The following is a 72,089-nucleotide window of genomic DNA, read 5'->3' as shown; positions in this document are numbered from 1 at the left end:
CGGTCTTCAAGGCCAACGGGCTGCCTCCTCCGTCCCCCAACGACGAGCCGGGCGTGATGAAGATCGTGAGCACCGCGGGGAGCCGCGCGTTCCCGCTTCGTGCCAGCATCGACGGCGTCATCCCGCCAGCGCCGAACCAGGGCGGCGCCTCGTCGTTCCCCGTCTTCCCGCCGGACGTCGGCCGCCGCGTGGTGAGCTCCGGCAGCGGGTTCACGTTCCCGGTGATCGCCCCGGCCGTCGTCGACGAGCCGCCGCGGGAGTCGCTGGAGGTGTTCCGCCCCATCGACGAGGACTCCGTGGTGCTCGTGGACCCGCCGCCGCCTTCATTGGGCGTGGCCGGCTTCCTCCGCGCGCCGGCGGCCGTGGCCGCGGCGACGGATCATGACGACGTCGACGACGCGATGAGCGACGCCAGCTCCGACCTGTTCGACCTGGAGAGCTTCGCGGCGTCGTCGTCGTACCCGACCACCTACCGCGGGCGCAGCAGCCGGCGCAACTCGGGCGACGACGACCACCTGGGGATGGGGTACGCCGCCGCGGCCGCGGAGCCGGCGCTGAGCGAGTGCATGTACGCGCCCAGCGAGGCCAGCGTGGTGTGGAGCGTGGCCACGGCCGAGGGCGTCGCCTACGACGCGGGCAGCGTCGCCAACTTCTCCAGCGCGGCCTCCGCGTGCTGCGTCGACGACTTCCATTTCGTCCCGCGGACGGAGTCTGCCGCCGGGCACGACGGGTTCACCGCCGCTATGTCCCGGAGCGCCGGCCGCAAGAAAGGTGGAGGGTTCTTGAACAGCTGCAGGTGCGAGAAGGCCGTCAGCGTCGGTCCGACCCCCGTCCGGGTGGCCCGGCCGCCGGCGGTCCCGGCCAAGACGGCCGGCCGCGCCATGGGGCTCGAGAGCGGCGGCGCCGCGCGGTACCACAACCGCCGCGTCCACATGCCGGTCCGGACGTAAGTACAAGGTGTCGTCGTCGGGAGTTGACACGCACACTTTTGAACGCGGCGGGCATGATGTTGCCACCTGCTGTAATTAAACCGGCAACTCCGTGAAGAAAACGTGATGCTGCAAATCTGTATCAGACGCAAAAGTCCATTGTGGTAATCTTAGCACTATGTGTTATTATGTCATCGATCTTTCGATTCTGGACAATTTTAGACCGATCGCACGCTTTGATTGATACCGAGGCTCAACAACTTGTAGCAAATCTCAGACAGACGAATCAGTGTTATCTGTGATGGGATGCCTGGATGAGTGGATTGAGTGTCTGAGTTCGCTGTAGCGCCAGCCTGATGCTGCATTGCTGGATGGCAACGGGGACCGTTTACCCGAAACCCGACGGGGTTTTCCTCTATTAGGGACCGGGGGTATCTAATTTATCCCCATGGGGGTATTAACGGCAAGACATGCTCCCCGATGGGGAAAGCGGGGCGGGTGGCGTTCTAGCAGTCCCCATACTCGAAGCCCCGCAGAGCCCCGCATGTATCGGTAATATCCCACAAATTTAGCTTGTCCTGCTAATTTCAGCTAACACGTATTTACACACTCTGTTACTAATGCTTGCTTACCTTCGGTAATCACGTGATTCGGTGGTGTCATCGTGTGAACTATGTGAGTCAAACATAAGTACTCGTTATGTCTTATGTGTGTCGGTGTGTGGTTGTGTGACTCGCAGTCTGCACGTATTAAGTTATTTTTGAGCTTGAATTTCTGAGATATTTTCATGATTTGTCTACTGTTTGTGATGGGGGTGGGGAACCCGTGGGTCTGCTATACCCGGTGGGTGATGGGGACGGGGGAAAATAGTCCCCAAGGTGGGGAATGGGGATGGGAATGGGGGAATTTCACAAACGCGGGGACGGGGAAGAAAAGGCAATCCCCGCGGGGGCAGACCCGTTGCCATTCCTAGCTGCCGGGTAGTAGGAACATTTGGGACCGAACTTTCTCATCCCATACCCACGTACATTGTTCAGTTCCATCACACTACACATCACAGCATCTTTAGTTGTCGCCCCCCAAACGCCTTCCAAAAGAAGCATTGGATCAAGTGATTTGGCCACTGCCGCATGGTGCCGTTTTCGGGGCGCGTCTGTTCTCAGTCGTGTCCCCCCAAATACGGCTCCAAACAATAGTTATTCTTTGATTTTGCGATTCTAGTATTTTAACACATAACTAATTAAAACATACAAATAAATATGTTCGACAATTAAACACACGACCAATTAAAACGTACAACGAATCAAATGATTTGAAGTTCAAAGTCACCGGCATATTTGACATTTGCTGACTCTTTTTTAAGCTTTCACATATGCTCTATAAGATTATCTTGCAGTTGTTGATGAATGCTCGAGTCACGAATTTCTACATGCATGGCAATGAAATCAACAAAATGTGCGGGCTCCTCGTGATCAACATCCGCAAGAGAGCCCTCGCACTCAAAGGGACCGAAATGTCGAGCTCCAGTCTTGCGGTCACTCTTGATGAATATGTTGTGCATGATCACACAAGCATGTATCACCTCCCACATTTGGTCTTGAGACCAGGTAAGAGTAGGGTACCGAATAATAGAAAATCGAGATTGGAGCACATCAAATGTCCGCTCAACATCCATCATGCCACTCTCCTAGTGAAAGGATCGTATGCCGCACCTAGAGGGGGGGGGGGGGAAGGTGCTAACCAATTTTTAGTTCTTTTTTAATTTATGCTTGACACAAAGGTAAATTCTCTAGATATGCAACTAAGTAAATTTACCTATATGACAAGGTGAACAACTAAGCAAGATATAGCTACGCAATATATAGGAGATAGATTAGGATAGAGGTAACCGAGAGTGGAGCACGCGGAGACACGGAGATGATTCCCGTAGTTCCCTTTCTTTGCAAGAAGGTACGTCTAAGTTTGGAGGAGTGTGGTTGCTACGAAAGCCAAACCAATAGCCACGAAGGCTTCACTCAGATCTCCTGTGAGCAACGCCACGAAGGCCTAGCCCACTTCCACTAAGGGATTTCCTCGAGGCAAAAACCGGGCCTTTACAAGGTTCTTGGGGCACACATCCACAACCGAATTGGAGGCTCCCAAATCTGTAACAACACAACAATCAACAACAATGCATCAACAACAAACAACTAGAGATTCCAAATAGGAACACTAGCAAAAGGGCCCTCAAGCATATGAGGGGAAATGAGAATCGCTTCGGTGAGGATGTAGATCGGGGTCTTCTCCTTCGAATCTCCAAAGATCAAGAGCTTTGGTTGGGTGGAGGAGGAGATCTTGCAAATCTTGTGTTCTTGAGGTGGCTCTAATGGAGGTGAGGCTTGGCAGAATTTTGTGCAATGATTGAGCAAGTTGGGAGGAAGAAGAAGGGGGGTATAAATACCCCCTCTCTAAATCCAGCCGTTGGGAGCTTTCAAGGGCCGGATAATCCGGCCTAAGTTAGGGCCGGATAATCCGGCCCCCCCAAAAAGTCCGGCCTTGGGAAAAATCCGGCCAAAAATCCGGCCCCATGCCAGGGGAGTACTGAGCTGCATCGCCTCGAGTCCTTAGCCGATTTGGGTGGGGAGGGCCGGATATTTTGCAAATATCCGGCCCGGATTATCCAGCCTGGTGAATCCTTCACACCTTCGTTTTGTCTTGTTTTTCCACACAAGACACTCATATACATGTATCTATGTAATCTCTGCACCACTTTATCAAACATTAGTGTATCACATACATTGACATCAAACACACAAAACATAATGTGAGATATGTTCTTTCAATCTCCCCCTTTTTGGTGTTTGATGACAATATACGGATTTGCAAGAAAAACATTATAGAGATCAAAAACATGTTGGCAAAACATAGAGGCACTCCCCCTACATGTGTGGATACAAGTAATTTGCATTTGAATACAAATGCACAACATATAGGTGCGAGGTGTCTCAACACAAGAGATATCCAACATGAGCTTAAATAAGAGACAAAGGCATCTATATATATATGAGACAAGGTGATAGAGATCATACCCATATGGAGATATATAATACCGGATATATAAGTACCACACCATAATATAAACCTTGGTCTCAACATATAGAATTCCGAAGATCTTTAACATAAAGTCTCACATCCACACATAGCACATAGTTTTAAACGAAACAAACCAAGCCAAATAGTTCAAATAACGACATAAAGAGGACACAAGCTATAAAAGAATGGTAAACGCATGTGCTTGTGCCCTACCCTAGCAAATCCCGTAGAGACCTAATATAACACTTCTCCCCCTTTGGCATCAAGACGCCAAAAAGGGAAAAAGCGCGATGCTAGACGCCCCATGAAGATCACTCGGAGTCCTCCTCGGTGGCATCCTCCTCATCACTGTCGGCAGCTGGAGGAGAGTCGCGAGCGATGTTGGCCCTCTGAATGCACTGCTCGAAATCAGCCCATGAAATCTGGGAAGAGTGCCATCCACTGTAGGCGGGGTGAACTGGAGGCTGAGGTGGAGGCCCTTGCTCACCACTGAGCTTGTGAAGAATGACCGCCTGAGTATGCTGAATATCGGAGCACTGATGGCTGGCCTCAAAGTTTTCCTTCTGAATCTCAATGTTCATGCACAGAACATTGCGCTGAAACCAACTAAGCTTCTTCACATTCCTCTGAATCACAAGGGTGGACATATGGCAACCAGGTGCATAGCCACTAGAGCAGGCATCATCCATAAAGGAGCTAGAAGCAGGTGCAGCACAGGGAACAGGCTTCTTCTTGTAGGCTTTCTTGACAGTGTGACTCTCTGTAGGGAATCTACTCAAGTCTTCAGTAAGATTAGCAGTGTTGTTGATGAGAAGCTGAATATATGGGGCATAGGGCTTAGTGGTCTTGGAGACCATGGCATCCTGAATCTCATTGAAGATGAAGTCCATGATATCAAGAGTGAAGTCCAATTCCTCGTCACCATCACGAGCACACTGAAAGCCGAGATGCAGAAGGTCCACAAGAACTCCACGGATAGAATCATTGTTTCCACCACTTGGAGCAATGGTGGCTCGAAAGAAGCGGAGCAGCTAACTATAGATAGGGAGAAGCCCCTTGGTAGACCCAACAAGTCCAGACTCATCATAGAGATCAAAGAGAACATTCTTATCCGTCTTCCGGGGGCCATGAACGTGATGACTACCTCCCACGGGAACACCAAGAATCGAAGCAAACCGGCGCAAGGTAGCCTGACAATGGGTGGAGCCAGTCATCCACTCCATAGTGTGTTCCTAATCCTTCTTAAAGGCAAGGGTAGCAAAGAATTGCTTGATCAACTCAGGTGAGTAGTCGCACTGTATCTTCATAAGATCATGTAACCCCATTCTTCCAGTGACCCAAATAGCATCTTCAAAGTGATTGTTCACAGCCAAGAGATCCACATTGATTGCTTGCATAGGTCGCACTTTCTTCATAGGCTTATATATATCCTTGAAGATGAACTCCTGCTCCAGGCACCAGAAGCGTTTGTCCTCAATATCATGATCCCTCTCAATGTCATCATACCAGTTCTTCAGACGGATAGCTGCATAGGAAATACCATCCATGGTCTTGTAGTTCTCCCTGGTAGACTTGCCTTTCCGCCTTAGAGTGGCGGACTTGCGAGGAGCATCTTGTGCAAATTCATCGCTCGACCTTGAAGCTCTACCACGCCTCCGAGAACCACCTGTGAGAGAAAAATATGGATAGCAAAGAGAAGATAATGCTCATAAGTCATGCATTGATACAGTAATGTACTCTAGAAACATACTATGATTCGATAAAAGTTTAGACATGATAGATTGAATCAAGACTGCAACAACAACATAGCTCCAGGCCGGATAATCCGGTGTTCCCTAGGGGCGGATAATCCGGCTGGCGCGGGGGGCGGATAATCCGGCCATGTGAAATTGCAGAAAACTCAAGCAAAAACTTGTCTAGAACCAGATCGGCCTCATAGCATGTAAATAGAGTATACTACACACGATTTGGAACAACTAGACACCATCTCATCTAAGAAAATAGCACATATAAATCACAACACCTAGGGTAAGGGATTGTGAGCCATACCCTCATCCATTGGAGGAGCCGCTTGGAGGAGATGAAATCTAGGGAGGAGGAGCACCCGATCCACCCAAAAGATCCGAGAGGGATCGGACGGGGCGGCTCCGGCAAGGAGGAGGACTTCCGGCGACCTTGAGGGAAGAGAGAGGAGAGAGGCGCGTGGGGGTCTGGTTGTGAACCGTTCACCCCCGCGGCCTCGCCCTCAAGATCTTCAAGATCAGCCCAGTTCGTATAATCCGGCCCTACGTAAGGGCGGATAATCCGGCCGGGCCGGATTTTCCGGTTGGCCAACAGGCCGGATTATCCGGTTTTCTGAAGAATTCCGGAACACCGGAAATCCTGCCTATCTTTTGTTGGTTATTTGCATAAGCCCATATGTGGTGCAATGAAGTATCACGTCACATATAAGATGCATATTGACCAATAAGATGGGACAACCTAGATCATCCGACCGAAATTCCTCAAACTCCAAGTTTTTACCAAAACATGACATATGAGCAAGATGGAAATGGCTAATAGATGACTGTAGGCTTGGGTTTAGAAAGCTCAAACTGTTAATGGTACATGATCACTCAAGTTTGCAAGATACAAGCAAATAAGGCCAAACTAGAGTGATTTCCAATAAGAACAAGAGGTGTCAAAAGAAAACATTTAAGATCCAAATAACCTCAACTCTTCACAAAGAAGAGTGTGGTGGCCTAGGCCACCATATATGAGTGTTATGGCTTGGCACCGCGAAGATATATCTTGGGTCCAAAACCACTACTCATCATTGAAGCTCACATATCAACATATGATATAAAGAGAATAATTTCTTAATGTTGGCATTATGGGGGGAGGGATAGCTCAATAGTTTAAACCGCACTCCCCCTATTTCCATGCCTACATCTAAACCAAATAAAGTTTTGAGACAAAGGTGTGTTTGCAAGATGGTCAAGCTATACTCCTTGAATCAATGATATTTAGCTCATTCCTCAAATAGCAAAACCTTGCTTCATCAAGAGGCTTCGTGAATATATCGGCAAGTTGATCTTTGGTAGGAACATAGATAAGCTCAATATCACCACGGGCAACATGATCCCTAATGAAATGATTCCGGATCTCAATATGCTTCATTCTTGAATGTTGCACCGGATTATAGGCAATCTTGATAGCACTTTCATTGTCACATAATAGCGGCACTTTGTCACAAATGACACCGTATTCCTTTAAAGTTTGCCTCATCCATAACAATTGAGTGCATCCACTTGAGGCGGCAACATATTCGGCTTCGGCGGTGGAGAGAGATATACAATTTTGCTTCTTAGAAGACCAACACACCAAGGACCTACCAAGGAATTGGCAAGCCCCGGAGGTTGATTTCCTATCATCCTTGTCTCCCGCTGTTATCACCAGAATTTAACCAAGTCTGGAGATGGGCCGTGATTAAATGGGCTTAGAGGATATGCACAGAAGATATTCCTGAATCGGCCTTGTACAAGAAGTTTGGGCTAGACTGCCCGTGTATCTGTAAACTATAGTAGGTTACGTGTCGGTTAGAATTAAGAGATAGAGTTTAGCTCGTACACGGTTGGGTTTATTCCCAAGTTAGAAAGTCTACGCACTATAAATATGTATCTAGGGTTATTGAGAAAGAGGACGATCACGTTCACAACAAATCAATCTAGGCGCATCGCCACCCCTTGTTTCGAGGGTTTCTCCCGGGTAAGCAACATGCTGCCTAGATCGCATCTTGCGATCTAGGCAGTATCAGTTTATTCGTCATTGGTGTTGCTCGTGCTGAAGCCTTTTTGATGGCGAGCAACACCCTTATCTTAGGTGTTTTGGGGCTGACGTCGATGCTTTTACGATGTACTTGCTTAGCTACGCTACCCCTCGATATCTAGCTGCCCTTACACCTAGTTTAGGTGTAAGGGCAGCATCTTGCTTGTTCTTTATTTAGTAGATCTAATCCGTTATAGTTGTTCCTTGTTCTTCAAGGATTGGTTTGATATCCGCATGGTTAGGCCTTATAAACGGGTTGAACGATCCGGTAGTGCGTAAGGTGTGGTTTATTAAACCCTAGAGGGATTGTTCAGGGATCAACTTCATGTTGGTTTTTAGGCCTCTTTAGGGCTGGTTTTCCATTATCTTACGTATCTGCTAGGCTCAACTACGCGTAGGATGTTCCGATTATGCGGTGAAAACTCCAAACTATCGTAGATTAGTTTAGCTTGATATTGATTAAGCATGATCCCCATGTCATTATAAATCTAATGTGAACCATGGGCTAATCGGCTCTTTGAGCCGATCCACAGAACAACTTAAGAGCCGACCGGGGATCGTATTTAATGTTTACGTGTTTGCCATGCAGGAAACTAGTCGAAGCAATCCATCACCTTCCTGACCAGGCATAGGTCAGGTGGCACGCCCTTGCATTAGCCGGGACGTGCGCCAGAGGCATTGCGGGCGTCGCCCGAGGGACCAGGATCCACCGCAGTCCTGGGAGCCTCCCGGCTCTACGGTGTTGCCCGTCGCTGCTCGCCGGTGGGTTTTTGACAGCAACACATTCTGGCACGCCCGGTGGGACACTTCCATCGCCTCAGGAATGACACTGGGACTGCCCCTTCTTTAAACACTGCTGGGATTCAGGAATGAGCCGATTGCCCACGATCGACAACTGCCCGGAGTGTAGACGGCAGAAGAGGGGCGCTGGAGAAGTTTCAATGTTCAAGCGTCTAGGGCCTCTCCCGCCACAGAACAAACGAGCTGAGTCATCTCAAGATGAAGACTTTGAGGAGTCAGAAGATGAAGAAGAAGATGGGTACCACCGGCCAAGATGGTGCCCTGATGGACTCAGCCACTCCCAAAAGCGTAGGGTTCAGCGGCTACGTAGCTTGGAGCAAGCCGAAGCGCGATACTTGCACACGTTTAGGAAAGCGCGGCCCGATCTGGCCGTGAAAATTCAGCAGACGTTGGACGAGGAGAGTCGTACACCAAAGAAAGTGTGGCGCCCCAAGCAAGCAAAAGCCGATGTGGGTACATCGGCTGGCACAAACATGGTGTTCGTACTCCCGTCGGAGTTCCGTCCGCCAGGAATCGAAGAAGTGCCGATAGCACAGTTTGACTGCGGTCCACGGCCAGTCATCTTTGAAAAGCCACAAGAGAAGGGCTACAAACACATGAAGGCCCTGTACCTAAAAGGTTATATCAATGGGCAGCCTGTCGACAAGATGTTGGTTGACACGGGAGCGGCGGTCAATATAATGCCATATTCCATGCTACGGCGTTTGGGACGCTCCAGTGCAGATCTGATCAAGACCAACGTCACACTAAACGACTTCAACGGCCAAGCATCAGGGACACAAGGTGTCCTGAACGTGGATCTAACCGTAGGCCGAAAGACCATCCCAACAACGTTCTTCATCGTCGACAGCAAGAGCACCTACGCTGTCCTGCTAGGAAGGGATTGGATTCACGCCAACTGCTGCATTCCATCTACAATGCACCAATGAGCGATACAATGGGATGGAGACGACGTGGAAGTCGTGCATGCAGATGACTCGATCGAGGTCTCAATAGCCGGCATGAACATTTGGGACTCGGAAGACCAAGAGCCGCTCTCTGGAATCAGTTTGGACGGCTGTGATCGCATCGAGGTGACAAAAAACGGGGTGAGGCTGGTCTTATCCACCGGCCCGATAGAGTAGCAAGAGCAACATCCATCGACATACGTGGCAAGGCCGATCCCTGCGATCGGCCCCAAAAAATAAAAAGCAAGGATCTCCCTTCAAGCATGTCACGTAGTCGTGGTAGGAAGACTCCCTCCTGTAAGGGAGCACATACAAGTTGTAAACCTTCATTGAGCAATTCAATCAACATGGAGGCCGATTCCAGCAATCGGCCAAAATTATCCTCGCCATACGTTACGCTCGTGTTCAACGTCGATCTAGCGGGCGACGGAAAGCTAGGGTATGGGTTTACGTCGAGCCGATGAGCTAGAAGAGATTGACATTGGTCCTGGGATAAGCTACGACCAACATTCATCAGCAAGAGCCGATATCTTCAATCACTTGAAAGATTCGGCTCGGGGGGCACCTAATATGGAATAATGGACGATAAAATATGGGGGCTAATGCACGAAATCGGCCAGTAAAAAAAAGCTGATGCACAGACATCGACTTTAGAACTAAGAAACAAAAAGTCGATGCACAGCCATCGACTCTAGAGTACAAGCTCGCCGGATCAGCTTAATTCCCATGCCTTAATGCAGTTTTCAGATTACACAGGGAGACTCTACTGAAGGAACATCTCAAGGGCATGGAGGGCATCAGCACGAACATGATCCACCTCGGCGATCTCGGCCTCATCATCTTCGTCTTTGCACGCCACCAGTCTGCTTGTTCAAGGCGCGGATTTCGGCCGGATCGGTCTTCGGTTCAGCTTTAAGGCCTTCGCTTCCTCGAGGGAGTGGGCGATAAGAGCTTCCTTAGCTTCGATGAGCTGTTTGGTTGCCGGACCTTCTCTTCAAGGGCCTCCAACTCTTTGCGCAAGGTCGCCGGTTCGGCGGTACTCGACAAAGGTGTCGGTTTGGCGTCCAAAGCTGCCTTTTCTCATTAAGCCGTTGGCATTTGTCCGCAATATCGGCTTTCAACGGAAGCTGGGTGTGGTGCGGGTCGATTCTCCGACGAGCCAATTTCACCCTTGACGCGTAGGCGTGACGAGTCACAGCCGGCGGAAGTTTCACCTGCAGCGTCACCGCGAGATGAGGCTGGATGTCTTCCAGAATGCTCTTCACTGCCTCGGAGTCTTCAACCAATGTCTCAATGGAGGAGGAGAGCAGGGCCTTGAGATGCTGGAGTTGACCATGTGTAGCGCTGGGTCCCGGCTCTTCGCTTGCTTTAGCGGTAGCCGGTTCGATGGATTCAGGGTCAAATGTTAGCAAGCTTGAGAGGTCATAACCCTGACAAACAACAAGAAAAACGTCAGGAGACAGCAAAGGAGGAGGGTAGAGCTAAGGGAAAGGATTGTACCTCTCCTAAGACCAGAGGAACAGCCGATGAAGAGGTGATCGGCTCTTGTGTTTCTGCTGTGGGTGATGGCGTGTAACTCACACGTTCGTTGCGAACCCCAAGAGGAAGGTATGATGCGCACAACAGCAAGTTTTCCCTCAGAAAGAAACCAAGGTTTATCGAACCAGGAGGAGCCAAGAAGCACGTTGAAGGTTGATGGCGGCGGGATGTAGTGCGGCGCAACACCAGAGATTCCGGCGCCAACGTGGAACCTGCACAACATAACCAAAGTACTTTGCCCCAACGAAACAGCGAGGTTGTCAATCTCACCGGCTTGCTGTAACAAAGGATTAGATGTATAGTGTGGATGATGATTGTTTGCAAGAACGAGTAAAGAACAATAGCGAGCAGATTTGTATTTCAGATGTAAAGAATAGACCGGGGTCCACAGTTCACTAGAGGTGTCTCTCCCATAAGATAGCATGTTGGGTGAACAAATTATAGTCGGGCAATTGACAAATAGAGAGGGCATAACAATGCACATACATGACATGATGAATATTGTGAGATTTAATTGGGCATTACGACAAAGTACATAGACCGCTATCCGGCATGCATCTATGCCTAAAAAGTCCACCTTCGAGGTTATCATCCGAACCCCTTCCGGTATTAAGTTGCAAAACAACGAGACAATTGCATTAAGTATGGTGCGTAATGTAATCAATAACTACATCCTCGGACATAGCATCAATGTTTTATCCCTAGTGGCAACAGTACATCCATAACCTTAGAGGTTTCTGTCACTCCCCCAGATTCACGGAGACATGAACCCACTATCGAGCATAAATACTCCCTCTTGGAGTTAAGAGCAAAAACTTGGCCAGAGCCTCTACTAATAACGAAGAGCATGCAAGATCATAAACAACACATAGGTAATAGATTGATAATCAACATAACATAGTATTATCTATCCATCGGATCCCGACAAACACAACATATAGAATTGCAGATAGATGATCTTGATCATGTTAGGCAGCTCACAAGATCCGACAATGAAGCACATGAGGAGAAGACAACCATCTAGCTACTGCTATGGAACCATAGTCCAGGGGTGAACTACTCACTCATCACTCCGGAGGCGACCATGGCGGTGAAGAGTCCTCCGGGAGATGAATCCCCTCTCCGGCAGGGTGCCGGAGGTGATCTCCAGAATCCCCCGAGATGGGATTGGCGGCGGCGGCGTCTCGGTGAGGTTTTCCGTATCGTGGCTCTCGGTACTGGGGGTTTCGCGACGAAGACCTTAAGTAGGCGGAAGGGCGGAGTCGGAGGGGTCACGGGGGCCCCACACGCCGAGGTCGCACGGGCCCCTCCCGGGCCGCGCCGCCCTAGTGTGGCGGCGCCCCGTGGCCCCACTTCGTCTTCTCTTCGGTCTTCCGGAAGCTTCGTGACAAAATAGGCCCCCGGGCGTTGATTTCGTCCAATTCCGAGAATATTTCTTTACTAGGATTTACGAAACCAAAAACAGCAGAAAACAACAACTGGCTCTTCGGCATCTCGTTAATAGGTTAGTGCCGGAAAATGCATAAATACGACACATAATGTGTATAAAACATGTAGATATCATCAATAACGTGGCATGGAACATAAGAAATTATCGATACGTCGGAGACGTATCAGCATCCCCAAGCTTAGTTCCTGCTCGTCCCGAGCAGGTAAACGATAACAAAGATAATTTCTGGAGTGACATTCCATCATAACCTTGATCATACTATTGTAAACATATGTAATGAACGCAGCGATCAAAACAATGGTAATGACATGAGTAAACAACTGAATCATAAAGCAAAGACTTTTCATGAATAGTACTTAAAGACAAGCATCAATAAGTCTTGCATAAGAGTTAACTCATAAAGCAATAAATCAAAGTAAAGATATTGAAGCAACACAAAATAAGATTAAGTTTCAGCGGTTGCTTTCAACTTGTAACATGTGTATCTCATGGATAATTGTCAACATAGAGAAATATAACAAGTGCAATATGCAAGTATGTAGGAATCAATGCACAGTTCACACAAGTGTTTGCTTCTTGAGGTGGAGAGAAATAGGTGAACTGACTCAACATAAAAGTAAAAGAAAGGTCCTTCGCAGAGGAAAGCATCGATTGCTATATTTGTGCTAGAGCTTTTATTTTGAAAACAAGAAACAATTTTGTCAACGGTAGTAATAAAGCACATGTATTATGTAAATTATATCTTACAAGTTGCAAGCCTCATGCATAGTATACTAATTGTGCCCGCACCTTGTCCTAATTAGCTTGGACTACCGGATCATCGCAATACACATGTTTTAACCAAGTGTCACAATGGGGTACCTCCATGCCGCCTGTACAAAGGTCTAAGGAGAAAGCTCGCATTTTGGATTTCTCGCTTTTGATTATTCTCAACTTAGACATCCATACCGGGACAACATGGACAACAGATAATGGACTCCTCTTTAATGCATAAGCATGTAGCAACAATTAGTGTTCTCATATGAGATTGAGGATATATGTCCAAAACTGAAACTTCCACCATGATTCATGGCTTCAGTTAGCGGCCCAATGTTCTTCTCTAACAATATGCATGCTATAACCATTAAAGTGGTAGATCTCTCTTACTTCAGACAAGACGGACATGCATAGCAACTCACATGATATTCAACAAAAGGGTAGTTGATGGCGTCCCCAGGAACATGGTTATCGCACAACGAGCAACTTAATAAGAGATAAAGTGCATAAGTACATATTCAATACCACAATAGTTTTTAAGCTATTTGTCCCATGAGCTATATATTGCAAAGGTGAAGAATGGAAATTTTAAAGGTAGCACTCAAGCAATTTACTTTGGAATGGCGGAGAAATACCATGTAGTAGGTAGGTATGGTGGACACAAATGGCATAGTGGTTGGCTCAAGGATTTTGGATGCATGAGAAGTATTCCCTCTCGATACAAGGTTTAGGCTAGCAAGGTTATTTGAAACAAACACAAGGATGAACCGGTGCAGCAAAACTCACATAAAAGACATATTGTAAACATTATAAGACTCTACACCGTCTTCCTTGTTGTTCAAAACTCAATACTAGAAATTATCTAGACTTTAGAGAGACCAAATATGCAAACCAAATTAGCAAGCTCTAGGTGTTTCTTCATTAATGGGTGCAAAGTATATGATGCAAGAGCTTAAACATGAGCACAACAATTGCCAAGTATCAAATTATTCAAGACATTTTAGAATTACTACATGTAGCATTTCCCGATTCCATCCATATAACAATTTAACGAAGAAGATTCAACCTTCGCCATGAAACTATGAGTAAAGCCTAAGGACATATTTGTCCATATGCAACAGCGGAGCGTGTCTCTCTCCCACACAATGAATGCTAGGATCCATTTTATTCAAACAAAACAAAAACAAAAACAAACCGACGCTCCAAGCAAAGTACATAAGATGTGACGGAATAAAAATATAGTTTCAGGGGAGGAACCTGATAATGTTGTCGATGAAGAAGGGGATGCCTTGGGCATCCCCAAGCTTAGACGCTTGAGTCTTCTTAAAATATGCAGGGGTGGACCACCGGGGCATCCCCAAGCTTAGAGCTTCCACTCTCCTTGATCATATTGCATCATTCTCCTCTCTTGATCCTTGAAAACTTCCTCCACACCAAACTCGAAACAACTCATTAGAGGGTTAGTGCATAATAAGAATTCACATGTTCAGAGGTGACACAATCATTTTTAACACTTCTGGACATTGCATAAAGCTACTGGACATTAATGGAACAAATAAATTCATCCATCATAGCAAAAGAGGCAATGCGAAATAAAAGGCAGAATCTGTCAAAACAGAATAGTCCGTAAAGATGGATTTTATTGAGGCACCAGACTTGCTCAAATGAAAATTCCCAAATTTAATGAAAGTTGCGTACATATCTGAGGATCACGCACGTAAATTGGCATATTTTTCTTAGCTACCTACAGAGGGGCAGGTCGAAATTCGTGACAGCAAAGAAATGCATATCGCTGCGCAGTAATCCAAATCTAGTATTTACTTTACTATCAAAGACTTTACTTGGCACAACAATGCACAAAACTAAGATAAGGAGAGGTTGCTACAGTAGTAAACAACTTCCAAGACTCAAATATAAAACAAAAATACTGTAGTAAAAACATGGGTTGTCTCCCATAAGCGCTTTCTTTAACGCCTTTCAGCTAGGCGCAGAAAGTGTATATCAAGTATTATCAAGAGACGAAGTATCAACATCATAATTTGTTCTAATAATAGAATCAAAAGGTAACTTCATTCTCTTTCTAGGGAAGTGTTCCATACCTTTCTTGAGAGGAAATTGATATTTAATATTACCTTCCTTCATATCAATGGTAGCACCAACAGTTCGAAGAAAAGGTCTTCCCAATATGATGGGACAAGATGCATTGCATTCAATATCCAAGACAAAAAACTCAACGGGTACAAGGTTATTGTTAACGGTAATATGAACATTATTAACTCTCCCCAAAGGTTTCTTTATAGCATTATCAACAAGATTAACATCCAAATAACAATTCTTCAATGGCGGCAAGTCAAACATATTATAGATTTTCTTAGGCATAACGGAAATACTTGCACCAAGATCACATAAAGCATTACAATCAAAGTTATTGACCTTCATCTTAATGATGGGCTCCCAACCATCCTCTAGCTTTCTAGGAATAGAAGTTTCAAGTTTTAGTTTCTCTTCTCTAGCTTTTATGAGAGCATTTGTAATATGTTTTGTAAAGGCTAAATTTATAGCACTAGCATTAGGACTCTTAGCAAGTTTTTGTAAGAACTTTATAACTTCAGAGATGTGGCAATCATCAAAATCCAAACCATTACAATCTAAAGCAATGGGATCATCATCCCCAATGTTGGAAAAAATTTCAGCAGTTTTATCACAGGCAGTTTCAGCAGTTTTAGCAGTTTCAGGCAATTTTGCACGCTTTGCACTAGGAGTAGTAACATTGCCAACACCAATTATTTTATTATTGATAGTAGGAGATGCAGCAACATGTGAATCATTAACATTACTAGTGGTGGTAATAGTCCAAACTTTAGCTACATTATTCTCTTTAGCTAGTTTTTCATTTTCTTCTCTTTCCCACCTAGCATGCAATTCGGCCATCAATCTTATATTCTCATTAATTCTAACTTGGATGGCATTTGCTGTAGTAACAATTTTATTTTCAATATCCTCTGGTTTAGCAGCCATTTTATTAATTAAAGAAGATTGTGACGCAGACATGTATGAGATTCGGTTTTCAGCATTTGCAAGTTTAGTTTGCAACCCAGAAATCTCCATATTCAGATTTTCAAGTTGATTTCCTATATCCTTCGACAAGGTAGATTGTTCATTCATAGTTTTAGTAAACAATTTGTTTTGCTCATATTGTGATTGCATAAAGCTCTTGGTGGATCTTTCAATTTCTAACATCTTTTCCTCATTAGGTGAAACATATCTACCATAAGAGTTACCATTAGCAGGATATGGCCTAGAATTTTGAGCTACCAATGAAGCTAACGGAACATTATTAGGATCAACATTAGTCCTATCATTCACAAGCATAGACATAATAGCATCAATCTTATCACTCAAGGAAGAGGATTCTTCGACGGAATTTACCTTCTTACCTTGTGGAGCTCTTTCCGTGTGCCATTCGGAGTAATTAATCATCATATTATCAAGGAGCTTTGTTGCTTCACCAAGAGTGATGGACATAAAGGTACCTCCAGCAACTGAATCCAATAGGTTCCACGAAGAAAAGTTCAGTCCTGCATAAAAGGTTTGGATGATCATCCAAGTAGTCAGTCCATGGGTTGGGCAATTTTTAACCAAAGATTTCATTCTTTCCCAAGCTTGAGCAACATGTTCATTATCTAATTTTTTAAAATTCATTATGCTACTTCTCAAAGATATAATTTTAGCAGGGGGATAATATCTACCAATAAAAGCATCCTTGCATTTAGTCCATGAATCAATACTATTCTTAGGCAGAGATAGCAACCAATCTTTAGCTCTTCCTCTTAATGAGAAAGGAAACAATTTTAATTTTATAATGTCACCATCTACATCTTTATACTTCTGCATTTCACATAATTCAACAAAGTTATTGAGATGGGCAGCAAAATCATCAGAACTAACACCAGAAAATTGCTCTCGCATAACAAGATTCAGTAAAGCAGGTTTAATTTCAAAGAATTCTGCTGTAGTAGCAGTTGGAGCAATAGGTGTGCATAAGAAATCATTATTATTTGTGGTTGTGAAGTCACACAACTTAGTATTTTCAGGAGTGGCCATTTTAACAGTAGTAAATAAAGCAAACTAGATAAAATAAATGCAAGTAACTAATTTTTTTGTGTTTTTGATATAGAGTGCAAGACAGTAAATAAAGTAAAGCTAGCAACTAATTTTTTTGTGTTTTGATATAATGCAGCAAACAAATAAGTAAATAAAATAAAGCTAGACAAAAACAAAGTAAAGAGATTGGATTGTGGAGACTCCCCTTGCAGCGTGTCTTGATCTCCCCGGCAACGGCGCCAGAAAATATGCTTGATGGCGTGTAACTCACACGTTCGTTGGGAACCCCAAGAGGAAGGTATGATGCGCACAGCAGCAAGTTTTCCCTCGGAAAGAAACCAAGGTTTATCGAACCAGGAGGAGCCAAGAAGCACGTTGAAGGTTGATGGCGGCGGGATGTAGTGCGGCGCAACACCGGAGATTCCGGCGCCAACGTGGAACCTGCACAACACAACCAAAGTACTTTGCCCCAACGAAACAGCGAGGTTGTCAATCTCACCGGCTTGCTCGTAACAAAGGATTAGATGTATAGTGTGGATGATGATTGTTTGCAAGAACAAGTAAAGAACAATAGCGAGCAGATTTGTATTTCGGATGTAAAGAATGGACCGGGGTCCACGAGTTCACTAGAGGTGTCTCTCCCATAAGATAGCATGTTGGGTGAACAAATTACGGTCGGGCAATTGACAAATAGAGAGGGCATAACAATGCACATACATGACATGATGAATATTGTGAGATTTAATTGGGCATTACGACAAAGTACATAGACCGCTATCCGAGCATGCATCTATGCCTAAAAAGTCCACCTTCGAGGTTATCATCCGAACCCCTTCCGGTATTAAGTTGCAAAACAACGGACAATTGCATTAAGTATGGTGCGTAATGTAATCAATAACTACATCCTCGGACATAGCATCAATGTTTTAGCCCTAGTGGCAACGAGTACATCCATAACCTTAGAGGTTTCCGTCACTCCCCTGCATTCACGGAGACATGAACCCACTATCGAGCATAAATACTCCCTCTTGGAGTTAAGAGCAAAAACTTGGCCAGAGCCTCTACTAATAACGGAGAGCATGCAAGATCATAAACAACACATAGGTAATAGATTGATAATCAACATAACATAGTATTCTCTATCCATCGGATCCCGACAAACACAACATATAGAATTACGGATAGATGATCTTGATCATGTTAGGCAGCTCACAAGATCCGACAATGAAGCACATGAGGAGAAGACAACCATCTAGCTACTGCTATGGACCCATAGTCCAGGGGTGAACTACTCACTCATCACTCCGGAGGCGACCATGGCGGTGAAGAGTCCTCCGGGAGATGAATCCCCTCTCCGGCAGGGTGCCGGAGGTGATCTCCGAATCCCCCGAGATGGGATTGGCGGCGGCGGCGTCTCGGTAAGGTTTTCCGTATCGTGGCTCTCGGTGCGGGGGTTTCGCGACGAAGACCTTAAGTAGGCGGAAGGGCGGAGTCGGAGGGGTCACGGGGGCCCCACACAACAGGGCCGCGCGGCCCCTCCCGGGCCGCGCCGCCCTAGTGTGGCGACGCCCCGTGGCCCCACTTCGTCTTCTCTTCGGTCTTCTGGAAGCTTCGTGGCAAAATAGGCCCCTGGGCGTTGATTTCGTCCAATTCCGAGAATATTTCTTTACTAGGATTTCTGAAACCAAAAACAACAGAAAACAACAACTGGCTCTTCGGCATCTCGTTAATAGGTTAGTGCCGGAAAATGCATAAATACGACACATAATGTGTATAAAACATGTAGATATCATCAATAATGTGGCATGGAACATAAGAAATTATCGATACGTCGGAGACGTATCAGTGGGCTTGGCCAAGTTGGCCACCTTGTCGGCTACACTTTTAGAAGTTGCTAGGTCCAGGGTGGCGGATGGCATTGGTACCTCCTCAACTTCCCCACTAGAGGTGTCATCAGTCTGCAAAGGGAATGGTTAGCCGACAAGAACAGCAATGGGTTAGCATGAAATATGAGCCAAGGAGAGTATGGAGGGGATTACGTTCGAAATCTCCTGGTTTGATGAAGAGGCTTGCGGTTCCTTGCGAGCTCTCTTGATGCATCGGCTCTTTGTGCGTAGACCGCCCTGCCTCGCTTTGATGGGAGTTTGGGAGACAAGCGAGGTTCGGGGGCTGACCTTTTCTTGGAAGCCGACGGTGGCAAGTCCGGCTGGCTCGCGTGGTGGTTTTCCCGGAGTTGCCCGAACTCGAGTCCCTTCGACCGGATCGTGTGTCCTCACCGGAGTTTTCTTCGGTGGAGGTCCGTAAAAGAAATACAAGCATGTCGCAGAAGCCTAGAAGGATAAATGAAATCAGCCAAAGCATGGATCAACTTACGTGCAAACTTTCTTGAGCTGGAGTAGGGCTTTGGCGCTTCGAGTCTTCTCGGCAGCTACCTTCCTCACTCGCTGTTCTCGCCTTGACCGAGGATCGGGGGCAGCTGGCCTAGAAGATACTCTGCTTTTGGAAGCCGATTTTGGTGTCATCGGCCGGCTCGCATCACAACCTTTTTCAAAGATGGTGAGTTTTTGCAGAAGAGGACCACCGGAGCTGGTGGGAGGAATCTGAAAGGGGAGCCGTGATCATCTACAGGATCTGGACCGTCTTGTTGCTGCAAGGAGACAGAACAAGGTTATAAAAGGAAATCATTATAAGCCACTTCAAAATAATTTGTGAGTAGTGGTACCTGTTCTGCAGGGATGTCATATTCAGCATCAAGTTGTTTCAGCAATGGTCCCAGAGCTCTCCTGAAGGCATGAGTCTTCCACATTGACCACCAAGTCTCAAAACCATCGGTTGATGAGGTGAAAGAGAGGTTGTGAGGAATTGGGATGGCTAGAGCGTCAAAGAAGGAATAACACCTCTGACTGGTGAGGACATCAGGTAGCTCAGCTCGCTTCCGTCGGGTGGTGTAGAAAGAAATGGGGAGATACCTGTCCAAGACCAAGTTGCCGGGCTGCTACGACCAGGCCGATAAGACTCATAACCAGGTTTGATGATCCTGTTTGAGGTGCTCATGCCAACTCGGAAGGAAGCAGGGACGGATCATGATGGAATACAATTGCCGAGTGCTGGCGTCATCGGCAAAGCTATCTAGCCTGAAGGAGACTGGATTTTCAAAATTTTCAGACTCCGTATAAGGAAAGAAGAGAGGATTGTCCAGGCATTGGTAGAAAGTTCTGAACCACTCTGATGCTCCCTTGAAGTTCAATTTGCTGCCTGGAAGGCTATATAGAGCTTGGCCGTAGCTAGTGCATCGGATCTGCCTCCCATTAGTATCTGGGAAGGAGCAAGTAGCCAAAGGTGGAAAGTTTGGGGTCTGGATTTTGAAGTACAGCTGAGCCCATAGCTGAATAAACCACCAGGGACCTCCGGTTTTGACTGTCTTTTGGGAGAACAGTTTAACAGACATTAGCTGGAGATATCTATAGACCTCTCCAAGAAACAGTTTGCCAATGCCAAGCTGAGTGCCTCCGGCAAGTTCATAGGCCAGGGAAAGGTAATTCTTGGTTGGAGCAAGTGAAGGACCACAGAATATGAAGTGTTCCAACCAGAAATTCAGGAAGGCCGTGTGTTCTTTCTCTGTTACAAGGCCTTTGTTTTTCATGTGGCGCCGAAGGTAAGCACCCCAGTTTGTGCACTCTGTTTTGGAAGAAAGATTGAAGGGGACCTTTGGCAGCCTAAAGGCAGATGGGCTTGGGGATGCAATGTCTAAACCAGTGATCATGGCCACGTCTAGTAAGGTTGGTGTCATGGGGCCATGACCAAACATGAAGCAATTCAAAGCATCAGACCAAAAATAGCCGATGGTTTTCAGAAGGTTTTCATGTTTCTCAAGGGGAGACAGTGATAAAGCTAAAGCATCGGCTATTCCTGCGGTTTCCCAGGTGGCTTGGTGAGTTTTTGACATTCTATGGTACCAGGAAACCCAATCTTCAGGAGGATTAGGCCAGGCTCGTAAGCAGTCGGCCCAAGAAGTTAGATCTAGATTCTGGTTCACAAGGGGGAATCTATTGGCCTCGCATGAAATTAAGTGGGCAGGACTCTCGGTAGAACGAGGACCAAGACAAAGAGAGTTTGGAAGAGAAGGATGCGGCAGCAGAATGTCTGATACCTAGAAATTAATGACGGAATGAGACGATAATTCAGATGTTTGTTGTTAATTCTAGCACTATGTTCGGACGACGAGGAGCGGTTGAGGATTACCTTCAGGCCGGAGACCGTAGCGTTGGCGTTGGATGATTCCGCCATTGGGTTCGCTGCGGAGATGAGCCTGCGCGATTAAGATCTGAGGTTCGCGGGGCCATGAGTTGGATCTGTTCGAGCGACGATTTGGGGATCTGAGTGTTGCTCTTTCAGATAAGTTGCAGGTAACCGTTTGAATAGGCAACTGAGTTGGCTTTACTCGCGTTTTATGGCAAAGGCCGATGCGCTGCCATCGGCTCTTGGTACGTTGACTTGCTTTGACAATCGGCAAAATTGATAAGAAAGCAAAATCGGCTTAGAAATATTTTCTTCATTAATAAAGGGGCTTTACAGAGAAGAGCCGATTGCTCAAGGAAGAAAGAACAAAAGCCGATTACTACTACTACTAGTCCTATACTAGTAGTCCCTAATCTAAGGGTTGTTGCTGCCCTCGTCGTCGTCGTCGCTGCCACCGGCGCTGCTGCTGGCGGGCTCCTCGTCGCTGCTCCCGTAGCCCTCTACGGGAGCCTCTTCCTCCTCGTCGTCGTCGTCCGACCCGGCGCGGAAGCGCTTCGCCGGCGGGTATTCGTCGGAGGAATCGTCGTCCTCCTCTTCTTCCTCCTCGTCGGAGGAAGTGAAGTCGTCCCACGAGAAGCGGTCGTCCTCGCTCCCCGCCTCCAGCTCCCCGTCGACGAGGAACTGGAAGTCATCTTCTCCGTCGGTAAAGGACTTGTCGTCCTCGGACCAGACGGAGGAATCATGGGACTCGATGTCCCACTTCTCCGGGGCGCGGAGGTCATACGCCGCCAGCGAGTCCCACTCCGGCGTGGGCTCACGGGAGGGAGAAGATAAGTAGGAGAGACTTGATGAGGCAGAGGAGGAGGAGGAGGAAGACATGGCTATAGAGGAAGGGGTTTTTTTTGCCGACGGCTAGTACGGAGCAAGAGGATAAAGAGACGAACTGCTCGGCGCGGTTAAATAAAGGGATATGGGGGAGAGTTAATGTTACAACGGTTTCCGAGGAAGTGGTGCCAAAGAATTGTCAAATCGTGCAGAGAAGTTGAGAAGGCAAGATATCATGATGAAGGATACTGCGACGGTTCTGCTCTGCCACGACGTGACCCTACGAAGAAAAAACAGAGTGGTTTTGAAATTATCATTGCCAAAACCAGGGGGCATGTGTTATCACCAGAATTTAACCAAGTCTGGAGATGGGCCGTGATTAAATGGGCTTAGAGGATATGCACGGAAGATATTCCTGAATCGGCCTTGTACAAGAAGTTTGGGCTAGACTGCCCGTGTATCTGTAAATTATAGTAGGTTACGTGTCGGTTAGAATTAAGAGATAGAGTTTAGCTCGTACACGGTTGGGTTTATTCCCAAGTTAGAAAGTCTACGGACTATAAATATGTATCTAGGGTTATTGAGAAAGAGGACGATCACGTTCACAACAAATCAATCTAGGCGCATCGCCACCCCTTGTTTCGAGGGTTTCTCCCGGGTAAGCAACATGCTTGCCTAGATCGCATCTTGCGATCTAGGCAGTATCAGTTTATTCGTCATTGGTGTTGCTCGTGCTGAAGCCTTTTTGATGGCGAGCAACACCCTTACCTTAGGTGTTTTGGGGCTGACGTCGATGCTTTTACGATGTACTTGCTTAGCTACGCTACCCCTCGATATCTAGCTGCCCTTACACATAGTTTAGGTGTAAGGGCAGCATCTTGCTTGTTCTTTATTTAGTAGATCTAATCCGTTATAGTTGTTCCTTGTTCTTCAAGGATTGGTTTGATATCCGCATGGTTAGGCCTTATAAACGGGTTGAACGACCCGGTAGTGCGTAAGGTGTGGTTTATTAAACCCTAGAGGGATTGTTCCGGGGATCAACTTCATGTTGGTTTTTAGGCCTCTTTAGGGCTGGTTTTCCATTATCTAGGCTCAACTACGCGTAGGATGTTCCGATTATGCGGTGAAAACTCCAAACTATCGTAGATTAGTTTAGCTTGATATTGATTAAGCATGATACCCATGTCATTATAAATCTAACGTGAACCATGGGGCAATCGGCTCTTTGAGCCGATCCACAGAACAACTTAAGAGCCGATCGGGGCTCGTATTTAATGTTTACGTGTTTGCCATGCAGGAAACTAGTCGAAGCAATCCATCACCTTCCTGACCAGGTATAGGTCAGGTGGCACGCCCTTGCATCAGTCGGGACGTGCGCCAGAGGCATTGCGGGCCGTCGCCCGAGGGACCAGGATCCACCGCAGTCCTGGGAGCCTCCCGGCTCTACGGTGTTGCCCGTCGCTGCTCGCCGGTGGGTTTTTGACAGCAACACCCGCCCAATCCGCATCGGTGTATCCATTGAGAATAAAACTTGAGCCTTTAGGGTACCAAATACCATATCTTGGGGTATCAACTAAGTATCGAAAGATTCTTTTGAGAGCCAACATGTGACTCTCCTTAGGAGAAGCTTGATACCTTGCACACACACCAATACTCAACACTATGTATGGTCTAGATGCACAAAGGTAAAGCAAGGATCCAATCATGGAGCGATATACCTTTTGATCCACCTCTTTACCATTGGGATCTTGTGCAAGATGACATTTAGTAACCATAGGAGTGGCCACACCCTTCATCTTGGTCATCTTGAACCTCTTGAGCATGTCTTGGAGATATTTTGCTTGATTGATGAAGGTTCCTTCTCTCAATTGCTTGATTTCAAACCCAAGGAAGAACTTCATCTCTCCCATCATAGACATCTCAAACCTATCGGTCATAAGCTTTGAAAATTCATCATTGAAAGCTTTGTTAGTAGAGCCAAAGATAATATCATCAACATATAATTGGCAAACGAAAAGCTCCCCATTAACCCTCTTAGTAAAAAGAGTGGGATCGATTAGCCCAACATCAAACCCACGGTCTATCAATAATTCTTTAAGGTGCTCGTACCAAGCTCTAGGAGCTTGTTTGAGACCATAAAGTGCTTTATCAAGCTTATAAACATGGTTAGGAAAGTTGAGATCCTCAAACCCCGGGGGTTGCTTAACATAAACCTCTTCATGCAAAGGACCATTAAGAAATGCACTTTTCACATCCATTTGTTGTAACTTAAAGTTATGATGCGATGCATAAGCAAGAAGGATACGGATGGACTCAAGGCGAGCCGGGAGCATAAGTTTCTCCAAAGTCAATTCCTTCAACTTGAGAGAAACCTTGAGCTACCAATCTTGCCTTGTTCCTCACAACATTTCCAAACTCATCTTGCTTGTTCATGAAAATTCACTTAGTGCCTATAACATTGCGGCACCCCTTTGGCTTCTCTACTAAGGTCCAAACTTTATTGCGCTTGAAGTTGTTGAGTTCCTCATGCATAGCTTCCAACCAATCCGAATCTTCAAGAGCCTCAAATACTTTCTTGGGTTCCACTAAGGAGATATAAGCATGATGATTGATAAAGTTAGCCAATTGCCTTCTTGTGGAAACCCTTCCTCTTACATCACTTAGGACCTTATCATGAGTGTGTCCAAGAATTTCCAAGTTCCTATCTCTTCTTGCTAGACGACGGGTCTCGATCTCCTCCTTGGTTTTTCTTGGCCTTGGAGGTATCACTTGATCAACTTGATCATTTGGGTCCCCGTCTTGACCTTCAACTTGAGCTTCCTCAATTTATTGAGAGTGCTTGATCTTGGACATTATGCGGTGAATGACACAAATTGAATGGATCCTCATTGGAACCATCATGAACGCTTGGTTGATCTTGTCCTTGATCTTGCACACAAGAGGGAGGGTCTTGTTCTTGTTCTTGGGTTGGTGCATCATTAGCTTCACTATATGGGGTTTGTTGATGTTGAGAAGATGAGGGCTCCACCGTGGTAGAGCATAGTCCTTACCGAGACGCCACACCGTGTCCCTCAATGGGGCGGAAAAATCCCACACCCATTCTTACTATGGCATCTTGAGGTATTTCATCACCTGCACATACATCAACTTGCCCCAATTGGGAGCCATCATTTTCTTCGAACTTCACACTACAAGATTCGATGATAATCCTGGAGGATACATCAAAGACTCTATAAGTGTGAGATTCGGCACCGTAACCAACAAATATAACCTCCAAAGCTTTAGGAGCAAATTTAGATAAACGAACTCCTTTGATTTTGTAGAAACACTTACACCCGAACACCTTGAAGTATGAGATATTAGGCTTGTTCCCGGTGAGTATTTCATATGGAGTCTTGTTCAAGCCCTTGCGGAGATAGAGCCGGTTAGAGGAGTGGCAAGCGGTGGAGATGGCTTCGGCCCAAAAGTTATAGCGGGATTTATACTCCGCCATCATAGATCTTGCCATATCCATAAGAGTCCGGTTCTTCCTCTCCGCAACACCATTTTGTTGAGGGGTGTATGCAGCGGAATATTGATGTCGAATCCCCTCATCACTAAGAAAATCATTGAGTGTATAATTCTTGAACTCGGAGCCGTTGTCACTTCTTATTGCCATTATAAGGAGGTTGTGTTGGCGTTGCACCTTGGTGGCAAAGTCAATGAAGATTTGTTGAGTCTCATCTTTCCTTTTGAGAAAGTAGACCCAAGTGTATCTTGAGTAGTCATCAACAATCACCAAGCAATGTTTCTTCGCACCAAGACTTGCATGAGAGACGGGACCAAAGAGATCCACATGAAGGATCTCCAAGATCCTCTTGGAAGAGATAATAGTCTTGCTTGGGTGCGGAGAGTCATGTATTTTGCCTTCAACACAAGCCCTACACACGATCTTTGGCAAAAGACACATTTTCCATTAGTCCCACAATATGGTTCCCCTTGTGAAGAATTTGCAAAGTTCTCATGTTGACATGGGCCAAGCGGCGATGCCACAACCAACCCACATCCGCCTTTCCGAATAGGCACATCGCACTTGTCGTGGTGGTCCCCGAAAAGTCCACCACATACAAGTTGTGTTCGCGATACCCAACGAAAGCGACTTTTAGAGTCTTGCTCCACAAGAGGACCACAATATCATTATCAATAAAGACGGCGAAACCCATCTTGACAAGGGCGGAAACGGAAAGCAAATTGTAACAAAGGGTTTTGACAAGCATGGCATCCACAAGAGTAATGTTGTGTGCAACCACAACCTTGCCAAAACCCAATACCTCGGATGTAGAATTATCGCCAAAGGAGACGGTGATATGATCTATGTTGGGCCTCAACTCCTTGACGAGGTTCTTGCCGCCGGTCATATGACTTGTACATCCACTATCAAGTACCCATTTTGACCCTCCGGCGGCATAGTCCTACATGAGATCAATTCTTGGATTTAGGTACCCATTTTTCAATGGGTCCTCTTTTGTTAGCAACAAGGGTCTTTGGGACCCAAATAGACCAAGCAACATAACCGTCATATGGACCAACATACTTTGCATAAACATCACCATAATAATCTTTAAATAAAACATTGTGAGGGTTAGCAATTCCCGCATCATCATCATTAATGATATTGGCCTTAGGGGCTTCATCATTAGTGATAACCTTCTTTTGTGCGGGCTTGGTTTTCTTCTTGTTAGCCTTCTTTGCCTTGGCAACAAAACCAATGCCCTCCTTTCCATTGTTTGATCTTTGTTTACTCAAAAGATCATCCAACGACAATTTACTTTGAGGAGAGGAGGACTTAGCAAGTTCATCCTTTAACCTAGCATTTTCCTCAATAATGTTTGCATGATCACAAGTGGAGGAGCTAGGCACATCATATTTTAGCAAGGCTAATTTGAAGTTGCTCATTCGACTTGGAGAGAAGTGAGTATTCACTCTTCAAGGCTTTGTGAGCCTTGTCTAGATCATCCAGATCCTTCACAAGTTTCTCATGATCAACACCAAATTTGGCTTTTTCCTTTTTTAAGCACTTTTGCTTTATCCCTAGCAAGGTCTCTTTCTTTAGTAAGCTTATTGATTTCATCTTGAGGCTCTTCAAGAATTTCTAGCTTCTCTTCAAGAGAAGCTATAGTTTCTTGTCCTTCCTCAAGGGCATTTTTAAGAGCATAAATTTCAAGAGAGTCTTCTCTCTCTATTTGACATTTTTTCTCAAGGGTATCATTTAGTTGTGCTAGACGAACCATGAGATTTGAAACATGCTTTTTAGTGTCACCTTTCAAGTTAAGAATGAACTCATCAAAATCAATAATTTCTTGTTTCACTTTTAGACTAGCAAGATCAACCCCTAGGTCATTTGATATGATAGGCATAGAGGGGTTAGGGGATGATACCTCGGAAGATTTAGCCATGAGGCAACTTTCTTCCTTCAAGTGAATGTCTTCATTGAGGAATTCATTTGGTGATGAAGAGTTGGTGGAGAGAGAAGCAAGAGCAACCAATCCATTTAACGTTTCATCTTCTTCGTCATCATCATCACCGGAGGTATATTCTTCTTGAGTTGATAGCACAATAGATGTGTCCAAGGAGGACCTAGCCATGAAGCAATGTGCATTCTTGATGTGAGGGTTCTCATTGGGGGATTCAAAGAGAGATAAAGAGGTAATATTGGTGGTGGCAATGGCGGCCACTTCCTTTGAGGTTTCTTCTCATCACTACTACTCTCAACTTCATCGGAAGAATACTCTTCCTTGGTCATTAGCACAATCCTTGAAGGTCTCTTGTCCTTCTTACCCTTGTTGTAGAATTTCTTGTTGGGTGCCTTTGAGACTTTTCCCTTGTCCTTGGGAATGAGCCTTCCACCACGAGTTTCCCTGTGCTCATAGGGGCATTGGGCGATGAAATGGTTCTTGTCACCACAATTGTAGCAAGTTCTTGTTTTTGGGCCCAAACCCTTGAACCCGCTTGAGTTGTTTCTCTTGATGTTGTCTTCCTTGGCCTTGGATGGATCAACCCAAAAGGTTTTTGCATGGAATGCCATGTGGTCATTGTAGTGGTATTCCAAGTCATTCGGATAGGACATACTCCAAGATGTCCTATATGGTTCTTGAGGGTTTACATCTTCCAAGGGATTGACCACCAAGGCAAGGTTGGTCCCTCTTGACATTCCAATAGCTCGATTGCGAGAATCATGAGAGTTTTGCTCGAGCACCTTGAGAGATTGCAACTCGTGCACCGCTTGTTGAGAAGTGAGAGAGGCAAAGCATTCTCTCCCAACTAGAGTCTTGACATCAATGGGTTCAAAAGGCATCATGCAATCAATGTACCTATCTTTGATCCAAGTGTCATCAATGTGTTTGGCACCAACATTCCGGAAGGAATCGACAACAATGATAAGTCTTCTATACATGACTTCATGATCTTCATCCGGAAGCTTCATGAATCCTTCGACTTGATTCCGAAGGGCATTATACTTGTTCCTTCTCATGCTTTCACTTCCAATGCAACTAGCGGCCAAACCATCCCAAGCTTCCTTGGCGGTGGAGAAATTCCGAACACGAGACAATTCCTTTGTCCCCACACTAGTTTGAATCATGTGCAAGGCAATGTCATTGAGTTGATTATCAACCGCTTCTCTTCTAGTAAACTTGTCGGGGTTGTAAGGCTTGAAGCCTTCCACGATGATTCTCCAAAGTTCATTGGAGGCACTGCGAACATGAGAGCGAAACTCAAATTGCCAAGTATCGAAATCTTTCTCATTAAACTTAGGTGGGTCTCCCCGAGTGTTTATATGAGGATGGGGAACCGGGATATCGGGAGATAGGAAAGGCGGAGCCACTTGATTGTAGCTAACACCTCCACTAGTTCCCCTAGGAGAAGCAACGGGGGATTTAATAGTGTTTAAGTTATCACCATTCAAGGGAGAGGTAGAGGAGGGTAATGCCGAAGCATCTCCCTCTTCTAACCCACCCTTGTCCTTTACCTCTAAGGTGGGGATGACGGAAGGAGCCGCGGGAAAACGATCGGAAAACATTTTCGTAAAAGTTTCCATTTGGGTTTCCATGGCGGATCTCAAGGATGTTTCCAACGACTTGAGATCATCCATGGAGACCGGCTTTGCGGCCCCATCCGAAGGTGCATCATCCGGCATACTCTTAGGAAGTTAAGCCCGAAATAAGAGCAGAGGCTCTGATACCAATTGAAAGGATCGTATGCCGCACCTAGAGGGGGGGGTGAATAGGTGCTAACCAATTTTTAGTTCTTTTTCAATTTAGGCTTGACACAAAGGTAAATTCTCTAGATATGCAACTAAGTGAATTTACCTATATGGCAAGGTGAACAACTAAGCAAGATATAGCTACACAATATATAGGAGATAGATTAGGATAGAGGTAACCGAGAGTGGAGCACGCGGAGACACGGAGATGATTCCCGTAGTTCCCTTCCTTTGCAAGAAGGTACGTCTACGTTTGGAGGAGTGTGGTTGCTACGAAAGCCAAACCAACAGCCACGAAGGCTTCACTCGGATCTCTCGTGAGCAACGCCATGAAGGCCTAGCCCACTTCCACTAAGGGATTTCTTCGAGGCGGAAACCGGGCCTTTACAAGGTTCTTGGGGCACACATCCACAACCGAATTGGAGGCTCCCAAATCTGTAACAACACAACAATCAACAACAATACATCAACAACAAACAACTAGAGATTCCAAATAGGAACACTAGCAAAAGGGCCCTCAAGCATATGAGGGGGAAATGAGAATCGCTTCGGTGAGGATGTAGATCGGGGTCTTCTCCTTCGAATCTCCAAAGATCAAGAGCTTTGGTTGGGTGGAGGAGGAGATCTTGCAAATCTTGTGTTCTTGAGGTGGCTCTAATGGAGGTGAGGCTTGGCAGAATTTTGTGCAATGATTGAGCAAGTTGGGAGGAAGAAGAAGGGGGGTATAAATACCCCCTCTCTAAATCCAGCCGTTCGGAGCTTTCGAGGGCCGGATAATCCGGCCTAAGTTAGGGCCGGATAATCCGCCCCCCCCCCCCAAAAGTACGGCCTTGGAAAAAATCCGACCAAAAGTCCGGCCAAAAATCCGGCCCCATGCCAGGGGAGTACTAAGCTGCATCGCCTCGAGTCCTTAGCCGATTTTGGGGGGCCGAATATTTTGCAAATATCCGGCCCGGATTATCCGGCCTGGTGAATCCTTCACAGCTTCGTTTTGTCTTGTTTTTCCACACAAGACACTCATATACATGTATCTAAGTAATCTCTGCACCACTTCATCAAACATTAGTGTATCACATACATTGACATCAAACACACAAAACATAATGTGAGAGATGTTCTTTCACCTAGCTCTCAACAAAGTGGTACTTCTTCTAATCTAGAGGCACGGGGATTGTTTTGACAAATGGCGCCCATTTTGGGTAGATGACATCAACTAGATAGTACCATTTGTTATATAAGTGGTCATTGATCTCATAGTTGCATGGTGGATCATGACCTTCCACAAGTTTCGCAAACACCGGAGATCGATGTAACACGTTGATATCATTGTGCGGTCTTGTCATGCCAAATCCATAGGTCTTGATCTATCACAACCTCAAATACCACACCGCAGTATCCGTAATGCCCTTTCTACAAACCTTGCCAAACAAATGGACATTTAGTTTATTACTAGTGCATGCAATCGATGCTTCCAAGCAGTCTATGCTTCATTTGCCCCCCTCAAATAGTTTTTTCCAAACTTTCCCACCCCCGCTCTGTATAATTTATACATGCATTCTATGACAGTAGACTCGGTCAAGGTTGGAAAAAACGCTAAGCGTAAGCGAGGTTGTTGGCATTTGCCTAGTGCCTAGGTGATGCTTAAACGTCCTAGGCACAGGCTAGGCAGGTATAGTTTATACCATCAAGTGTGTATATGGGTTATTAAATGTGAATAAACATTAATTTTAAGGGATTTCTATTTTCGTGCCCTCGGGTCCTTAGTTGTGCTCAGTTTTCCCCAGCTCCTTAGTTTTTCCTCAGTTTTACCCAAGCGTTTGTCTGAAACCATCACACGTGATGTAACGGCCGGTTGCCCGACGGTTGACCGTTATCTTCTGACTAGTGGGGCCACGTAGAGCCTGCAAAGACACGTCGGACCATCCATCTTTGTTTGACCGTAAGCATCGCTGTATCCCCGACCAAAACGCGAACGAGTGGGGCTTCGGTATATCAAATGACAAGTGGGGCCATGACGCCGATACAAGGGGCAATACACGGGTAGGATTAGATTTTTAAACGGAGCTCTACAGCGATGGCACGGAGGAGGTGGCATGCGGGGTGCCGAGATGAGATCGACGTCCACAAAGAACTGCATGAGGCGAGACCAGACGCATTAGATAGATATGAACTAGACGCGTTTAACCATGCAAAGAAGAGAAGAAATGGTCGACGACATCGACGACCACCTCAAAACTTTGACTGACCGTGTCGGACACGAACAAGTGGTTTCTTGCAAAACAAACCTTAGAAGAAGGAAAATAGAACAGTGAAGTCGCAGCTGGTATCATCAGACCGCAGCTGATATAGGATAACCATGAAGAGAAAGGATGTAAAGTGAGGTATATCTTAACAAAAGCTATGTAAGTAGCCACAGCTGGTAGGTAGATATTGACAACCACAACATAGCCACAGCTGGTATCCAATAAGCTACAGCTGGTACCAGATAGCCACAACCTGAACATTTCTTTACCTAAAAGAAAGGGGGATTCTGCAACTAGTATTTCACAGCTGGTATCTCGTAGCTGGTAAATTTTTTTAATTGGAGGATTCATAATGGATACCCACAATTGAGTGGATACACCACAAAGAATTCTTCGTGAGACTCTAGAAAAGTACAAACTACAAGTTAGACCAAGACTAATCTTCTAACCTTGGAGTTTAATGATTAGAAGAAAGGAAGTTTGAAGATCATTAGTAAACTCCAAGGGGGGAGGAAGGCTGAAGGAGAAGTATTAAGATATTATTTGGAGTATGAAAGACGAAGAAAAAGGTCTGAACTGAGAGGAAGTCCAATCTTATTTTTATAAGGTTGTTGGGATGTATCCATACCAAAGTACTCTCAGGAGGATGTCAGACCAGAAGCCGAGGTTCATATCTCGATGAAGTAAGGGTTAGACCCTCACTTGAGTGGGTAATTACTAATTACTCAGAAGTAAAAGAGCTCAAGTAAGTCTAAGCTAATGAAGTTGGAGGAAGTAGAGGTCGGAGGACAATCGAAGCCTAAGAAGACAAAAGATTGAAGGAGTTTGACCATACCAACACTAATGATTATTAGAAAGATTCCTTTCATGGAACCTAAAGAAACCAAAAAGGGAAGATAACTAGTATGAACTAGAAGCCATGATTGGATGGACTAAATGAGTCTAATCCACATTCGTAAGACTAAACTACCAGGACCATGCCTATTGTAAATACCTTACCAAGTACCATTACTTTCATTATGGTAGTAAGGGAAAACAATACCCTACCTTAAATAAATCTTTTAAAATTAAGGTTTGAGTATCGCGGCTGGTAAATCGTAGTGTCATAGTACACCGCAGCTGGATTACCGCAGCTGGTAGAACCAAGCTTTGAGTACCCAAATAGGAAGATGTCACCACAGCCATTATTAAAGCCCATTAACACAATAAGATGTCCTAATCCAAGAATCTTTGGATAGTAAGCCTACAAGCTTAGAGTGTTGGAAGAAATCATAGAATTAAAGAAAGTATCAGTGCCAGATATCAGAAGAATCCGGAAGGATCTGGACAAGGGATATATTCCACTATATCTAGTGGGATCACCATGGAGTTGAAGGATGGTGATCTGTTCAAGACATTTCAACATTCCGAAACATGAGAGCGTTCGAACTTCGGGACGAAGTTCAGTTTAAGGGAGAGAGGCTGTAATATCCCAGGTTTAGAGGCAATAAAAGGAGAGAACACCAAAGTGTGCATTGCATTCATGCATAGAAAATCCGGGGAATTTTCGCGCTTCAAATAAAACTTACCACGATAGCTGAAGTTTCACTTGACTTGCTGGAATTGAAGTAGATCATCAAGTCAAGCGCTATAAACTTCATCTGTGATCTTTGTTAAAACCTTGTTTTGGGTAGAGATGATTTGATCTATGGATTAGACCAAATGGAATTATATTTACAACAACACATTCTTTAAGAATCAAACCCTAACTTATTAACACTTAAAAGTTAGCAACTACCTTTGTGTGTAAATTAATTCACTTCTAAACTTATTACCAAATAAGGTAAACCACAGGGTCTAAAGTGCATAAAAGCCACACCTTCTTATTTAAATCATAACTAATTAAGTATATGAAATATCATAAAACTAAATCCATTTACATTACGATTTATAGTTCAAACTATTTGAATCAAATTGACTATGAATATTTGGAAACACTTATGATCATGCCTTGGTGAAATCAAACACCAACTATCCAAATTTGAGGAATAACCTTCAACCTAGATCTTTTGATCAATATTATAATATAAATTCAATCCAATATGATATAGTGAGTCATCAACAATAATAAAACCATCCACAAGATATTTAGTAACAAATGCCACTTGGCTATCTAAAAATAAATCATATGAGAGGATAATGATCATGCCACATGTGATGAAAATATCTACATGACTTGCTTTCCAAGTTATGCCACCTCATGCTCAAAGGATTGCTATGGATGAGGGCATGACAACCAAGCACCTTACTCATCTAACTAACACAAGAGTCACCACCTATGTGTCATGATACTAGAGCTTGCCCAAGCCTATAAATAGAGCCACACCCTTCATCCATTTGCTCATCAAGTACCATGATACATGGGAACAAACACATAGAGCCACTCCATGTGAATTAGCTAGGATCAAGATGAAGAAGCTAGGAGGTGGAGGCATACCACAAGAAGAAGGTTTATCAGATTTCCTGAAGAACAAGCTACGAGAATATTGCAAGGTAGAATTCCTAGGCAAACCATATATTTAGAGGATCATATCATCATCACTTGAGTAGGATCTTAGGATATCCCAAAATATTGAGAAGTGAGAGAAGTTATAATCTAAACCATAGCCATGTTCATATAAGAATATTAGAGAAGTACTAAACCTAGTTATTCAAGTCAATATTTGATCTTGGAAGTGAGAACCCTATTCCAATAGCAATACCTTAGGAAACCAATTCCATAATCATCACAACTTAGTATTAATTATAAACCCTAAGAATCTAGGGTGAGCATGATGAGAGGAATAATAAGGAGGGATTAGTGAGGAATGAGTGGATCTTGTCTAATGCATGATTATACCTTGTAGATTTAGATCATAAGTTAAACCATATGATTATTAGATCTCATCTATCACATAAAATAATAAGCATATCACTAGTAGTTAACCCAGACCAATCCTCATGCCTACTTATATTGCAATTTAATGAAGAGTATGCAAAACCCTAAACCCTTTCACATAGGATCCACTTCACATAAAATGATATGCCCTACCTTGTGTATCATGGATCACAAGTATAATCCAAGCTAGAAGTTGCTAAGCAAGATTAGTAATTATAGAGTTTAATCAACCATTTTCTCAAACCTTAAGAACTATCATTCACATAAAATCATAAACCAATTCCATTTCCTTTACCATTTGTTAAACCCTAGCCATAATATCCATAATTCAACTATATGAGAGTAATCACTATGGTTAAGCAATAGAAAAATATAATATGTTCACCATGCACATGTTCTAAAATTCAAATCAATTAAAAACATGTTTAATTCCTTAAATTAGCAAAGCAATTGAAATAGACCCTAAAATCATATCTATTTGAAAATTTGAATTGTGTCTCATAAGAACCCCAAATTAATCAATTATAAAGTAATTGTTTATAAGAAAAACAATACAGCAGGTAGCATTATCAAGTTGTTTTGATATTCAAATATTTTAGAACCTGCAAAACAAAATAGAAGTCAGATTTGAATTCAAATAACAAAATTCAAAAACAGAATATAAAAACAGAAAATAGAAAATAGAAAACAGAAAACAGAAAATAGAGAGAAGCTTACCTGGTGGACCGTCGCAGCCCAGCACCGCACCAGCCGAAGCAGCCCACGTTGAAGCCCAGCACCAGCCCAGCCCAAAGCCACTTACCGTTTCGCCTGCTTTAAAAATCGTGCGAGAATAAAACACGTCGTCGTCCTCGTCTCCGTGCACGACAGCGCGCTGCAACGCCGATGAGGCCACGATCTCCTCGCCGATAAGCTTGCCCGGACGTCGCCAGACCTCTCAGAAGCACGCCCAATCTCTCTCGCGTCCGAGTTTATCCGCGGGAGAAAAGATCTTCGCCAGACGAGATCATCCAGAGACCGCCACCTCTCCACCATTGCCGTCGTCGTGTCGAGGCCTCAGAGCTTCCCTTGGCCTATTAATAGGTGGAGGGTATCGCCGTGCACGCCTTGCTCGCCTCCGCCACTTCAATCCTTCTCAATCGCTCTCTATCTTCCAAAACCATCTTTGCATTGTCGCCGGAGTCGAAGACAAAGCCGACGATTGAGGCCACCCCGGAGCTTGCCGTGAGGTCCAGGAGGAGCGCATAGATTCAAGGAGCATCTGGGAGGAGCCCAGCATCCAGGGGAGCCGTGTAGCGGATCAATTTCACCGATCCCTTCTGCAGCACATCGTCGGGAACTCGTCAATCGCCATCGTCTCCGTCAGCAATCGTCGTCGTCGACCACGCCATCATGTTCAGGGTAAGCTTGCGCATCTGAAGAGCCAGATCTTGCTTCCTAGAACCCTCTATAGCCCTCGATCGATAGTTCACCGGAGAGCACCGCCGCGGGACATGTTCTCCGACATGGTTCCGGTGATCCCTCGCCAAACCAACACCACCATCGTGTTCCTCATCTTCTTCTCGTTCGATTGGTACCAACCACGCATCTCGGGGTGCCCTAAATCGGCGGCGCCACCGTGCCCTGGCCGCCGGCGGTTAAACGCCGGTGCGGTCAACAGCCCAGTCCACTTTGACCAGTCGTTGCCTGCGTGGCATCCAACGTGGAGACAAGCCCCACCAGTCAGTGAGTAGAGGTAGATCTGTCACGGTACATTTAGTATTTTCGTTTTAATTTAAAAAACCACTAAATAGCTGAAACTTTACAGAAATAGATTAAATTCATTTCAACTCAGAAAAATATGAATAATATATCAAAATGCTCACAAAAATAAACTCTATTCAAATAAAATATAAAACAAAAATGTGTGTCAAAATAAAATTTCACTTATTTTTAACCTTATTAATTATGCCATTTCAATTATTTAAAATACAATTTGAATTCAATAATTTGTGAAGTTTGAAAAATTAAATTTTAACTATTCAGTAACTAAGTAAATTGTTAAAATTAATTTTATTTACCATAATTGCATTAACTTAATTATTAGTGGTAATTCATAAACCCTAATTTACAAATTACCATTTACCATTTTCTTTAAATAAGTAATAACTCCAGAAAATATTACAAGCCAATATTATTTTGGTAAATCCAAAACTTATTTACTTAAACATCTTTAGTTAACAAGTTAATTATTTTAAACCCTAATAACAATTATTAAACCCCGATTCTTAATTAAACCAAAATAGGAGTTACCCTAATTATTAATTCTTGTGGAAAATTAATAAAATGTTAAACCATTACTAATTTTTATTCAAAGTAATTAGTTACCACACTTATATTTCCAATCATCATTTTAGGAAATGTACCATAATTTAGAAACCCTAGTTTTAATTTGAATAAGAACCTTGAACTCATTATTCCATGTGTTCATCCATAGTAGTTGCAAACCTAAAACCACTAGGGATTTAACCATGTGATCATTACACTTTAGTAGTAACTCTAAAACCCTAATTATGTGTCACATATGATTATGTGAGATTTACTTGACATATAGAACCCTAATAAGCAACAATTGAATGCATATTTATGATTCACCAACATAAAACCAATTCACATGAGCTTGTCATGTCAGGTCTCATTTTTGAATAAACCTATATGATTCACTAGTATCACCTAAGTATAAACCCTAGCTTGTTACCACATGTTAGCACCATTGATCATCAATCCTATATACCATACCATTAAGATCAACCTCAACCATTAAACCCTAGTAGAACCATAATGATAAACCCTAATACCAATCTTGTGTAGTTATGCACATCACATGCTCCTATTCCACTACACCCTACTTATAAAATAATAAACCACTTAACTTGGCAACCATTAGAGATTACTTAGTTAAGTAGTTGTGAAGTCATAGTAAACCCTAACTCATAGTCCCATCTTGACCATCATTCTTTGATATGATACCATAATCAACCATAGTAATAAACCTACCAATATTTGTTGTATATAGAACCAATTCAACTTAAGAACCCAACTAGACCCTATTAGTGAACTAAATGAATCCAATAGTAAACCCTAGAAAGCCATAACACCTATGTATAGTAGTTCATATTCTTACCTAACCTGTTCTTCAAAAGTTACTCTTTTGAAGTACAAATGTCAATCAAACCATAGAAGCCTAATCCTTCTTTGAAATACTAAATATTTCTTAAACAACATGTTCTCCAAAAGTTATTCTTTTGAAGTATAGTATAAGTAATCATCAACCATGATCTGTAGCACTTAAAATTGACAACTATTCTTTATATACTATTCCATCACTATTCTTTATGTGTATGATTGTTATGATGTCTTATATCACTTGATTATGATGCTAATATAACCAAACCCTAATAAGAACCTTGTTTGAGAACCATTCTAAAAGTGCAACACACCCTAAAGAAATCTTTACAACTCATCCATCCTAAATCATCGAGGTTAGGTTACGCTCGGGACGATTGCATCTCATACTATGCATTATAGCATATTTGCCGAGTTCTTTAAACATTGTCCTTACCGGACGATGATGGTATTTCAGCATTTGGAGTTCTCACGTATCGAAGCTTTTGCCTGCATAATCTTGCGGTCAAGAAAGGCAAGTTCATCGCTTGCTCATGTCATTTGATTATTTTTATCAAACTATATGCAAAGTACTATACTTATCACTCATGCATTGAAAAGCAAATATTATTTTACAATTATGAATATGACTATGTGGTGGGCAATGGAACCATGGTATGTGTTGATATGGTGGAGGTTCCATTGCAATGGGTTATATCACCCTAGGATTAATTACCAATGCCGTCCAGTGATTCTAGCGCCGTACAAATCGCGTTGACCATGAGATCTATAATGGCTCTGGGGAAGCCAGCCGTATCTTTTCCCTTCTGCACGCCAACGGATTGGTAGAGCCGGCGGGGTGTTGGAGGCACTGCCGTAGGTTGGGATGGCCTTTTAAATCCCCATCCATTAGTGATGATGGCTCTACGATCTATGAAAGATTGTCCAAAGTACACCATGAGTAAAGCCGTATTATCGGGGAAGTCTACTGGAGGTGTACGGGTGGACAAAAGGGTGGGTTTGCGGTCGCGAGAGAAGGCGGTGTGGGCTTGGATCTTACACTCGGCCTCACACCAAAGGAAGTGTGGACGAGCATGCTACTCGGTTGGCAACAAGGATAAGTTCTCTTATGGGAAAAGTAACGCACCTCTGCAGAGGATACTGAATTGTGACTGTCACTCCCTGTTCGGGAAGGGAACTGCGAACGCGGCAGGAAAGGAACTCCACGAAGTTCGTTCAACTCCGTGAAGACCGACGGGCATAGTTTTCGAATAAAATAAACCTTTTGAAGAAATGTTTATGAAAACTTGCATTCGCCTATGACTTTCTGGTCTATGGTTGTAGTTAGTGCATGATACACCTATTTCCTAATATGAACTTGTTGAGTACGCTCGTACTCATCCCACTCTTAAATCCCCTGCTTAGCTATGGAGGCACCGAAGGAGAAACTGCCGTGGAACTCGAAGACAAAGGAGTCAACTGCAACAAGATGAAGAATCCAATCAAAGAAGTCAATGGAGTCAACTTCTGCATCAGCTATACTGGAAACCTAGATTAGTAATAGAAGGGAACCTTTCCCTAATCCTAGCACCTAAGTAGCTAGATTTCTATAGCAAGCCAAGTAGCTCTTGAACTTAATTTAGCAATAAGATAGACTACGAGTCGTTCTTCTGGAACTTTATTTGAAGTTTTACCTCACTGTAAAGTAGGAGGTTGTGTGGATCTTATGTAAACATTTAGTGTGTACTTCTATAGACATACCTTGGACTCGCATATGTTTCTGTTGTACCACTCTGAGAGATGTAATATGAGTGGAACGGTGTTTCACTTGTGTTATGTCAACGACTTGTGTACTACACCATGCAGTGGTACGCTGGGTCATCACAATGCACCTCCGCAGCTTGCAGCGGGTGGAGATCTCCGCCGGGCGCATGCCTCCGCTCAAGCCCAAGGCTCCCAAGGGGAGCAAGAGCAACAAGTGGAGGGAGAGCCAGATGGGGTAGGCGGAGTCCTGGACGTGTCTTCTGCTGCTGTCGTCGCCTCCTAGTTTGTTGTTGGGATCCCTTTGTTGTTAGCTAGGGATCCCTTGTTGTTATGTTAGTATGATGGTCTTGTGAAGAACTCGTTACTATGTTGGCTGCTGTGTATGCAGCCTATTATCTATCCATATTATCTAGGGATTATCTATCCCTAGTCTACTATATTTTGTTGGCCGTACTTTTTTTTCTTGATTTACTATGACTGTGAATTTATCGTACATTATCCTGGAGATTTGCTTCTAGATTTAACTACATACATATGGACCAGAGGGAGTACTAGATTTGCTGCCATATTGGGCAAACAACGAGGGCCAAGGCACAAATAATTGAAGAAAGTCAGAAATGCAAGCTTCTCTAGATTTTATACTAATTTGGTGAAAAGGACAGAGAGAAAGAGGGGAAAAAAGTGCACTTAATAATGCCAATTTGGGGCCGAGAGAGACGGAACCCAGCTCTCGCTCACGTGCAACCAAACGCTTCTCGTCTGTCCCACGCGGTCCCTTTCTACCGGCCCCACGCGACGCGGGCCCACACGACTCGGCCCCACAAGACGCGGCCCCACACGTGACGAACGTCAACTAAACGGGAATCCTGCCGTCTGAGCTGCTTCTGCGGGTTTCAAACAAGGGCTTGGGGAAAACTGAGGAAAAACTAAGGAGCTGGGGAAAACTGAGTACAACTAAGGACCTGAGGGCACGAAAATAGAAATCCCTAATTTTAAAGCATGTAAATGTGTAAATTTCAAATAACTACCTTTAGAATAATACCCATCTAGCTCATTACTGAAGCATGGCATGGTTTCTTATTGCGGAAGACAATTTCTTGGTTCCTTGCTTAGGCTTCCGCTTATGCCCTAGATGAGGCTTTTGTCCATTGCTTAGTGCCTAAACATGTTTAAGTGTTGCCTAGGCATTGCATTGTCCAATAGTGGACTCACTCATGCAAAGGTAGTTGTCTTGTGCATTGTAAGGGACTCAATATGCAATCATCTTTATGGCAGTTGTGCACATCTGGATCGACGAGAAAACAGGCATGCCAACGGCGTCATGCTTCAGCTTGAAGTACTTGTCGTACTCTCTTACACCATGAAGAATTTTCATGAACACGTCATGTAGCTCCTCCAAAAATTGTCGGGTGTATGTTACCCCGTCCATGAAGTAGTTGGTGTAGAGCATGGTAGAACTCCTCGTCCTCTGCCGGAGCTTTGATTTCTTTCTTCGCGATATTGCGTTGTTGCAGAGGCTTGATTTAATTGGTATCTTCGCGATATTAATATATTTTCTTTATCAAAAAATCCTAAAATTAAAGGTATATAAATTTTTGATCAAAGTTAAACAATATAAATATTAATGAAGTTTATAGGAAAAATCGTTAGCATCTACAATATCAAACCAACATCTCTGTAAGCTTGGTTATAAAATTAGCAGTGATTGACTTTTCAGAAAAGTTATACGTCTTATTTAAGGAAATCGGAGTAGTAAATTACACCGGGCCTCGCAGGCTCGCACGCAAGAGTAGCAATCAGGAGTTCAGGACAAGCGTGTCCCAAGCTTGCAGCACAGGATAAGGTGACTGGCCAAGCCAAGTGTCTGGACATGCCTCGTACCAGGTATGGTCGCGCAGGACAACAGCCAGAACCAGTCGCCGCCGGATGGCACCAAAAACGCAAGCATACGCCGAAGCTTACACACAGTAGCCACCTACGTGGCCGCTCGGTTTGCCACAGAGAGAGCAGTCGGCTCAAATCTAAATCCTCCAGACGCGACCAGATCCGAGCGCATGATTGAGTGATCACTCTTCTTCTCCTCATCCGGGAGGCGTTCCAACCGGTTGCTGTTCCTTGGAGGGCAGCACAGGGATGGGCCGCCCATGCGCCACGCCAGCTGATTGAGAGAGTTGCTCAGAAATGCTGCGCCTCCATGCCCTGCCATCGTCTACCTGGAACTGACACAGGCGCCTTCTGCTTGTCTCTCAGGATTGGACGAATGATTGTTCTTCGAGTCTTCGAGACATTCGGATAGATGTGTTAATGGGGAATGAATCCGATGTATATGTGGTTAACTTCTGCCGAGGAATGTGTCTTAAACTCCTCTCTCAGACATGCACATTTCTGGCATTGAAGAATGAAGATCAGGGCAAACACATTCATTTTATGAGTTTATTATAGAAAACGAGTTTTCAGTCGATTATTTGCATAACCGATCTTGATAAATTTTCTTTTACGAGTCGGTTAAGGGAACTATGTTTGGGTTAGAAAAGGATAAAATTGGTTTGTCAATTACCGTATTTGGAATTTTGGATACGATCCAGCTAACTCTCGTAGTCTCGTTAGGAGGGCAGCTCAGGAAGTGTTCCATCTCAAACTACCTCGCCTCCATCCGCTAACTTGGAGTAAAGATATTTCCTGTGACCATATGTTTTCGGAGAGCGACCAGTGCCAGATTATTACAACCATGTGGTCAATATGGACGACACACGTTGGACAGATGATCATGAGTTTTACGACCTTGTGGCTTCTATGAAAACAGCAAAAGAAACTTTAGTGTTGTTGGAAATATCTGTCAAACAGAGGGCTATCAGGGATGATCAATGTTGGTGTCCGGCGATTCCAGGTTGGGTGAAAATAAATACTGATGGAGTTGTATCTACTCAAGATCGCAAGGGTGGAGGTGGTGGTGTTGCGAGATCACACATGGCCTTCTTGGGAGCTTGGAGCAAACCCTATGAGGGAGTTACTGATTCTCTCTCATCGTGGAAGCGTTGTCCCTTCGTGATGGTGTCATCTTTGCAAGGTTACGGGGTTTTTCGCATCTGGTGATAGAGACAGACTGTCTAAAGGTGGAATCTCTGGACATCACGCTACAATTCCCGTTCTATTGTGGCGCCTATTCTTGATGAAGTTGGGGAGATGGCGAAGGATTTCTCTTCGTTTTCAATAAAGCATGTTAGGAAGGAGGCAAATCACTCGTCACATCTATGTGCAAAGCTTGCGAGCACTTTAGAGGTGACGACCAGTTGATATTTTTCTTGTAAGGGCATCTACAATGCGAGCGCTAACAACATGCGCTAGGGTCAAATTCCCAGTCGTTATGCCTAAATCCCAGTTGATTCCGGGAATTTGTCTTGCATCGCCGCCAAGTATTGCGCCGGGCGCTCCCCATTTTTCGTTCCTAAAAAACTGAATCGATCAGCTGACGGCCGTATCCAATCGCAGGAAAAAAAAATCTTTTAAGCGTCTTGCGTTGTGGCTCTAGACTCTTAGATGAAAATTTCCCGATGGTTGATTTATTTTGGATACTTAAACGCCTGCATAAGAGCCCTCCATTGTACATGCCCTAACTAGGATGAGGGCTGATTGTAACCGTAACTCTTTAAAGAAGAAATAAAATCTCAAACTTCCACGCAATTTTTTTTATCGTATCTTCTCCTGTGAGCTCATGCCCACATGATCGACCTTCTACAGTACTTCCAATTACCCGTGGCTGCTTGGTCCTGCCGCCACAACCGGAGCTTCAGGCTCGGCATGCCCCTGCTCTGCAGCCAGGCCGACGCGGAGAATCCCGGCGCCATCTGTCTGTCTGTATCGCTGGACAGGAATGCTTGCTCTTTCAGACATTCGGGTTGATGTGCGTTAAATGGGGAACGAATCCGAAGTTTGTGGTTAACTTCCACGGAGGAATGTGTCATCTCGATCGGACATGCACATTTATGCCTTATCTGAGAGCAAGTTAGCCAAGTGTATGCTATAAACAAATGTTATGTTATATATTGCTAATTTATAGTTTCTTAAAAAAAGCTAATTTATAGGCATAGTATATAATAGTTAGCTATAAAATGTGTTACTACCTCTGTTTATAAATAAATGTCGGAACTTTATCGAAATTTAGATATATCTAAACACTCTTTAGTAGATACATCTAAATTTGAACAACTCTTCGACATGCATTTATGAATGGAGGTAGTACTTTATCAATATGTGATATTTTTTACTCTCACTAACTGCCTAGAAGCACATGCTAAAATTAGTTCTTGCATGAAATTTCACTTAACATCTCTCCTCTAACTAGCCAAGAAGTTATTTAATCCTTATAGCTAAACTTGCTCTAAGAGTATAGAAGTTCTCTCTCGGCGCTTCCGAAGGCATGGGCTGTCTCCTCTCCTACATGCTTGAGCAACTCCTTGTTCAAAACGTCTGTGGTGCTATTGTTACAAGTTATACTGAGGGTGCTACCAAAAAAATCCACAAAAATCTAAATGCCCTGCCACATTCACTTGCAGATTTAAACAAACAAAAATTTGTGTTTATGTAAGCTTAAAAAAAACATATACAACCAATTGCTACAAACTAAAAACTTCTTCACCAAAATATTCAAGTACACGCACTATATTTTCGCTATGCATTTTCAGGTCGGATCAGATTTTTGGTTCAAGTCTACTCGCCAGATATGATCAATTATTCCTCCACTCTCAAATAAGTTACTCCACATAAACTGGCATATATAAATAAAAGCTAATTTTGTATTTGCCATCAGAGAATCCCACAAAGCAACTAGAACCGGCCATTATGGCCATCAAACGTAAATTATTATACCGATACTCAGATAGTTAAATATACAGTATTTAAAGTTACTCATGCAACACATGAGCTGCACCAAATTATTCCGTATAGAAGCCTGCAACAACAGGACATCAGTTATAAGATTTCTCATTTAAGTTACTCCGGAGAAGTCAACGCATCACAGGTTCTGGTCCAAACTTTCCCTTCAGGAACTTCTATAGTATACCACGGACAGATAACATTCCATGTCTTGGACCCAAAAACAGGATCAACAAGAGGATTGTAAACTGGCGCGAAAGGTCTGCTAGTTAGATGATTGTGTATTTTTCTTTCTTGACCTATCCACCTCCGAAATGGAGCAAATAGCAGTTGAGCAATTTAGGCCTTCGCTTCTCCATCTCCGTGCTTTGGGGAATCCGTTCCACTGTAGAAGGAAGCCTCGCTTGAAGCGTCAGAGCCTGTGTCGTTAGATTGCATCTTCTTGTCATCCAGTTTCATTTGTTCCGCGTAGCTTGTGTATTCAAAGGTGGCTGTATTCCTTCCCCGAATGCCGAGTCAAGCTTGTCAAGGTCGAAGACCTCTCCCATTATCTTCAGGCTCTCCTTATCGTTGGAGTACACAAACTTCACCTTCTTGTGCGTCTCATGGTCCAAGAATGGCTTCACTATCTGCCATTCGTATGTATGTTAGGCCCTTTGATCTTACAAAAGTGAACTAGCTCAATTAGGAATAGCATAGAACAAGGCAGCTAACAGAATCTTTCCAGAAGGAAATGATACTGACATGTAGGACCTGATAACACTATTTCCAATATGCACATGTTGTGGTTTATACTGTTTCCACTGTTTCAACTTAGCTTTAGGGAATGTAGCACGCCACATAGGAACTTTTAATGGTTGAATAATGCTGAAAAAAGATATCATAGGAGACTGCCAATATTGCGAAAGCAAAGCAGCAAAGGCCAATTACAGAAGAAAAATAGGTAGGTTAGCTAAAGGGCTGTGAAATGACTCGAGAAATAGTTAACGAATACCATGTACAGTAGACTGGAACACATCATTCATGATTTTCAAACAAGCAAGATACTGCTACTCGCACAACTCTCAACATCGTGGCTGCAAATCTATCTTTTGTAATTCACCTATGCGAGTATGGACACAAGGCAACAATGTTGGTTCAAGTGTAAAGATAATTCAAGTTGTGCAGCTGCTTACCTTCCAGAAAGACTCAAATACTCTAGGAGGATTGTAAAGGATCGCTAGGCCCAGTCTCTCAGGATAACAGTCTTGCAAAACGCTCACAGTCTCTCGGGTCACCTTCAGTGGAGTACTTCCCAGCGACCAGCCCTGGAAGTCTGTCAGCCACACCATCTTCTCCTGATCATCCGTCAAATTCATAATCGCTTTCTCCAGAGAGTAAACAAGATACTTGATCTGTTCCTTTCCCGAGGTAGTGTTCTGTTATACATCAGCATTATGGACACACAGTTAGAATGACTGAAGTTACTATGCTTCACATCAGAACCACAAACTTAACTAGTCCAGACTCCAGAGTGACGTGAGTTGAAAGGCAACTCAAAGTTTACAGAATAAACATAAAGAGTCATTCCTGAAAGTAAACTACCAGTTTACCATCATAAAAAAAAATACTAGTTCAAGGTAAATATGTGTCAAGAGAAACGATAACAAAAAATATGCATCTCAAGATTCATATGTTATACAATAGAAAAAAAAGTTTCATACTTTGATTTGCAAAAAGCATGAAATTATCATTGGTTCCTCACAACACTGATTGAGCATTCGGATATGATTTAGAAAAATATCAGCAGAGTTAGCATGATAGCTCCATAATCATGGTTGACAATTGTAATGTCCCTTTCACGTCTCAACCAGACCATGCAACTCCAATATGGTTTCAAAGCATATTATTCTACAGGTATATGCATATATTCTCGTGTTTCTTTACTAGCAAATAAACCCGTGCGTTGCTACGGTGCATTGCCAGGTGAGTAAGAAATTTTTTAAGCAAAAATAAATAAATGTTCCACTGAGAAAAAATTAACTTGTAAAAAACCTAAATATAAAAAGGATGGTTAGACGAGTCAACCTAATCTACGATGACTGTACCTACTCGTCGTAGCACGACCTACTATGTACGGGTTTACTTGTAATCGTGTGGCCTACTGGACGTCGACGTGCCCTACCGGGCCGGCGCCATCGGAGTTCCGGCGGTGGGCGGCCATGCGGGCTGTGAAGGCCTCCCAGCGGCTCATGGAGGCGGCCGCCTCCTGCAGCTAGCGGCATGTCTGCCCCTGGGCCAAAGTGGCGTTCCAGCGGACTTTGTCCACTGTGGCCGCCGCTGTCTTCCCCTCCGCCACCCTGACGGCCTCCTAGTCGGACTGGTAGCAAGCCATATCCCATGACACCATGGCCTCCGCCGTGAACACAGCCGACGCATCCTCCTCCAGCTCCTGGTTCTCCTGCTCCACCCGCAGCTGCTCCTGCCACCTCGCCACCACCACCTCCTTGTGCGTCGCGCAGTGGACCACCGCCGGGCAGACATCTTGTACCACCGCGTGGATTTCTGTGGTGGTCGAAGACGGAGGCTGGCAGTGGAGCGACTCGAGGGAGGCCCCCCTCCATGGCGACATCCATGCACGCCGATGTCTCCGCCGCGTCCCCCACACAAAATGTTTGGCCTCGCGTGGGAATCAACGTCCCTCGCGTGGAACCGGTAACCGCTGGCGGCAAGGGTCGACAGGACGCTAATCGCCATTAAAACGACCTTCGGAGAAAAAAATTATGTCAGGCCACTGGAAACACCCAAACGTAAAATGGTCACCAATCCTTTTCAACCGTTTTCCGTGTCTACGGGCGGACGTAAATTGACGCACCCGCAGACGGGCGTCTGGTGACTCAACATGTCCTTAGCAAATTGCTGTTAAATATTAAAGCATTGCAGTGCCGTATACACATGATTAATTTACGCAAATAAATTAAAAGTATACGCTGCTAAGCTCAGTTTATCTAGAAAGTCTCTGAAGAAAATACATGGATCTGCCATTCCAATCGATGGAAAAATAAACACGAGCGCTTGGCAAAAGTGGGCGGGCGAAATTGGCCTTCTCTAGGAAGAAGATTGATCCCATACAGGTAACTGATATTTATTCGCAACAGAGGGGGTTGGGGCGCCACAGAAGGACAGAAACGGGTACCCAGGGAGGAGGCGCCATTGGAGGGGAGAGGGGAGGGGTCACCACGGGAGGGGGGAGTGGGGGCGGAGCCTTGCCATGGGAGGAGAGAGGAGACGTCTCGAGCAGAAATTGGAGGGAAGAGGAGGGGATTACGATGAGATACGCTGCTGCTCATGGACCCTCCGGTGGAGCTTCTGATCGGTGGACAGGAAAGGGCAGCCGGGCAGGGAGGCCACGTTGCGGGATCTGGACCAGGGCGCTGGTGGTTAGGGGATCTGGTACAGGGGTGATGGCGGCACAGCGGCTCTGCACTCGGGGCCAGGTGGCGGTGTTCGGGGATCTGGGGCGGCCGGATGCGGCGACCATGGGGCCAGTCCTCTTCGCTCCCTCGCGGGAGTCTGGTCAAAGAGGAGATGAGCAGGGTTCGGTTTCCTTTTTTTTCCTACGGCGGCGAGGAAGGATGGCCGATGGGTGACGCAGGATCGGAACGGAGCGAACCGTTATTTTGACTTAGCGGTGGCATACGGTGTAATTTTGGCGAAAAATAGGGGCAACAATTGACGGACGACGGAAACCCTTTTTGCTTTATTATTAGGTATAGATGAGAACCTTATGATAAAATATTTCCAGATATTTGCTCTGCAGGCAATAAGCTAACCTCTAAGCCTGGCCTCATCACAAGAACAGTCCTTCCAAGTTTGTCCTTGTAGTCAGCCCTATATATTTTTCCAGTCTCTGCTTCATGTGCAATGTCTTCCTGAAGATTGAAGGATGAAAAAATTACATTACCCTGTAAATCTGGTAATACAAGCAACTTGTAAAGTATCATGAACAATCGGCTTCTGCATTATAACTCTCCCCAGCAGTTCAATAATATTGATATCATTCAATTGCACAGTGGCGTGCATCATTACAATGGCCGTGTGCATCAATTGATGGAGCGGCCAGGGTGGAGGGGGTCCTTTTCGGGAAAAAAAACAGCCATGTATAATTGTCACTGATAGTACTTATTCCTCATACACTAAACTTATTTTTACAGGCATCCTGAATACTACCTGCTGTTCTCACTTATCACCGATGTCCTAATTATATGGATCTTTGTTTTGGCCAATAAATGCATGCATATTCAATTGAGCATGAAGATATCGAGCGGTTAAATCAGACATACCCAGGAAATCATTTCTGGCTTGTATGATGCCCGCCACTTGACAGCTCCTTTCAGCATTTTACTTGCTTTCTGCACATTCCAGTTTCTTGCTCGAAGAAATCTCAATATTGATGCATCCGAAAGGAAACCCTGTATTGCTACTGACGAGGGTTCACCAAGTTGCTTCCGTAACTCATCTATCTGCACAGTAAACAGCACATCAAAACAGACTTAGAATTAAATTCTTCAATAGAACCAAGCAAAGATCTAATAGTGAACAGAAATATCTTACTTTCTGTTGCTGTTCTTCCAGGGTCAAGGTTTTCTCTGTTGCACCACTGTTGCTTGATTTCCAGAGAAAGGACATATTTACTAACTGGAGGGAGACGACTCTACTAGATATAGAGTCAAACCAGCTGCAAGAAAAAAAAAGGACAAATAAACATAATTACCATCTTCATTGTCTGTGGATGATGGAGTTGACTGGCAGAAGACAGAATGATAACAAACTCAATAAGCCAGTTAAAAGGAAAAGGGTGTGACAGATGAAAATTCATGTAAACGTAGTACCACAAAGTTAACAGAAACTGGGCACTCCACATTTTACGATGGATAAATGCTCATGAAGTAACTAAAACAAATAAACCTAGGAAATTCATTATTAAAAAACGCTCGGCGCCAAGTGCATGGAGAAATAGAGAAATAACACCACAGGATAGATCGAGACACAAACCATGGGAACTTTTGAAATGGGAGAAACCTAGCCGGGCAAACCACTAAATTTCACTCTGGCATCCAGTCCATACACGATAGTATGGGTGCTTGATGGAAAATTAAAGACGCGATAACACTTGTGGAATATTTATATATGCTTCAGTTGTCCCTTTCTGTAAGTATAATTGGATCTGCTAAAGCCAGAGACAGCTTTAATGCTAGAAACAGCTTTATGTGGGCTACAGAACAGGTCGAGATCAAGTCATCGCGAGCTAAACTAACTACCAGCGGCGGCAGTTCCTATCTTTCAGAAGTGATAACTGCGAAAAGAATCTTGGATCGAGGGGGAGAGATCGGAAATCTACGAGTTTCCTCACGCGGAAGAACACTCAATCATCCTAAGAAAACAAAGTGCTATGAGTCTACGAATTCCATGAATCGGCAACCAAGCCTGCATGTAAAACCAAATAGCACAGTTCATGGTTGTGGCACCTAAATCAACCAAACAGTAGGAACCGGGTTAGAGGGTGGCGGCCACGCACCTCGGGGATCAGTGTATGGGTGGTTGTGTTGACTGCCAAAAAAACGGAATGATCACTAGCTCAATAGGACAACAGGGTGTGAATACTGAAAATTCAGGTATATGCAGTACTACAAAACTAACAAAACTGTCACTCTCCTTTTACGATGGATAAACAGCTCATGAAGTAACTAAAACAAATAGACCTAGGAGATTCATAATTATAAAACGCACATCGCCGAGAGCAGGGAGAAATAGAAAATTAACATCACGGGATAGATCGAGTCAGAAACCATGGGAACCTCCGAAATGGGAGAAACCTAGCTGGACAAGCCACTAAATTCCACTCTGGCATCCGGTCCATACTCCATAATACTGGTGCTTGATGGAAAATTAAAGACACGATAACACTTGTGGAATATTTAGATATGCTTCAGTTGTCCCTTTCTCCAATTATAATTGGATCTGCTAATGCCAGAGACAGCTTTAATGCTAGAAACAGCTTTACATGGGCTACAGAACAGGTCGAGATCAAGTCATCACGAACTAATCTAAGTACCAGCAGCAGCAGTTTCTATCTTCCAGAAGTGTTAACTGCGAAAAGAATCTTAGAACTTGAGGAGGAGAGATCGAAATCTACGAGTTTCCTCCCGCGGAAGAACACTCAATAATCCTAAGAAAAAAAAGTGCTATGAGTCTACAAATTCCATGAATTTACAACCGAGCCGGCATGTAAAACCAAATAGCACAGCTCATGGTTGTGGCGCCTGAACCAACCAAACAGTAGGAACCAGGATAGATGGGGGCAGCCACGCACCTCGGTGATCACGTATGGGTGGTTGTGTTGACTGGCAAAAGAGCAGAGTGATCACTAACTCAATAAGACGAAAGGGTGTGAATATTGAAAATTCAGGTATACGTGATACTACAAAACTAACAAAAACTGTCACTCTCCCTTACGATGGATTAACAGCTCATTAAGTAACTAAAACAAATAGACCTAGGAAATTTATAAATAAATAAATAAACGCTCGGCGCCAAGAGCAGGAAGAAATAGAAAAATAACATCACAGGATAGATTGAGCCAGAAACCATGGGAACCTCTGAAATGGGAGAAACCTAGCCGGGCAAGCCAATAAATTCCACTCTGGCATCCGGTCCATACTCCATAATACTGGTGCTTGATGGAAAATTAAAGACACGATAACACTTATGGAATATTCAGATATGCTTCAGTTGTCCCTATCTCCAAGTATAATTGGATCTCCTAATGCCAGAGACAGCTTTAATGCTAGAAACAGCTTTACGTGGGCTACAGAACAGGTCAAGATCAAGTCATCAGGAACTAAACTAACTACCAACGGCGGCAGTTCCTATCTTCCAGAATTGTTAACTGCGAAAAGAATCTTGGAATTCGAGGGGGAGAGATCCGAAATCTATGAGTTTCGTCACGCGGAGGAACACTCGATCATCCTACGAATTCCATGAACCAACAACCGCGCCGACATGTAAAACTAAATAGCACAGTTCATGGTTTTGACGTCTGAATCAACCAAACAGTGAGAACCGAGTTAGAGAGCGGCGGCCACGCACCTTGACAATCACGTTCTTTGTGTATGGGTGATCACTAACTCAAAAAGACGAAAGGGTGTGAATATTGAAAATTCAGGTATATAATGTAGTAAAAAACCAACGAAAACTGGCAGTCTCCCTGTTTATGATCTATACCAGCTCAGCTCATAACTAGAACAAATGAAGCTAGGAAATTCATAATTTAGAAAACGCTCAGAGCCAAGAGGCAGGGAGGGAAAAAAGAAAGAAACTTTAACAGCACATGATAGAACATACTACCATGGGAACCTCCGAAATGGGAGAAACCTAGGCGGGCAGGCCACTAAATTCCACTCTGGCATCCGGTCCATACTCCATAACACTGGTGCGTGATGGCAAAATAAAGACGCGATATAACACTGTAGGATATTTGGATACGCTTCAGTTGTCCCTTTCCCGCAGACCCCAGTATAATTGGGCTACAGAGCAGGCCGGGATCGAGTCGACGCGAGCTAACTAGCGGCAGTTCCTATCTTCCAGGAGCGTCAACAGTTGACAGCGGAAAAGATGGGTGGAGTTCGAGCGGGGGGCAGATCGAAATCTCTACTGGTTTCCTCGCGCGGAGAACACCCAATCATCGTAAAGAAACGGCAGACGGGTGGTACGAGTCTAGGAATTCCGTGAATCTACAGCCGAGCCGGCCGGCCTGTAAAAGAACAGTTTGTGGCTGCGGCGCCTGAATCAATCGAACAGTAGGAGGCGGGAGACGGAGGGCGGCGGCGACGCACCTGGCGGATCAGGATCCCGCTCTCTCGGCGCCGGCGACGACGGGCGGCAAGACACGGCCTCAGAGAGCACCGCAAGTTCTCGGAAGGATCCCGGTGAGGAAGGCGGGGCGGTAGTGGGGTGCTAGTAGTGGGGGGATAAAGGGCGGAGATAATTGGGAAGAGTTGAATCCTTCCCGGCGTTCGCGGGGCGGAGGGGGAAAGGAAGGAAGGAAGAAAGTCGCCTCGCCACCGTCGCAGCACGGCAGCAGGAACAGCCAGGCGTTGCCGCGTCAGCCGTCAGCTGCGTCACCAACCACTACACTAGACTAGACTAGAACCACCATGGAGCCGCCGCGCGTCAGGGGTTGGACGGTCGGCACAAGAGTACAAGATGCTCTTCAAGCTTTTTTTTACTACTGTAACAAAGATGATGCCGCCACACCACGAGGTCCACGAGGACCCAAAGATTCGGCGCATGCATTCTGTACAAAACAAAATGAATTGCTAGCTTAAAAAATGAAGGACATTGTAGGAGTTTATTTTTTCAAATCCTTTACAGCCTAGAACTCATAATATTGTTAATTTGCTTAGTTCAGAAAGGGTAAATCACTTTGACAAAAGGGTAGCACATTTTTGAAATATCCAATTAGACCCATTTGTCCTCTCGTGTACTTCTTTGAGGCCTGGGGGTACCTGTCCTCCCTCGTTGTCGCCTCCTCCCCCCACCATTCTCCATTTCGCTGCCATCGAGTTTTAGTGTCGAGCAAAGCCCGGTCAGTATCGCGGCAGCAGGGCCTCTGATATGGGGTTGCCCGATCTTCTCAGTAAGCGACGGGTGGTGATGAACACGTGATGGTAGCAGCGGATGAAATCGATGATGATGAGGAGGATAACTTGTATGACGCCGACGAAGTCTCTCGATTGATTCACGATGCCAATGCAACGGATCTCAACCCCGCAAGATATTCGCAACTCCACACACTTGCGCACGTAGCCGCCGACCACGAAGCGGTAGATTGCAATCTTCTAATCCCCAATGGAACAGACGAGATCACACAAACTTTCGGTAGCATAAAACTCCGGATCGCAACGAATTGGAGAGTTGGGGAGCAATAGTTTTGCTTAGCAAACAACTATGAACTAGGGTTTATCTTAAACTTGGTCTAAAGCGGCTAGGGGTCGTCCAAGGCACTTATATAGGCGTCCGAGACGAGTTACGGTCGAAAAATACAAGTAAAACCGACCCGAATAGATCCGGTCGAGACGGACTCGGACCGGTCCGGTGCGGGATCCGGTCGACCGGGTTGTGGACCGGGCGGGCCGGTGCAGTAGTCCGGTCAACCGGGCGGAAACCGGAAGCTGCGAAGTTTCCGGTTTTTGCCCGTACGAGAAATCTCATCCGGTTGGCGGCCGGTTGTCGACCGATCGGCCGGGCCGAGGGACCGGGCTGTCCGGTCCGGGGGCCGGTCCGGCCGGGTTCCGGACCGGCCCGGACGTCGTCTTCTCCTCTCGCGCATGCCTCCCGCTCCTCCCTCGCGCGTCCATGAGATATCTTCATGTCCAGCTCCATGCCCAGCTTCACGGCCATCTTGACGTCCGTCTTCACGTCCAGCTGCTCCTCTCCTCGTGCGATGCTTGTCTCCTCTTGATACACGATGATACATAAGTAATAGGACTTAGGCGAGTATAAAGTTCTCATCAATCAAAGTATCGTTTAGGAACAAGTTCACTGTTGTTTAAGTAGCTTCGCACGAGCTCTTGTAATTGGTCCAATCCGAACTTCATTGGACTTGAGCTTCACGACGAGGTTCATCTTCATTTGTTAATGACGGAGGTAGTGGTGAAGTAGGGATGTCCTCATCATCTCCCCCCTTCAAAAGGCGTCGACCTCGGCGCTCCAAGGTCTTCTCTGTCATATGGTGTCAAATCAGCAACATTGAAAGAATTACCGACACCAAACTCATCAATTGGAAGATCTATCGAGTATGCATTATCATTGATCTTGGCAAGCACTTTGTAAGGACCAGGCACCACGAGGCTTCAACTTAGACTTCCGCGGCTTCGGGAACCTATCCTTGCGAAAATGTACCCAGACCATATCACCAGGCTTGAACAACATCTCTTTGCGCTTTTTGTTCATCCTTGCAGCATTGCTCTTGCCTTTCTTCTCTATCAACTCTTTAGTCTTCACATGGATCTTACGCACAAAATCTGCCATCTTGGATGCCTCCATATTAACTCTCTCATGTATGGGTAAAGGCAACAAGTCAAGTGGAGTAATGGGTTTGAAACCATACACCACCTCAAAAGGACACAGCTCCGTGGTAGAGTGTACCGCCCTGTTGTAAGCAAACTCCACATGCGGCAAACACTCTTCCCACTCCTTTAGGTTCTTCTTGATCATGGACCTCAACAGTTGTGACAAGGTTCGATTCACCACCTCGGTTTGACCATCGGTTTGGGGATGACAAGTAGTATCGAACAGTAGCTTTGTCCCCAGCTTTTCCCAAAGTGTCTTCCGAAGTAGCTCATGAACTTCACATCCGATCGAAACAATAGTCTTCGGGACTCCATGTAGTCGAACAATCTCCCTGAAAAACAGGTTCGCAATATGCGACGCATCGTCGCTTTTGTGGCAAGCAATAAAGTGTGACATTTTAGAAAATCTGTCCACTACCACAAATATAGAATCATGGCCTCTCTTAGTACGCGGCAAACCCAACACAAAATCCATACTTATATCCTCCCAAGGTGTAGTAGGTGCCGGTAACGGAGTATACAAACCGTGAGGCTTCATCTTGGACTTGGACTTGTTGCAAGTAATGCATCTCTTCACATACCTGTCCACGTCCCGCCTCATCTTTGGCCAATAAAAGTGATCAGCGAGCATGAGTAGCGTCTTCTCACGCCCAAAGTGACCCATCAAACCTCCAGCATGAGATTCCTGCAATAAGAGCAAACGCACAGACGATTCTGGAACACATAGTTTGTTAGCTCTAAACAAGAATCCATCGTGTATGTGATACTTTTCCCATGCTTTACCCATAACACACAAGCGGTACGGTTCAGCAAAATCATGATCAGTCGCATATAAATCACATAACACCTCTAATCCAGGAATTTTAACATCAAGATGGGTTAATAGCATAGTCTTCCTAGATAGAGCATCGGCAACAATATTATCTTTTCCCTTTTTATGCTTAATAATGTACGGAAAAGACTCAATGAACTCAACCCACTTAGCAAGACGCCTATGCAAAGTAGATTGGGCTTTCGGATATTTCAAAGCTTCATGATCGGAATGTATGATAAATTCTTTTGGCCACAAGTAATGTTGCCAAACCTCAAAAACTCTAATTAAAGCATACAATTCTTTATCATATATAGGATAGTTCAACTTAGCACCGAGATAATTTCTCGGAAAAATATGCAATTGGGCGACCCTCTTGCATCAACACACCACCAATTCCAATACCACTAGCATCACATTCAATCTCAAATTATTTATTGAAATCAGGAAGTGCAAGCAACGGTGCAGAAGTTAACAATCGTTTCAGTTCATCAAAAGCATGATCTTGGGCAACGCCCCACTCAAAGACAACACCCTTTTTAGTCAATTCATTCAAAGGTGCAGCAATAGTAGAAAAATTGGGCACAAAACGGCGATAAAACCCAGCTAGACCATGAAAACTCCTAACTTGACTCACATTCATGGGAGTAGGCCAATTTTGAATAGCTTCAATTTTAGACACATCTACTTCTACTCCATGCTTAGAGACAACATAACCCAGAAATATGACCTTATCTTTGCAAAATGTGCACTTCTCAAGATTACCATAGAGTTTACTATCACGCAACACTTGCAAAACATGTCGAATATGTATAATATGATCAGATTCATTGCGGCTGTAGATTAATATGTCATCAAAATACACAACCACAAACTTGCCAATAAAATCACGCAAAACATGGTTCATCAGTCTCATGAAAGTGCTCGGTGCATTAGTCAAACCAAAAGGCATTACTAACCACTCATATAAACCAAATTTTGTTTTAAAGGCGGTTTTCCACTCATCCCCTTCTTTCATCCTAATTTGATGATAACCACTACGCAAATCAATTTTAGTGAAAACAGCAGCACCACTCAATTCATCTAGCATATCCTCTAAACGGGGAATAGGATGACGATATCGAATAGTAATGTTGTTTATCGCTCTACAATCTACGCACATACGCCATGTACCATCTTTCTTAGGAACAAGAATAACGAGAACAGCACAAGGACTAAGGCTTATGCGGATATAACCTTTGTCGAGTAGCGCTTGTACTTGCTTCTGTATCTCCTTCGTTTCTTCAGGATTCGTTCTATATGGCGCCCTATTGGGCAGCGATGCTCCGGGGATCAAGTCAATTTGATGCTCAATACCTCGCAATGGTGGAAGTCCTGCGGGTACCTCTTCCAGAAACACGTCGCTGAATTCCTGCAAAACATTAGAAACACCAAGAGGAAGAGGGGTCATGTTGTTAGAAACCAAAACCGTACCCTTGTACATGAGCACAATAGGCATGGCTGTAGAATCCTCACAAAATTCTCTCATGTCTTGTTTGGTGGCTAATGAAACTAAGGAATTCACTCTCTCACTTTTCGTTATATCACTCACGGCATTACAATTCTCTCGCCTATCTATGGATGCATCCTCCAAATTTACTTCAATCTTCTGACGAGACTCATTGACAATTTGCTGCGGTGACATAGGCTGTAAGTTAATTTTCTTGCCCTTGAACTCCAAGTGATATGTATTGGCGCGGCCATTGTGTTGCACAGAACGGTCATAGAGCCATGGCCGGCCCAACGAGCAGGTGACAAACCGTCATAGGAACCACATCAAAGTCAATGGAATCCTTATACGGTCCAATCTCAAAATCAACACGCACCATGTGGCTCACCTTCATCTCACCATTATTGCTCAACCACTGAATATAATATGGATGCGGGTGCGGTAGATACTTCAGTTTCAGCTTGGCACATAACTCTTTGCTTGCTAGATTGCGACAACTCCCGCCATCAATAATAACTTTGCAAGCCTTATCAGGACCAACTAGTGCCTTTGTTTGGAACAAATTACAGCGCTGTGTAGATGCACTTGACTGCACATTAAGAACACGCTGCGAGACAACAATAGTTTGAGCTTCAGAAGGGAAAGCATCAAAACCATCACTATCACAATCATCCTCATCTGGAGCATTTGGATCAACATCATCTCCAGTTTCATACTCATTGTCCTCATTAATGATCATAACTTTGCGGTTAGGACAATCTCGCTTGAAGTGACCCTTGCCACCACATGTATGACAAGCCATATCGCGATTGCGCGCTGTCGACATGTTAGAACTAGTTCCACTTGCTGCAGGAGCGGGCTTCTTTGTGTTGGTGACACTAGAAACCGGCTTGCTAGACGAAGAAGGAACATCCGCAGGGCGCGTAGATGGCGCCATGGAGGGCGGCACGCGGGGTGTGTAGCGCCCAGCACCGGTAGCACGGCCCTTCATTTGCAGTTCTTCAGCCAACTGAGATTCAGCTTCTCTTGCATGATGTAGCAACTCATTCATGGTAGCATAAGTGTGATGACGCACAATGCCCTTGATGTTAAATCTGAGACCATTCAGAAATCTCTGTAGTGTCATCTCAAGAGACTCACGGACACGGGCACGCTGCATAAGCATCTCCATCTCCATGTAGTAAGCATCAACTGTCAACACACCTTGTTTCAATTGGGTCAACTTGTCAAAGACGGAACGCAAGTAATTGGTAGGCACAAAACGAGCTCTCATTGCCGCCTTCATAGCACGCCATGTGATAATAGGCAGCTCACCATCTTCTTCGCGAGCACTCACAAGTCCATCCCACCAACGCAATGCATAGCCATCAAATTCGAGAGGAAGCAAGCTTGATCTTCCTATCTTCAGTATAGTCAGGATGTAAACGCCATAATCTCTCAATCTTCGGCTCCCATGTAAGATATTCTTCAACATCAGTACCTCCTTCAAATCTGGGAATTGAGAACTTGGGTTTACCCAAACCATCGTCTTGTTGTTGTAGAACACGTTGGGCTCCGACGGGGACAAAACCACGACCACGGAACGCATCACCAATGCCATGTCCAAGACCACGACCAACACCACGCCCTTGAGCATGAGCAGCTTCGGCATTGTCACCTTGGACACTGCCATCTTCATCAAGTGGTGGTTGTTGTTGCACCATTGTACGTATCTCACCAACGGCGGTTGTCAAAGCTTGTATAGATGCTTGAAGAGTCGTCACAGATGTTTGAACGGTATTAACCGCTGTAGTAGTCTCATCGACCTTCAAGTGAACACTCTGAATATCCTTGTCCAACGCTTCATTGGCAACACGGATTTCACGTTGTAGGTGATCACGTAGTGCCTCATACTCCAGCCAAGTAAGCTGTCGCTGCTTGGATCCTTTTTCTCGCATCACATCAACATTCTCGGTAAAAGACATGATTAGTAGGTTAGTGCACTAAACAAAAATCTTTGGTGGTACTCTCACAACTCACTCAAAACTGATAAGAAAGGTAAATCTTACCGCTCCAAAGTGAATTAGTATTGCTTACCAACTTGGATTGACGGACTAGTGCACGGATGTAGCGAAGCGAATATCAAGAGTATAAGAACAATCACACGACAAAGCAGGATATATGTGGGGCTGTAGGTGGGCTACCTATTTGCACCAATAACAAGCTCTAGCGCTGACCGTAGACAACCAATGATACTCACACAAAGCGATATAATGGGGCAATGCAACTATATGTGGGAAAAGTTGCAATGCACTAGAGAGACGCTAGCAAAGCTCAACGAGACAGGCACAAGATTGCTCAACTACGGGTGCAGTAAAGTAAACTTAGGCCTTCACTTGATTCAACTAGCACTTCACTTTTCTTTTTGGATTTTTCTTTTTATATAACACACGCAGCTATGTAGCTCTTTTTGCTTCTTTTCAATTTTTTTTTTTTTGATTTTCTGACGCAACTCCTTGATAACACGGCCAACAGAAAAATACAAAGCACCGATAACCTAACGAGCAGCCTGTCGAGCGGTAAAACTAGTTTCTTCTGGGGAAGTTCCTAGTCACTTATATCGATAGGTTGTGTCTATGGTTGGGAACAAGCACACTGTACGCTATGTGGACTCGGAGTAACAAAACTGACACCACTAGATAAAGTAACACAAGATGAAAGAGTAAACTCAAACCCTAAAATACTAGATGATAGAAAAAGAGACGCAAAAACAACTACGAAAAGCAACTAAAACTTGAAATTAGTGCAATCTAAGGCTATGGCAAACCCTAACCCTAATTTTTTTTGGCTTTTTCTGGATAGGAAAACACTCACAACTCAACTATGGGGTGGATTGTGGATGGCTTACCGAGGAAAACTGGAAATCTGATACCAAGATGATATGGGGTTGCCCGATCTTCTCGATGAGCGACGGGTGGTGATGAACACGTGATGGTAGCAGCGGATGAAATCGATGATGATGAGGAGGATAACTTGTATGACGCCGACGAAGTCTCTCGATTGATTCCTGATGCCAATGCAACAGATCTCAACCCTGCAAGATATTCGCAACTCCACACACTTGCGCACGTAGCCGCCGACCACGAAGCGGTAGATTGCAATCTTCTAATCCCCAATGGAACAGCAGATCACACAAACTTTCAGTAGCATAAAACTCCAGATCGCAACGAATTGGAGAGTTGGGGAACAATAGTTTTGCTTAGCAAACAACTATGAACTAGGGTTTATCTTAAACTTGGTCTAAAGCAGCTAGGGGGTCGTCCAAGGCACTTATATAGGCGTCCGGGACGAGTTCTGGTCGAAAAATACAAGTAAAACCGACCCAGAATAGATCTGGTCGAGACAGACTCGGACTGGTCCGGTCTGGGATCCGGTCGACCGGGCTGTGGACCGGGCGGGCCGGTCTGTGGTCCGGTCAACCGGGCGGAAACCGGGAAACTGCGAAGTTTCCGGTTTTTGCCCGGTACGAGAAATCTCATCCGGTTGGCGGCCGGTTGTCGACCGGTCGACCGGGCCAGGGACCGGGCTGTCCGGTCTGGGGGCCGGTCTGACCGGGTTCTGGACCGGCCTGGACGTCGTCTTCTCCTCTCGCGCATGCCTCCCGCTCCTCCCTCGCGCGTCCATGAGATATCTTCATGTCCAGCTCCATGCCCAGCTTCACGGCCATCTTGACGTCCGTCTTCACGTCCAGCTGCTCCTCTCCTCGTGCGATGCTTGTCTCCTCTTGATACCTGATGATACATAAGTAATAGGACTTAGGCAGTATAAAGTTCTCATCAATCAAAGTATCGTTTAGGAACAAGTTCACCTGTTGTTTAAGTAGCTTCGCACGAGCTCTTGTAATTGGTCCAATCCGAACTTCATTGGACTTGAGCTTCACAGCAGGTTCATCTTCATTTGTTAATGACGGAGGTAGTGGTGAAGTAGGGATGTCCTCATCAGCCTCTCTTGGCGAGGACTCCCTCCTCCCTCTCTCTCTCCCTGGCAGCACTAGGGTTGTCGGCTAGGTACTACATAGACCCAACGACGGTTTGATGTGTCGACGGTGGTGGAGGGTGAGCTTGGACAAGTGAATTTGCAAACTCTTGGGATCTAGACCTGCATGAGCCAACGTGGCTTGGTTTGTGGCGCCGGCTTCGGCTTTGATGGCATCTTGGCATCATGGTGGGCTCGTGATGATCCAGTGGCTTTGTCAAGAGAAGTCACAACGTAACTTTACATATGTGTCAGCCATCCTATCAAGATCCAACGCACAAGCTTCATCCAAATTTTAAACTCAAAATTCAAACTCTTAGAAAAACTGGAAAAAAATAAGTAAACCATATATGTTGTACTTATTATGTATTTTTGGAATCACGTCATTTAGATAAATGATTTGTCTTTGAATGACTTTTCATGTTTTGAGTTTAAAAGGCTATTAAATCATAAAATTAATTCAAATGAAACCAAACTTCCTGCAAACATGCTATGGAAATGTACGACTTGCTATTTTTTTAGTTTTTTAAGAGTTCAAATTTTGACTTCAAAATCCGTTGGATCGTGATCGGAGGCCAAGGTTCCCGACATCAGGTGTGAGAGTCGAGGTGGGCTGGCTGCACTACATGTCTAGCGCTTGGCATGGGTGCTGATGGCACGGCAATGTGTGGTGGCAGTTGACATGGTGGTGACAACAGCTCTGGCGATGGTGCCAATGGGCCTAGATGTTGTAGTTACGGCGATGAGGTGATGCACTAATTGCAAAGTAAACCAACATGGAAAGGTGTTGCTCCAATTTCTGAATAGAAATGGTAGGTGAGAGACACTACAGATGAAGTCATTCCCATCTTTGGTACATGTCGACAACGACGTTGCCTATAGGAGTTTCCCCCCTCGTTGGAGGTGTTCCCTAGGAGTGTATGCATCTCCCTCCTTCACTCGGATTGCTATCTCCTGGCGAAAGCCTAGGGTCGGAGCCAGATCGTCGGTGATGGCAGTGTCCTTGACGTCGTTCCTTTGTTGGAAGCATCGGTTTTGAGTCATGACTTAGAGGAGTACTTTGGTTCTATTTGACGCTGTTTTGATGTTTTCCGTTGCTCCGAGTTGAACTTCAGGAGCGCAACGTGCGCGTTGTTGGTGGTGAGTTTATGGCGATGCCTTCCTCAATACGGACTAAGTCCTGCCACCCACTCGCCGACTCCTTTAGGTTCTCAAGGTGGATGTTGTATTGACAATGGCAATTCGGTTGAGGTTGTTGTTCTTTCGACGTGACCGGAGTTGGTCAAGAGCAGCATTGATGTTTAGTTTGGGTGAGGTCGTTTTCGTGTCATGATTGTAGTGTGTGCGGTGGCTAGTTTTTGAATTATGTTGTAAGCCGAAAGACGTTGCTCGAGCTCCTTGACCATTTCTTACATGAATATGATACACCCTTCTATGGTGTATTCTAATAAAGAGACAAAAAATGCAAGACACCTAAATGAAGAAACTGGACAAACCATTTAGATTATCATCGGGTGGTGTGACATTCGAGGGATGTTCACCGGGTCGAGCCATGTATCGCTGTTAGGGTTATGATTTGGCGGTTGCATGGGTGACCGTGCGCCGCCATCCCAAACCAATGGTGGGGGCATCAATAGTTATCAAAGTCTACAATAACTACTACTTCCTCCATTCCTTTCTATAGTGTCTATAGATTTTTGGCATTTGTTTCGGAATATAAGGTTGTAGCTTAGCTTTTTTCAATTACCCCCTCCCCGTTCAGCTTCCAAATCGTTCAGCTCCCAGATTTGTTATGGTAAGTTAGTAAGATATGTATTTTCCAAATTTTACGTTGATCTCAAATCGTTCAGCTAGAAGTTTTGTGTAAAAAATACTCTTGCGCTAATTTCCGTGCCAAAAACCTATAGGTACTATAGAATGGAACAGAGGGAGTACTATATAGTGCTCCCATCAAAAGTTATAGTGCTTATATTTTGTCATGCAATTCTACAACTATATGATCTAAATCTACAAAACTAGTTAGTAGAATTGATGGTATTGTTATTTTGACAGTTACACTCCTACGATTTGCAATCGTATCGGATGTGTACCAATCCAATCCGTTTGAACTTGCATCACAAATTTGAAATTTCCAGAGCGATTTGTTTCGTTTTGCAAGTTGATGAAGTACAATGATTCCACCTCGCTAGTTTGTAGGTACCATGGGTGCAAGCACCTCTATTTTTTTACTCCCTGATTTATAAAAGTGCTGAGGTTTTAGTTTAAATATGATGCCACCACAAGGATCTAAAGTCTTCGCCGGCACATGTTCTTGACCGAGATGTCCATTCAAAATTTGGAACCGTAATGCTCACAAATAAATTCAGATTATTGTTCCACGAGCATTTACTAAAGTAGGGGACTTGACGTTTAATGTTAGGTGGATGTACACGGTAAAACTGTTTTCTGTTTCGCAAAAAAAAAAAAAGTTAAAACTGTTTTCGGTGGATCCAGCTCGCACTCCTCCGCCCGCAACGCCCGGCCTGTGGCGGCTCATCCCCTCTCAGGCTCTCACCTTCCTCCGGCAGCCTTTTCATCCTCGACGCCTCCCCTTTCCTTGCCAACGGATCGCAGTCGAATAGATTATTATGCGGTAATGTCCGTAAAGGTTTATTACTACTGTTTTTCTGATCGGAAGCAGCTCTTTCTAACTATGATCGTTGTCAGATTGCTGCGTATTTTTATTTCGTGCACTGAAAGAAAATTTAGGTTGTAACTGCTGATAAGTTCCAGCACATAAGCTGTACTGCTGATATAGGTTTTCAAGTCCCGTTTAGAGAAAATATATTGGTTTTCATGTTGCTTGCGCGCTCCATCGTTTCCGAGATATACATCACTATTTTGTCCTTGGTTTGCAAGACTGGTGCTTGAACTTTGCATTATATACTTATACTGCAAGTATAACACTTCTGCTCGAATTCATGACTGTTGGTTCCTTCCGACAAATACAAATGCTATATTTACATCAGAAGTTGAGGTTATTTTTGGGAGGACGTAAAGTTTACCTTGAGCATAATTCTGAGTTAAACCTCCTTATTTCAGACAAACAGTGGAATTCCAGCCTAATTGTTCAACAATGGAGACAATACACAAAAATAAGGCATTAAAAGCTGGTTCGCACGTGGATAATGATGTAGCTGAAGATAAATCAAGTGCTGTTGAATGCGATCCGTGGAACCCTCCCTTTCCTCCCTATGATTCTTCTACTCATAAATCCTTCTCAGAGGTATGGTAACTAACACTGCCTTTATAACCTGTCATCTTCTCTCCTGTTTTCCTAATTACAGCTCTTGACAAGTTCTCTCTATCAGTGGCGCAAACAAAGAAGCGCTGTGCTCATAGTCTCCAGAGCAACCAATATAATTATCCCGGATCGTACTCCTAAGGTTCAGTGTGGTCCTTGCTCATAGAATTAATTGACATAATCATTTCGTCAAACAGCATTTAATTTCTATCCTGCTCCTGTAGTACAGTTTATCATCTTATCTTATGTGTTGCAACATTTGTTTTGCTGCCCAAAGGCTCATGGCTGCAAGACTTTGTTTCTTTTATTTTGCTCTATTCATCTCACAACTGATTGTGTTTCATCACCCTTTTAAATATTGAATCCACCGATCCAGATTGCGAATTCTGACTTCTACAAGTTATATCCCTACTTGTTGCCCATCCTGGAGAAAGATAGTGCCCAGTGCTTCCTTCGCTTATACGCCGACGACAGGTACTGCATGGCTCGTAACTACATCATTATCCCAGAAGTCCTCAACCAGATGATCGTTGAAGATGCCCTGAATTGTGCAAAAGTTGTCCTGGAGGGCAAGGCTCCTGTGCTCGAAGGTTTCCGTGCGAATCCGAACTGTATGAATCAGTATGGATACTTTCCACTGCACGAAGCTGCAGAAAGGTTCTCTGTTGACATGATCAAGTTACTCCTCCATCATGGTGCGTTGACTAATTTACGCACAGCGGGCGATTTAGTCATTGAGGGCCTACTCCCACTCCATGTTGCAGTTGAGGACACTTGCTTGCACAAGTATCTGCAGGATAATCTACTTCCCAACCAGGAGCACCCCAATCATCCAACAAAGGAAGATGCCAACTTTGTCTATAAGATTATTTATCTTCTGTGCCTACCCGAGATGGTTTGTCTCATATCCCTACCTACACATATTACGTTTGAGAGCTCATGTCATATATGCCAAACCACCGGTACCACAGTACTTAATTACTAGGCATTGTGGCATCTTCACTTCATAGACAGAATAGCTTCCCATCATCCCATGAGTCACTCTTTTTATGTGCTCTTGTGTTGGGACAAGTTTTTAGTCAAGATACAACGAGTAATTTCAAGTTGATATTAACATTCAATTTTCTGTGCTTGCGATGATAACTAGTTCCATGTTAACTATGTTTTACTTGTTGGTTCTCTTGCAGAAAATTTTCTTGAATACTACCAGATTACTTTCTGAACATACAAATAATCTAGTTGAGGAGGTCTGGAATTATATAAAGGATGGGAAACTGTTGCAAACAGCAGTTCTGCTCCTGGCAGCTCAAGCACATATACGTGTGATTGATGGATTTTCTACTATCATTACTCGCATTGCTGAAGAAAGCACTACCATAAAATTTGAGATTAGTCAAGACGAAAAGGAAAAGCTGGATTTGGAGGCGAAGTGTCAACATTTGTTATCTGCATTGTTGCTTGTCCAAATAATTAACAAAGCTGGCAACGCTCTTGATTTGTGCATTCAGAGGCGTAAAGAGGTAGCATACCTTTTGTAGATGGCAGTTATATTGTCTGTATTCTTTTATGTTTAATTATCTTCCTGGTTTTCTGTTTCCCATACAACTTGGACAATGTCATGCAGGTACCTCAAACAAAAGTCCTTGAACGTGTTTCACAGATTCTTAATGGTTGTGGGTTTTTCCCTACTGGAGGAGTCATCCGCATTGGAAGCCTGTATATTTTACACTTCTTTCGCTTTGATTCAATCATTGTTTGTCTTGTATGTGAATGCATTTTTGGTATGATGTTGATTTAATCATTTATTCTAGTTGTTCTTGAAGCTGCCCTTATGAATGGTCGCCGTTGCCCGGAGATGAACTGCCCAAAGAAGATGGTGGGTGTAGATGTGTCTGTATATTGTTACCCAGAGGTGAAACACCTCATCTCTGTCGTGCATATAAGGTAAAGATATTTCTTGTTTTGTTTTAGGTTCAACTGAAGTTACTATTCCTTGTTTGCATTTCTTAAGTTTATGTTTTTTTTAGGGTGCTGGATTTTTCCATTACATTGTAAAACAAGCTTATTTGGTGGTTAGGATAATCTTTATAGGCAAAACTATGCATATAGTATGCGCACGGCCAGCTAAGTAGCACCGATATGGGGATACGCATACGCTGACACAGGATACGTCATTTTCCAGAAACAGTCATACAGGGATACGGTGAGAATCTACAAATAATTAAAAGAATTCCATGTAATAAAGACTAAAATATAATTTAAGAATGTGAGATGAGATCAAAATACTGCCCCAGCGTTCACCCTTCTCACTGACAACACTAGCATTGCTGCTTTCAGTTCCAGCCACATATATTTGGCTGCCAGCCATGTCATTACCAGCTGCATTGATAGGAACATCTGCACCTATCAGTTAGTTATTGGAAAATTGTAAATAATTATTGTATTTCATGAAGTGGTGAGGGAAAGATTAGATAGCTATCAATTAGGTCGCTTTGTAATTTACATCGCTGTGCCCAGCTCTGGCTGTATGAACCAATTATCTTAAACTTCACATCTCTCTTGAATTCCTGGCCATCTCCTGCCAGGGTTTATCTGCGCTGGAGTACTTAGTTACACAACAAAACAGCTGATCATCAGTGGAGTGTTTTCAATCAGGGTTGCATGACCAAAAGAACAGAACAAAATTTGGCAGAGAATGCAAATGCTAATAATCAAATTCGAATTGGTCATAATTGTTAGAGATGTATAGCCCCTTTTCTTGTACGATTGTCCCTATCTCAGTCAACACCTCGGAGATAGGGACTATACAATCAATTCGGTACGATTGCCCCAAATATACTGCTATGCTGTAGATTGTAAAATATTATCCACTGCCAGACTTGACAATTAGAGCTCTTTCTTGTTATTGAGATAAATTAAAGTACTTCCTCCGTCCCAATTAATTGACTCGGATTTGTCTAGATTCACATGTATCTACACACTAAACACATCTACATACATGCAAATCAAGACAAATCTGGGTCACTTAATTTGGGACGGAGGGAGTACATTGTTTACCAACTCGCTTGATCTTATTGTTCGTGAATAATTTATGCCAACTATTTGGATCCACTGGTCGATTTTACTCAGGGTTGCATGACCAAAAGAAGAGAACAAAATTGGGCAGAGAATGCAAATGCTAGTAATCAAATTCGAATTGGTCATAATCACAATCATTTTGGTACGATTACCCCAAATATACTGCAACCCTGTAGATTGTAAAATATTATCCACTGTCAGATTTGACAACTAGAGCTCTTTCTTGTTATTGAGATAATTAAAGTACTTACTAGTACATCCCAAATTAAGTGACTCAGTTTTGTCTAGTTTAGCATGTATCTACACACTAAAACGCGTCTAGGTACATGTGAATCTAGACAAATCCGGGTCACTTAATTTGGGACGGAGGAAGTACATTGTTTACCAACTTGCTTGATCTTACTGTTAGTGAATAATTTATGCAATCTATTTGGGTCCACTGGTCGAATTTACTCAAATATTGCTAGCAAAAAGCTGGTAGGAAGAGCAAAAGCATGTTTCGCGTGCTATATTTCAGACGTGCAACTTACCATGTTACTTATCCATGCTTTTCAAGTACTTTCAAAGAACATTGTAAACACTCTATGCATCAATAATGCAGATAATACGTATATTTTCAAGTTAATGCTACTGGGCAGGTAACTTGAAATATGTGAATATTTGGGATTTCTTCAATTGAGTGAAAAAAGTAGTGGTGGGTGGTTTAATAAGCTTTTTACAATCAACTGATGCTTAGACCTTTTGTTGACCTCTGACAGTCTGCAAGACGTTTCGAGCGTGAGTGCACTTGGAATAATTTCTTCCCATACTGGAGATCAGTGTTAGCATATCGGTATCCCTGTAAGTTCTTTCCAGCCCATGCACAAGATGATGTTTCGTGTCTCCCTAATTTTGATCACATCCATAACTCTGGGAGCAAGTCCTTTGGTAAACCATCTAGTCCGGTTCCAAAAGGTAAACCATGTTCATTGCCAAGTACAATTTCGCAAGTTACAAGTATGCATCAATCTAGAAGGCTGTTTGGTACTGTTGCATTGACGATCTTGAAGGTGTTAAAGAATGCATGAGTAGAAAGGTAAGCCACGAGCTCTTTTTTGATATTTCAGTTCTCAAGAATATGCTAGTACAGCGAACGTTGAAATTTGTTCTCCATTCATCTAATGTATATGATCTTTTGTTTGTACAGATGCTCAGACAGTTAGCCTCAAATTTATTTGGTCAAGTTTTGACAAGTGCATATGATGTGAAAAACTTTTCTTGCTGTAATTTTGTTGCTAAGTACACATGACGTGATGAACTTAATTACTTGGTGCCATACAGCTACCTTATTTTGCATCTGCGCCCAGGTTGTTCCTATCGTAGCTGTGGATATGCAACTGAATTGTATGGCTGTATTCACAGTATCTGTCATATTTTAATGTAGTGAATACTCAGTATGCAGAGCACAGCAATGAAAGACGAGAAAATACACATAAGCCGTAATACCAAATGAAGGATTAGCAAGCAATATTGAACAAAGGGCATGTGAAAGTAGATCTATCATAAACAATATATTTGTAATTTAAATTTCATGATTTAGCAGTCAAACTGAAATATTGGAACCTGTATTTATGTTTAGGACATCACTATTTATGGAATGGGGGAATAAACGTAAGACATCAAACAAATTTAGAGCAGAATAAGCATACAATATAAAAGATCACATGTGTTCTCCTTAAATCTGGCTTCCCGACCTCTATATACCTATCGACGCTAAGGCTGGCGTCTGCTTCCTCTATCAGGCCGATGGTGGCATATTTGCGGCCTTGCTATAGTAGCTATAGTGTGTGGTTTGGCTGTGATGGAGCCATGGGTATCAGTAGTAAACATCAACCCGACGCATCGCACATGTTCAAAATCTTCCATCGCAACGGTTTATTGAACCATCACTACATGGGATTGGTGACACATTTAAAGTCTCCCATCGCGATATTTTGTTGAATCGTCACTACGTGGGTGATTAGGACGGGCCAGCGTGCATGTAATTGTGTGCGGTAGGTATTATTCCATCACACATGATTCTCAGTAAATAATTGTGCGTGATGTCATTGTCCACAATTGTGCTATTCTAAACGCATGCGTAGTGTATCACACAGGGTAGATCATATGTACCCTGTTATTTTCCATAGACATTGCATGCAGTCTTATTATACTATATATAAAAGCTGACCACATTTGCTTCACCCTCATTCACTTGGTTACTGTTGATGCACATGAACAGTATCATTTGAAAATTGCTACATGAACACTACTTGAAAAAAACTACACCACCTCTTAACTTTTTTAACACAGCAAAATACTACTAGCTTCTTCTACGTTATCTTTGGAAATATATAGTAACTCCACATATACATTTGTCACCTATACTACTGCCATCTTTTATCTAGAGAAATACTACAACCTTTTTATACTGTATCTTTGGAAAAAATATTCGCTCCACCCTCCGCCGTCTCTTTCAGTCGGGAAAAATACTATCTGCGAACAAAAATAATTCACCCATCCGCTGCCTCTTTTAGCTGAGAAAATAACATGGTATTCCCTCAGAAAAATGATTTGCCGCGCTAACAATATTTAAAGACTGTGATGGTAATTTCTCGGAGGAGATCGTCGGTCGAAATAGTTAGCTTTCATAATAATTTGTCGCGTTAACAATATAGCGGTTATTTTCTGAAAAGCGGTAACTACCTATAATTTCCCATAATAATTTCTCTGGGCAATCTTTGAACGTCAACAGTAATTTTTGAGGGCGCATATTACAACGACAATAATTTCTCAACGGTACATTAACTACCTACTATTAATTATTTAAGGCCCCATATTTGTCTGCCGTTCATTTTGCAACGACACACAATGGTAGTAATTTTTACATGAATCTTCAACCTCAATCGTGGTTCTGGACAGTAATTATCCGCAGATATTTCTTTAGTAGTGCATAACTCTTGAACAGTGATTTAAAAAAAATCCAACATCCACCCCCTCTTTCACTCGGGGAAAATCATGTTGTTTTCTTCTATGGTAACATCGAAAAAATATACTTACTTCACTATCTACCACATTTTCACCTGGGATGACCTTCTTCTACTGCATCACCCGCTTCGGTCGGAGAAATACTACCATTTCCTTTTGTAGCAACACCGAAAACAAAAGCACTCCACCATTTGCCGCCTATTTCATCGGCACTTCTATGGTACTTCAGCAACCAAGATATTGTTTTATTTCTACAATATTTTAACCAACAATCTAGAAACAAAAGCACCAAACCATTCGCCACCTATTTCACAGGCACTTCCGCGGTAGTTTAGCAACCCAAATATTGTATTATTTCTACAAAATTGTAACCAACGATCTTGATACCAAAGGCGTGATCGAGTTTTAGATGTTTCTTCAGCTGTTTTTTAAAAGGAATCCCGCACTCTTAAACCTAAAAAAACACCGTTTTAAAGAATGCCGCACCATAGACAACACGGGCGTGGCGTGCGCCGCGCCGCAAACTTCCTAGTCTACTTAATCGTGTTGGCGGAGCCAACGCCCCGCAAGCAGTGGTAGCTGCCCGGGCACCCATAGGCCACGGTGCATCTCTTTGAGGCTTTAGTATAAAAAAATTGGTTTAAGTAGTTGTTTGGTGGAGTGTTCGTCCTTGGTTACGATAGATATACTACAGGAAAACTGCTTCCTCGGGTCGCCCCCTCTAGGCGACCGAGGGGGCGAAACCTTAGCCGCGCTGCCACCGTCTCCCCTCCTCGTCGCCCGCAGAGACGCCGTCGGGCTAAGCCCGCGATGCCGGTGAAGGGGACGGTGGGGATCTAATCCCTAGCCCCCCCCCCCCCCCCCCGTGTTGTGTCTAGGTGGAGGATCTCCGCGCCGGGATCGCCATGACCATGTCGGCTGCTCGATGGGCTCCCCTTCCTCCGACGGCCCCTGGCTGGGCCTTAGGTGAGGGTGCTCTGTTCGGCGGCTTCCAAGGTGGGGGCTCCGGAATCGAGGCGGCAGCCTCAGATGGTGAGACGATGATGTCCGCGTGGCTGGTTGCGTTCGTGGATGCTGGAGACTGACGCTCTGGTCCGTGCAGGCGGCAGGGCGACGACAAGTGCGGCTCATGGGTGGGCGGCTTTGTCTTCTCGTGCCAGAGCCCGAAGGTTAGATCTTCACTTTCCCTTTGGCCTCTCTCCCTCCCCGCAGATGTTGGATGTCGGCTTCGTGCCGGTATTTGATGGCTAGGCAGCGGGTGTGGCGTGCTGGGGCCAGGAGAAATCCTCAGTCTTTGACCATAGTAGCGACGACGCCTTTGAGGCGACGTGACTTGGTGAGGCGCCACTGAGGTCCTGCCCCCTCACCTCCTACCCCCCCCCCCATCCCGGGTGAAAGCCCAAAATCCGTTGGATTGGATGGCGGCGGTGCATGGGCGTCGTTCCCTCCTTGGAGGCGCCGTCTTGGGACCATTGGTGTGGTTCTATTGGCGGTGTGGCTGATGCTCGGTTCCGCTGCGTCTTTGAGTTCTTTGGCTGCTCCCAAGCTTTCTCGTCTCCTGGGTGTCCTCGTTGAAGCTGTTTGTCGCACCGGTGTGCCTGTCGCGACGAGGTGGTCTGCCCGGTTGGTTTTCTGGTTTATCTTTAT

The 72,089-nt window shown here is 44.3% G+C and overlaps 2 protein-coding genes and 1 pseudogene across 2 annotated transcripts in view; 2 read left to right on the top strand and 1 right to left on the bottom strand.

Annotated features, from left to right (window-relative positions):
• Positions 1-1,190, top strand: part of LOC124663747 (protein PHYTOCHROME KINASE SUBSTRATE 4-like) — a 1,731-nt gene extending 541 nt beyond the window's left edge. The window contains exon 1 of the mRNA XM_047201418.1: positions 1-1,190. This exon is cut by the window's left edge and continues 541 nt beyond it. Coding sequence (XP_047057374.1) covers positions 1-950 — 950 coding nt within the window. The 3' untranslated portion in view covers positions 951-1,190.
• A 43,407-nt stretch (positions 1,191-44,597) lies between these two features.
• On the bottom strand, positions 44,598-52,121 carry LOC124661453 (annotated as a pseudogene).
• Positions 52,122-64,839: 12,718 nt separating this feature from the next.
• On the top strand, positions 64,840-68,567 carry LOC124663746. The gene is made up of 5 exons (XM_047201416.1): positions 64,840-65,253; positions 65,546-65,878; positions 65,983-66,074; positions 66,182-66,302; positions 68,195-68,567. Exons 1-5 carry the CDS (start codon positions 64,840-64,842, stop codon positions 68,501-68,503), a joined length of 1,269 nt encoding a protein of 422 aa, XP_047057372.1. The 3' UTR covers positions 68,504-68,567.
• Positions 68,568-72,089: the final 3,522 nt, after the last annotated feature.

The sequence above is a fragment of the Lolium rigidum genome, chromosome 6 (genome assembly GCF_022539505.1).
Source record: "Lolium rigidum isolate FL_2022 chromosome 6, APGP_CSIRO_Lrig_0.1, whole genome shotgun sequence".
NCBI classification, from domain to species: domain Eukaryota; kingdom Viridiplantae; phylum Streptophyta; class Magnoliopsida; order Poales; family Poaceae; genus Lolium; species Lolium rigidum.
Note: the sequence above shows the minus strand (reverse complement) of the source record. Positions and strands in the feature narration are given on the sequence as shown.

Excerpts from the sequence above, each read along its gene's own strand:
- LOC124663746 (XM_047201416.1), top strand. The coding sequence starts at position 64,840 with ATGGCTCGTAACTACATCATTATCCCAGAAGTCCTCAACCAGATGATC. Across the intron at positions 66,075-66,181 it reads GTCATCCGCATTGGAAGCCT|CTGCCCTTATGAATGGTCGC; the intron begins GTATATTTTACA and ends TTGTTCTTGAAG. Across the intron at positions 66,303-68,194 it reads ATCTCTGTCGTGCATATAAG|TCTGCAAGACGTTTCGAGCG; the intron begins GTAAAGATATTT and ends GACCTCTGACAG.